The 62,480-nt window shown below is 44.8% G+C and overlaps 2 protein-coding genes across 2 annotated transcripts; both read right to left on the bottom strand.

Moving 5' to 3' along the window:
- Positions 1-102: 102 nt before the first annotated feature.
- LOC311114931 (putative methyltransferase TARBP1) lies at positions 103-17,485 on the bottom strand (the record flags this gene model as incomplete). Its single annotated transcript, XM_084190151.1, has 22 exons — positions 16,438-17,485; positions 16,164-16,264; positions 15,974-16,043; positions 15,728-15,876; positions 15,317-15,369; positions 15,061-15,158; positions 14,052-14,187; positions 13,670-13,766; positions 13,412-13,501; positions 13,142-13,298; positions 12,524-12,901; positions 12,012-12,109; positions 11,753-11,905; positions 11,291-11,520; positions 7,182-7,407; positions 3,450-3,638; positions 2,842-3,047; positions 2,540-2,611; positions 1,257-1,377; positions 786-896; positions 496-645; positions 103-189 (listed from the first exon to the last, which is right to left on the bottom strand). Coding segments are annotated over exons 1-22 (3,978 nt in total), but the record flags the coding sequence as incomplete, so codon positions are not given.
- A 1,570-nt stretch (positions 17,486-19,055) lies between these two features.
- LOC311114930 (FERM domain-containing protein 6-like) lies at positions 19,056-59,613 on the bottom strand. The gene is made up of 15 exons (XM_084190150.1): positions 59,446-59,613; positions 42,551-42,796; positions 39,133-39,223; positions 33,117-33,196; positions 32,356-32,432; positions 32,055-32,133; positions 31,830-31,952; positions 30,259-30,414; positions 28,774-28,839; positions 27,488-27,556; positions 26,801-26,975; positions 26,034-26,387; positions 20,769-20,903; positions 20,344-20,414; positions 19,056-20,215 (listed from the first exon to the last, which is right to left on the bottom strand). The coding sequence occupies exons 2-15, from the start codon at positions 42,629-42,631 to the stop codon at positions 19,913-19,915; spliced, it is 1,860 nt and encodes a 619-aa protein (XP_084046276.1). The 5' UTR covers positions 42,632-42,796; positions 59,446-59,613; the 3' UTR covers positions 19,056-19,912.
- Positions 59,614-62,480: the final 2,867 nt, after the last annotated feature.

Raw genomic sequence — 62,480 nt, 5'->3', positions numbered from 1 at the left:
GTAGGGAGGGACACAGAGGAGGAGGAGAGCGGGTCAGGAGAGGAGGAAGAGTCCCCTGTGCTTTGAAGGTTTTACTTGATGATTGTGATATGTGGACCTTACCTTCTCCTTGAGTTTAGGCATGATGATGTTGAGGTGGACCAACACAGACAGGAAGGTACAGATACTGGTCTTGGTCTTCTCTTGGTCCTGTTCACAAAGACACAAATCACATCAATAAGACACACCGGCTATAGATCAATAATGACTATTACAAGTTCTTTGAGCCAGTGAAAATAGATGCCAGTTTTCAATCAGTGACAATACAATAGATGTCAGTTTTCAATCAGTGACAATACAATAGATACCAGTTTTCATTCAGTGACAATACAATAGATACCAGTTTTTGTGGTCCTGTGTGGCTCAGTGGGTAAGAGTGTGGCACTAGCAACACCAAGGTTGAGGGTTCAATTCCCGCAGTGATCACATACACATACGAAAAGTGTAAGCACTCACCACAGCGAAGCAGGCCCAGAGTCGGTCTATGTGTTCAGGGTACTGGACTAGGATTAGAACCATCTTCCACTCTATCAGGTACTTGACTGAGGCCTGGTTACTGACGAAGCCTGCCTCAAACACACGACCCAGAATGCTACCTACAAACTCCTGGATGAACACAAACACAGGGTTAATAGAGGGTTAATTCAGGTGTGTGTGTATTGTTTGTGTGTATTGTTTGTGTGTGTGTGTGTATGTGTGTGTGTGTGTGTGTGTGTATTGTTTGTGTGTGTGTGTGTGTGTCTCACCGCTCTCAGTTTGGGTAGCAGCATCAGCAGTGTCTGCCACACCCTGTTCTTCACGCGATGCTGCAGGGAGTTGCTATAGTAACGCTGTTTCGACTTAGATATGGCCTCATCCTGAAAGAGAAAAATACTTATCTTTAAAACTACACATTAACTAATAACTACTGTGTTGGAGCTCAGGGAGATGGACAATGGTCTTTAATATATTACTGGAGTATGAACTGGATTAATGTGTGTGATGCTGTGAACACACTGAATGAGTAGACATCATGGACTATGAACAAGCCAAATCTCCAGCAGTGTCAGTCTTTCCTTGATTCCTACCGTCCTCTCTGGTCGTCTCCTGCTCAAAATTCATTGGAGGATAAGATCTGAGAGGAGGAACCTTGGATGTTCTCCTCTAATGCATTTTGACAAGGAGGTAAGGAGAGAGGCCGCGAGGAAAGACTAACTGAGGAAGAGCCCTGGTCTTACCTTCTTCAGCAAGCGGAGAACCAGCTCTTCCATCAGTCTCTCATGCAGCTGATTAGAGGGCTGGAGGCGGCTGAGGAACGCCAGGACACACACACGTGGGAACTGCTCATCCCTGTTGTCACTGAGAGAGAGAAAGCACAGAGATAAATGTATCTCTGAAGAGAAATATGGACTACATTCACTGTTGACTATAGTACAAAGAATGTCCACTATTGTCAGTGACATGGTCAACTCCATGTTTTATTTAGCCCCAACACAGTACAGTGAGGGGTCAGGTAATAAGTTCCAGTCCCACTATAGTGAGGGGTCAGGTAATAGGTTCCAGTCCCACTATAGTGAGGGGTCAGGTAATAGGTTCCAGTCCCACTATAGTGAGGGGTCAGGTAATAGGTTCCAGTCCCACTATAGTGAGGGGTCAGGTAATAGGTTCCAGTCTCACTATAGTGAGGGGTCAGGTAATAGGTTCCAGTCCCACTCTAGTGAGGGGTCAGGTAATAGGTTCCAGTCCCACTATAGTGAGGGGTCAGGTAATAGGTTCCAGTCCCACTATAGTGAGGGGTCAGGTAATAGGTTCCAGTCCCACTACAGTGAGTGGTCAGGTAATAGGTTCCAGTCCCACTATAGTGAGGGGTCAGGTAATAGGTTCCAGTCCCACTACAGTGAGTGGTCAGGTAATAGGTTCCAGTCCCACTATAGTGAGGGGTCAGGTAATAGGTTCCAGTCCCACTATAGTGAGGGGTCAGGTAATAGGTTCCAGTCCCACTATAGTGAGGGGTCAGGTAATAGGTTCCAGTCCCACTATAGTGAGGGGTCAGGTAATAGGTTCCAGTCCCACTATAGTGAGGGGTCAGGTAATAGGTTCCAGTCCCACTACAGTGAGTGGTCAGGTAATAGGTTCCAGTCCCACTATAGTGAGGGGTCAGGTAATAGGTTCCAGTCCCACTACAGTGAGTGGTCAGGTAATAGGTTCCAGTCCCACTATAGTGAGGGGTCAGGTAATAGGTTCCAGTCCCACTACAGTGAGGGGTCAGGTAATAGGTTCCAGTCCCACTACAGTAATAAATAATACTAATATATGCCATTTAGCAGACACCTTTATCCAAAGCAACTTACAGTCATGTATGCATACATTTTACGTATGGGTGGTCCTGGGAATCAAACCCACTATCCTGGAGTTGCAAGCACCATGCTCTACCAACTGAGCTCCAGAGGACCACAGTAGTACAGTAGAATAGACTACAGTATAGTACAGTAAAGTACATGAACTGAGTTCAGCAGCTGACCTGGGGACAGTGGTGTTAGCAGCACACTCCTCTCCAAGCCCCTCCACATAGACCTGGACCTCCTGGATCAGCCTATGGAGAAGACCAGCCATTATCCAGACATGACATGACCCTCAGTCCACAACATTTAGAACAACCACTGCAATAAGCCCTGAACACTCAGTCACTCTCACTTACTCTCAGCCACTCTCACTCACTTCCACTCTCACTCACTTCCACTCTCACTCACTAACTCTCACTCTCTTTCTCTTTCTCACACACTCCTCACACTCCCCCCCACACACACACACATACACACACACCTTTGGTCCCTCCTGAACACGGGTCCATACACACATGCCTCAGTCAGGATGTCAGGGTGCAGTAGGGCACTGGAGAACATGGCGTCTGATTGGCTCTGGCCTTCACTTCCTGGGTCAGAGGGCAGCCAGGTGTGGCAGCAGTGTTGGATCAGAACGTTGAATACACCGGTCTTGGCCTGGGAGAGGTCCGTCAGCTCAACAGCTATCTAGAAATGAAGTGGAGTCAGTAGTGGGTTAATTACACATCAATTGTGTCCACATCAATGTTGTGTTATTAATACCCATGATAACCACTACATTTTCTGTTGAACATATACCTGAAACTACTTGCCAAGACACATTTCTCCAAGTAGTGAATATGTAGTAAGTTGCCTGACACCACACGGATCTATTCCATCCAGACATGGGTTCAATTAGTATTTATTTTCTTTAATAAAATACTTTAGCTGCTCTTGATTGAACTTGCCTGGTGAAATGGAACCAATTGAATAGTCCCAGAAGTACAAAGCCCGCTCATCTGTGGGCTCAGTCAAAAGCTCAAAGTATTTGAAAGATTTTAAACACCATTTGAACCCAGGTGTTGATCCCCCATGCCTCCCTCTAGTTACCTGTTGTAGAATAGCAGTGAGCACAGGTGCCTGCTCCTCTGTTAACGCCAACAGGCTGTGGTGAAAGGCCATGGACACAAAGCCCTGCAGGGTGGGCCAGAAGTCATGAGGGTTACTGCTCAGTCCCAGCACCAACTTCCAGGAGACAGTCACAGCCTCTACACAGAGGGCCTCCTCAGACAGTGCCACCTGGTGGTGGGAGGGGGGAATACAGGTTCACTATCTCATATGGCCTTATCAGAAGCCATATAAAACAGGACATAAATGTGTTGACCACATGGCCACTATATCCTTTTTTTTTTTGAAACACTGTTGCTGTCTAAATCAGTTGTTAAACAAAACCAAGGCTTGGATTTCACTGTCTTTCCCCATAGACTGCTTACAAGGTAAGGAAATATGTAATTTAGTAATTTGGGTGAACTATCCCTTTAAACATGGTTGTTGGTGTGGACAAACCTGTAGAGAGCTGGATGAGAAGCAATGTCTCAGCTAGGTAGTGGACATGACCATATCAGTTGTATCCTTATTCTACTCCTCCTCTGATCCTCTGGTGATGTAGAGGTTAACCCAGGCCCTGTAGCCCCCAGTATCACTCCTACTCCCCAGGAGCTATCATTTGTTGACTTCTGTAACCGTAAAAGTCTTTGCTTTTTGCATGTTAACATCAGAAGCCTCCTCCCTAAGTTTGTGTTACTCACTGCATTAGCACACTCCACCAACCCTGATGTTCTAGCAGTGTCTGAATCCTGGCTTAGGAAGCACCAAAAACTCTGAAATGTCCATCCCCAACGACAACATTTTCCATCTAGATAGAACTGCCAATGGGGGTGGAGTTGCAATCTACTGTAGAGATAGCCTGCAGAGCTCTATCATACTATCCAGGTCTGTGCCCAAACAGCTTCTACTTCTAAAAATACACCTCTCCAGAAATAAGTCTATCACTGTTGCTGCTTGCTACAGACCCCCCTCAGCCCCCAGCTGTGCCCTGGACACCATATGTGAATGTATTGCCCCCCATCTATCCTCAGAGTTCATACTGCTTGGTGACCTAAACTGGGATATGCTTAACACCCCGGCCGTCCTACAATCTAAACTAGATGCCCTCAATCTCACACAAATTATCAAGGAACCTACCAGGTACAACCCTAAATCCGTAAACATGGGCACCCTCATAGATATCATCCTGACTAATTGACCCTCTAAATACACCTCCGCTGTCTTCAACCAGGATCTCAGCGATCACTGCCTCATTGCCTGCGTCCGTAATGGGTCAGAGGTCAAACGACCACCCCTCATCACTGTCAAACGCTCCCTAAAACACTTCAGCGAGCAGGCCTTTCTACTTGACCTGGCCCGGGTATCCTGGATGGATATTGACCTCATTCCATCAGTAGAGGCTGCCTGGTTGTTCTTTAAAAGTGCTTTCCCTCATCTTAAATAAGCATGCCCCATTCAAAAAATTCAGAACTAAGAACAGATATATCCCCTGGTTCACCCCAGACTTGACTGCCCTTGACCAGCACAAAAACATCTTGTGGCGTACTGCATTAGCATCGAACAGCCCCCGCGATATGCAACTTTTCAGGGAAGTCAGGAATCAATATACACAATCAGTTAGGAAAGCAAAGGCTAGCTTTTTCAAACAGAAATTTGCATCCTGTAGCACTAACGCCAAAAAGTTTTGGGACACTGTAAAGTCCATGGAGAATAAGAGCACCTCCTCCCAGCTGCCCACTGCACTGAGGCTAAGAAACACTGTCACCACCGATAAATCTACGATAATCGAGAATTTCAATAAGCATTTTGCTATGGCTGGCCATGTTTTGCACCTGGCTACCCCTACCCCGGCCCCCCCCCCCCCCCCCCCCCTACCCCCCGCAACTTGCCCATGCCCCCCCCCCCCCCCCCCCCCCCGCTTCTCATTCACCCAAATTCAGATAGCTGATGTTCTGAAAGAGCTGCAAAATCTGGACCCCTACAAATCAGCTGGGCTAGACAATCTGGACCCTTTCTTTCTAAAATTAGCCGCCGAAATTGTAGCAACCCCTATTACTAGCATGTTCAACCTCTCTTTCGTATCATCTGAGATCCCCAGAGATTGGAAAGCTGCCGCAGTCAACCCCCTCTTCAAAGGGGGTGACACTCTAGATCCAAACTGTTACAGATCCCCGTCCATTTCGAATCCCACCGTACCTTCTGCTCTATGCAATCTGGTTTCCGTGCACCTCAGCCACGCAAAAGGTCCTAAACGATATTATAACCGCGATCGATAAAAGACAGTACTGTGCAGCTGTCTTCATCGACCTGGCCAAGGCTTTTGACTCTGTAAATCACCGCATTCTTATTGGTAGACTAAATAGCCTTGGTTTCTCAAATGACTGCCTCCCCCGGTTCACCAACTACCTCTGGCAGTCTCTATGGGGGTGCCACAGGGTTCAATTCTCGGGCCGACTCTATTCTCTGTGTATATCAATGATGTCGCTCTTGCTGCTGGTGACTCTCAGATCCACATCTATGCAGACGACACCATTTTGTATACATCTGGCCCTTCATTGGACACTGTTAACAAACCTCCTAACAAGCTTCAATGCCATACAACACTCCTTCCATAGCCTCCAACTGCTCTTAAACGCTAGTAAAACTAAATGCATGCTCTTCAATCGAATGCTGCTTGCACCCGCCTGCCGACTAGAATCACTACTCTCGGCGGGTCTGGCTTAGAATATGTAGACAACTACAAATACCTAGGTGTCTGGTTAGACCACAAACTCTCCTTCCAGACTCACATTAAGCATCTCCAATCCAAAGTTAAATCTAGAATCGGCTTCCTATTTTGCAACAAAGCCTCCTTCACTCATGCTGCCAAACATGCCCTCGTAAAACTGACTATCCTACCGATCCTTGACTTCGGCGATGTCATTTACAAAATAGCCTCCAACACTCTACTCAGCAAATTAGATGTAGTATATCACAGTGTCATCCGTTTTGTCACCAAAGCCCCATATTCTACCCACCATTGTGACCTGTACGCTCTCGTTGGCTGGCCCTCACTACATATTCGTCGCCAAACCCATTGGCTCCAGGTCATCTATAAATCACTGCTAGGCAAATCCCCGCCTTATCTTAGCTCATTGGTCACCATAGCAACACCCACCCGTAGTATGCGCTCCAGCAGGTATATCTCACTGGTCATCCCCAAAGCCAACACCTCCTTTGGCCGCCATTCCATCCAGTTCTCTGCTACTAATGACTGGAACAAACTGCAAAAATCTCTGAAGCTGGAGACTCTTATCTCCCTCACTAACTTTAAGCATCAGTTGTCAGAGTAGCTTACCGATCACTGCACCTGTACACAGCCCATCTGAAATTAGCCCACCCAACTACCTCATCCCCATATTGTTATTTATTTTGCTAATTTGCACCCCAGTATCTCTATTTGCACATCATCTTCTGCACATCTATCATTCCAGTGTTAATACTAAATTGTAATTATTTTGCACTATGGCCTATTTATTGCCTTACCTCCATAACTTACTACATTTGCACACACTGTATATAGATTTTCTATTGTGTTATTGACTGTACGTTTTGTTTATTCCATATGTAACTCTGTGTTGTTGTTTTTATCGCACTGCTTTGCTTTATCTTGGCCAGGTCGCAGTTGTAAATGAGAACTTGTTCTCAACTGGCTTACCTGGTTAAATAAAGGTGAAATAAAAAAGAGAGACTCACCTGTGGCAACATGGAGGCCATGAAGTCCAGTACAGGCAGTACCAGGCCACTGGGTAGCAGAGACAGGGCCTCTATAGCAGCCTGGAGAGACCCTGACGCCCTGGGGAGCTCCATGGGCCCGGGGGGTCCTATCCTCCTCCCGTAGCCCAGGCACGTCCACTGGTCCCGGATGAAATTAGCTGCCATTCGGCCCCAGTCCTGGAGGAGAGGACCCTGCTCTGAAACACTGTGGACAGATGACAAACTCTTAATTATCAGAGATATCAGTAAGGCCCTCTGATTACTACTATCTCCCAGACAACACACACACACACACACACACACACACACACATTACTTCTACTAGGGACCTCTGATTACCAAGGCCACCAAAACCCACATTAGAGCTGTGCAAAATAGCTTTTAGTTTCAGGGCAGTGTAGTCCTGGAACTCCTTGAAAGTTTTTTTTAAACTTGACAAATAGTTGTTTTAAGAGATAAATTCACAAAATGTTTTGAACGACTAGAGTGAGTCTAAGAGGTTATTGTAATATGTTCTGTTGTATTTAAATTAATATGCACATGAGGTATAGGTCCTGTGTAGCTCAGTTGGTAGAGCATGGCGTTTGCAACGCCAGGGTTGTAGGTTTGATTCCCACGGGGGACCAGTACGAGAAAAAAAAAAAATTATGCACTCACTGCTGTAAGTTGCTCTGGATAAGAGCGACTGCTAATTGATTTAAAATGTAAAAAAACAGTATGTGGGTGGAGAAGGGGTAGGCTGGGGTGTGTAACGTGTAATATGTAGAGGTAATAGAAACATGGATCTTGTTTGTGTTCTTACTTTGCTATTGTTGTTTTTCAAATTTCTGTATGTTTTTTATATTTCTTAAGAACTCTTGGAAGACTAGCCTTCGGGCTAAAAGAGATCCTAACAAAATCAATATTTATTTATTTATTTTTATTTATTTATTTTCACCTTTATTTAACCAGGTAAGCCAGTTGAGAACAGGTTCTCATTTACAACTGCGACCTGGCCAAGATAAAGCAAAGCAGTGCGATAAAAACAACACAGAGTTACATATGGGGTAAAAAACATAAAGTCAAAAATACAACAGAAAATATATATACAGTGTGTGCAAATGTAGCAAGTTATGGAGGTAAGGCAATAAATAGGCTATAGTGCAGAATAATTACAATAGTATTAACACTGGAATGCTAGATGTGCAAATAGAGATACTGGGGTGCAAAAGAGCAAAATAAATAACAATATAGGGATGAGGTAGTTGGGTGGGCTAATTTCAGATGGGCTGTGTACAGGTGCAGTGATCGGTAAGGTGCTCTGACAACTGATGCTTAAAGTTAGTGAGGGAGATAAGAGTCTCCAGCTTCAGAGATTTTTGCAATTCGTTCCAGTCATTGGCAGCAGAGAACTGGAAGGAATGGCGGCCAAAGGAGGTGTTGGCTTTGGGAATGACCAGTGAGATATACCTGCTGGAGCGCAGACTACGGGTGGGTGCTGCTATGGTGACCAATGAGCTAAGATAAGGCGGGGATTTGCCTAGCAGTGATTTATAGATGGCCTGGAGCCAGTGGGTTTGACGACGAACATGTAGTGAGGACCAGCCAACAAGAGCGTACAGGTCACAGTGGTGGGTAGTGTATGGGGCTTTGGAGACAAAACGGATGGCACTGTGATAGACTACATCCAATTTGCTGAGTAGAGTGTTGGAGGCTATTTTGTAAATGACATCGCCGAAGTCAAGGATCGGTAGGATAGTCAGTTTTACGAGGGCATGTTTGGCAGCATGAGTGAAGGAGGCTTTGTTGCGAAATAGGAAGCCGATTCTAGATTTAACTTTGGATTGGAGATTCTTTATGTGGGCACAAAATAATCCGAAATACAACACAAACAAACAGCAAATACATCCAACAAGTTTGTAGAGTCACAAGCTTGATGTAATCATTGTGTTCTGGGAATATTGGACCAAATACTAAACTTTTGACTACTTTAATACACATATAAACTACCGTTCAAAAGTTTGGGGTCACTTAGAAATGTCCTTGTTTTCGAAAGAAAAGCAATTTTTTTGTCCATTAAAATAACATCAAATTGATCAGAAATACAGTGTAGACATTGTTAATGTTGTAAATGGCTATTGTAGCTGGAAACGGCTGATTTTTAATGGAATATCTACATAGACGTACAGAGGCCCATTATCAGCATCCATCAGTCCTGTGTTCCAATGGCACGTTGTGTTTGCTAATCCAAGTTTATCATTTTAAAAGGCTAATTGATCATTAGAAAACCATTTTGCAATTATGTTAGCACAGCTGAAAACTGTTGCGCTGATTAAAGAAGCAATAAAACTGGCCTTCTTGAGACTAGTTGAGTATCTGGAGCATCAGCAATTGTGGGTTCGATTACAGGCTCAAAATGGCCAGAAACAAATAACTTTCTTCTGAAACTCGTCAGTCTATTCTTGTTCTGAGAAATGAAGGCTATTCCATGCAAGAAATTGCCAAGAAACTGAAGATCTCGTACAACGCTGTGTACTACTCCCTTCACAGAACAGCGCAAACTGGCTCTATCCAGAATAGAAAGAGGAGTGGGAGGCCCCGGTGCACAACTGAGCAAGAGGACAAATACATTAGAGTGTCTAGTTTGAGAAACAGACGCCTCACAGGTCCTCAACTGGCAGCTTCATTAAATAGTACTTGCAAAACACCAGTCTCAATGTCAACAGTGAAGAGGCGACTCCGGGATGCTGACCTTCTAGGCAGAGTTGCAAAGAAAAAGCAATATCTCAGACTGAAAGATTAAGATGGGCAAAAGAACACAGACACTGGACAGAGGAAGATTTGAAAAAAGTGTTATGGACAGACAAATCAAAGTTTGAGGTGTTCGGATCACAAAGAAGAACATTTGTGAGACGCAGACCAAATGAAAAGATGCTGGAGGAGTGCTTGATGCCATCTGTCAAGCATGGTGGAGGCAATGTGATGGTCTGGGGGTGCTTTGGTGGTGGTAAAGTGGGAGATTGGTACAGGGTAAAAGGGATCTTGAAGAAGGAAGGCTATCACTCCATTTTGCAATGCCATGCCATACCCTGTGGACGGCGCTTGATTGGAGCCAATTTCCACCTACAACAGGACAATGACCCAAAGCACAGCCCCAAACTATGCAATAACTATTTAGAGAAGAAGCAGTCAGCTGGTATTCTGTCTATAATGGAGTGGCCAGCACATTCACCGGATCTCAACCCTATTGAGCTGTTGTGGGAGCAGCTTGACCTTATTGTACGTAAGAAGTGCCCATCAAGCCAATCCAACTTGTGGGAGGTGCTTCAGGAAGCATGGGGTGAAATCTCTTCAGATTACCTCAACAAATTGACAACTAGAATGCCAAAGGTCTGCAAGGCTGTAATTGCTGCAAATGGAGGATTCTTTGACAAAAGCAAAGTTTGAAGGACACAATTATTATTTCAATTAAAAATCATTATTTCTAACCTTGTCAATGACTACATTTCCTATGCATTTTGCTATATTTCCTATTCAAACTCATGTCATGTGTGTTTTCATGGAAAACAAGGACATTTCTAAGTGACCCCAAACTTTTGAATGGTAGTGTAAGTGAATTTGTCCCAATACTTTTGGTCCCCTAAAATGGGGGGGACTATGTACAAAAAGTGCTGTAATTTCCCCACCTGATATGGATGAAAATACCCTCAAATTAAAGCTGTCAGTCTGCACTTTAACCTCATAGTCATTGTATCAAATCCAAAGTGCTGGAGTACAGAGCCAAAACAACAACAAATGTGTCACTGTCCCAATACTTTTGGAGCTCACTGTATTTAGCTGTCCATATCCCATACACAATTTCCATTTTACCATTTGAGTTGTAACCTCTGGGAGATGTTTTTTCTCCCAAATGTAAATTCCAGGTTGCACAGCAAAATATTTAAGAGCATGTGACCAAAACAGTCACAATTTAGAGCCCTGACTGTCAGAGAAATTAGGACCATATAGTGTTTATACTAGTTGTGTACTATACAACAACACATTACATCTGCATTCAAACAATACCATCCATCCATACTATATACTACACTCTACTGTTCTCTACTGACCCTGTTGACTGATCTGCAGTGGGAGGTTTCAGCAGGGTCTGGTTGAAGTTGGCCAGAGAGAGAGGAGGGGCTGGGGGTGGAGCAGGGGAGTAGAAGTAGCAACACAGATCGACCAGTAGAATCATGGTCTCTGATTGGAGGTTGAACACTCCCAGCGCTGCAACCTCACAGGTCATGGCCAACGACGCCATGGCAACCGCCCTGGACACCTGACCCGCCACAGAGGGGATCTAAGAGAAACACAAACACAGTGAAGTCCCTTCCAGTTCAATAGTGAAAACCATGACAAATATCAATATGTCATGACAAATAGCAGTTCAACTAGTCTTCTTTGAAATCAGAGTGTAACCGCTAAAATAAATATCCCATTATTCAAATTGACACATGAATCCAATGATTTATGAATTGACTAGTGAAGGATAGCAGCTTGAGAGAGGGTAGATAGATCCTGTAGTACTATACCTGGTCCGCTTCTAGGGTCCTCAGGACGTATCTGAGGAGTCTGGGGAAATAGGCCTCCTGTACATTGGAGTGGTTCCACTCTAACACACTGTACATCAGCACCACCTCCTTCAGCACCGACAGGTAGAGCTCAGCACGCTCTACATCACATAGCTGGAGAGGACATACAAACAAAACACAGGCTGAGGATAAATGCAGGTACATGATCAATGTTGTAGGATGTGAGTGAGAGTGAGTGAGAGTGAGCGTGCATTTTCACCTCCTGCAGTTCTCCACTCAGTCTTCGGAGGATGAACTCCTGAATGGGCTCCACCACGCCCAGAATCAGCGTTTCCATGGAGACCGTCACACTGTCCTCTGTATAAGACAGAAGACAAAAAACGTTCATTTTTATTTTTACAATACAGAAAATATGATGTTGCATGTTTCCAGTGCAATGAATCAATATGGATCATTACTATGAATCACTGCTATGGATCACTACTATGGATCACTGCTATGGATCACTACTATGGATCACTGCTATGGATCACTACTCGAGTCAAGTTGAGAAAAGAAGAGGAGTAGAGTAGAGTAGAGTAGAGTACAGTAGAGTAGAGTAGAGTAGAGCAGAGCAGAGTAGAGTAGAGTAGAGCAGAGTAGAGTACAGTAGGGTAGAGTACAGTAGAGTAGAATACAGTAGAGTAGAGTACAGTAGAGTACAGCACAGTACAGTACAGTACAGTACAGTAGAGTAGAGTACAGTAGAGTACAGTAGAGTACAGTAAATACCTTGCTCTTTCTCTGGCTGCAGTACTGCAGCAGGGGTGTGTCTGGAGCGTGTGAGCTGCAGTACTGCAGCAGGGGTGTGTCTGGAGCGTGTGAGCTGCAGTACTGCAGCAGGGGTGTGTCTGGAGCGTGTGAGCTGCAGTAGTCGTAGCAGCAGCTGCAGGCTCTTGTCAGTCTTGCGTAGCGGAAGGTAGACATTAGTGTGGAGCCTGCTCAGTGTGTCCAGTAGGGGGCGTAAGACAGACTCCATCCCACCGCTGACACCAGTAGTCTCCTCTCCTCCAGAACTCCTCTGAGTCCTCTCCTCTGTGTCAACACACAGTAGGATGGCCCTGGCTAGCAGCTCAGCCTCTCCTGGGTCTGGTACACTGTCTGTCTGCTCTGTAGGACGTCACAACAAAGTTCATCATTACAGTCATCTATTGTATATACTAGAGGTGTGTCCATCTAGACATACTCATATCTGTAACCGTTGATATTCGTGATCAGATAATACTCGTAAATTGGAAAAACGGATTCACCTGTGCTAGCCGGGACTCACCTGTGCTAGCCGGGACTCACCTGTGCTAGCCGGGACTCACCTGTGCTAGCCGGGACTCACCTGTGCTAGCCGGGACTCACCTGTGCTAGCCGGGACTCTGAGGAAGGCCTCCATCTGTTGTTGGACGTAGCCTCTCACAGTCTCTCTCTCTGGAGAAGTACTGGTACTGGTACCATCACCTGATTCTCTGACACAGGGCCTGAAGCTGCCTTCACTTTCAGCCAGCCAGTCACACAGCTAGTGAGGAGACACAAATACACAAGGGAAAACTGATGGAAATACACTAAATATTATAATTTTTACGTTTGAAAAGAACAGACCTCTTCCCTCATTCCACCCCCACACAGTACCTGATTCCAGAGTACTGTCCCTCTACATAGAGACTCGTCTGCTCTGAAGTGCACCAGCAAACTAAACACATTATCCAACGTCACTGAGGTCTGCAAAAGATGGCACAAATATCATCCATGTTTAGCAACGGCTATTTTGATTATGTTGTCATTTGTATGCTGATAGCTATAATCTCTTCTTCAACACTGTATTTGGGTGATAAATGTCATCACTTTGCACCAACGTGGCACAGCCTCAAACACATCATAGTGTCTTACCACATCTGTCAGGGAGAGGGCGGTGTTTAGCAGGAAACACTGTGCCGCTCCTCTCAGTAGCACCTGGTGGGTGATCATGGTGGAGCGAAGCACCTCCCTGAGATACAACACAGAAACCCTTAGGGACAGTTTCCCGGACACAGATTACCCATAGCCATTGACTAAGCAGAGTGTTCTATGGAGATTCATAGAATCCACATTTCCACACCAAGCAATACCACCATGGCCATAATAAACACTAAATAAATAACCTAATGTCAAGTTAGAGTCTAGACAATGGCTGCATTTGAAATGGCACCCTATTCCCTATATAGTGCACTCATAGGGCTTTGGACCAACAAATAGGGTACTATTTCAGATTTGCCCCATAACCACAGGCTACCTGAGAGCGTGCAGGCCGTCAGGGCCCAGGAGAGGGCAGGGAGGGAGGTGGGACAGGGCCTGAGAGAGGAAGAGGATGGGGACAGAACACCAGTGTTGAGAGCCTAGCCGCTGGACAAGCTGCAGCAACACAGGACCTGGGGAGACAGAGGACAGAGGATCAGCATTACAGGACCTGGGGAGACAGAGGACAGAGGATCAGCATTACAGGACCTGGGGAGACAGAGGACAGAGGTTCAACATTACAGGACCTGGGGAGACAGAGGACAGAGGATCAACATTACAGGACCTGGGGAGACAGAGGACAGAGGATCAGCATTACAGGACCTGGGGAGACAGAGGACAGAAGATCAGCATTACAGGACCTGGGGAGACAGAGGACAGAGGATCAACATTACAGGACCTGGGGAGACAGAGGACAGAGGATCAACATTACAGGACCTGGGGAGACAGAGGACAGAGGATCAACATTACAGGACCTGGGGAGACAGAGGACAGAGGATCAACATTACAGGACCTGGGGAGACAGAGGACAGAGGATCAGCATTACAGGACCTGGGGAGACAGAGGACAGAGGATCAACATTACAGGACCTGGGGAGACAGAGGACAGAGGATCAACATTACAGGACCTGGGGAGACAGAGGACAGAGGATCAACATTACAGGACCTGGGGAGACAGAGGACAGAGGATCAGCATTACAGGGCCTGGGGAGACAGAGGACAGAGGATCAGCATTACAGGACCTGGGGAGACAGAGGACAGAAGATCAGCATTACAGACCATCTCTGATGAACAGTCATTACTGTTTGCATTACCACCACAACAAGCTACAGTACAAAAATCTGGGTCAAGTTCAGTTGGGAGAAAACTTTTTGAAATGTACATGAATTTGTCCAATAAGAAGAACCCAGATTTTCATTTTCCTCTGCAAAACGTTGTACTAGGGTGTATCCTACTGAACATGGCCCAGGTTTTTCAGTGCCCTGTGTGGAAGCTCTGTTACAGTACCTCTGTTCTCCTGTGGCAGGCTGCTGAAGAACCTGACCATGAAGACCTGCAGCTTGACTCCCAGCTCAGGACACTCTCCTACACTCTGGCCTGCAGTCCTGGAGATTGAGAGACATAACCCTCCTCAACATTTTGAGTGGAAGTCACTCTAAATAGGCCTAATTCACTACTTCATCACTAGCAGAAACTGCATCATCTATGTGTCTATAAATCAATATTGTGTTTTGCTGTTGTGCTGCTATGAGCGCTGGCTCACCTGTGAAAGAGGGAGCTTTCAGACATCACATCCATAAAAGGACCCACAATGAACTGAGGAACAAGGGGACAAAGGATAAGAAGATCTCTCATACACTAAACACCTACCGTCCCTCCTCATCTCACCCACCAAACCAAGAAACAAAACCACCACCAATCCGTCACTAATGAGAAGGAAGTAGCTGACTATTGGACAGTGCATACACTAATAACATAGAAAACGCCAGGGTAGTGGGTTCGATCCCCGGGACCACCCATACGTAAAACATTTATGCACACATGACTGTAAGTCGCTTTGGATAAAAGCGTCTGCTAAATGGCATATTATATTATTATATTATAAAAGGGAAAACCTAGAATTTGGTCATTCTGGGTAGATGTTCTAACACTGATTGACAAGTGTAGCAGGTACCTGTGAGAAGGCCAGGGCGAAGGCAGGGCGTCGGACCACCTGGAGTACCAGGAGGTGACACACTCCCTCTCTCATGACGGACTTGTTCTCACTGTGAAACATACGTTGGTACACACCCAGCAGCCATGACGGGTGGAACAGACTGATGCCTGAGAGAAGACAGATGGACCATTGGTAGGCAGTATTTAGCAGGATTTTAAAAGGTTTGGGTTGTCACCTTATGGTTGACACAAACACACTCATCACCTTGACTATCATTCGCTGCTGTTTGGATCAAGGTATGGATTCTGTTGAGCACAGGGCGGACCACATGAATCTGGAAAGAAACAGAGGAAAGGTAATAGTTGTTTATGACGTTATAATGGTGTTATAAATGCATGTATAATGCATTATGAAGAGGGGTTTCATAGCAAGTGTTACCCATAATATTCCTTACCTGGTTCTCCTCCAGTGTCTCCATAACCAAGGCATAGTCCTCCCAGAACTCTCTGAGCAACTTGCTTCTGTCTGGGGCCCATCTGAATATGATCTCATCATCTGCAAAGGACTCACATAGTTACAACTAGGCTAAACTATACTGTTACAACTAGGGTAAACTATACTGTTTTACAGACTTTAGTATTAATCTGTACAGTGAAGAAAATGGCTTCATATGGATAATATTATAATCAAGCTTGTCAGTCTGTCTGTCACATTTATTAGCATATTACCTTCAATTGACACTGAACTGCTTGGAAACTCGGCCGCCTCATCCTCTGACAGAGCGACACACCTTTTCAGCAGGTACAACGCCCGCTTCCGGGACACGTTGTCTTTGTGGGTCAGTCCATCTTGTAGAATCCTCCAGAACTGCAGAGAACGACGAGGGTCAGGTCGAGTATAGCTCAGACTTTGAGGAGGGGTGTGCAGCTGTAGTTTAGCCGGCGGGAAGAGATAGTCGGAGAGAGCTGTTAAACACAGCAAAGTGCGTTCTGTCACCACAGGTGAGTTCGTGTTTGAGCTGTCACTCTTGTGCCAGCTACACAGATCCTCTAAGATGAATTGGAGTGTACTCGCTATCCTCTCCTCGCTGTAGCAGTTGAGGAGAGTGAAAATAAGCCGAACGGTGATTTTGGACACCAGAGCATCCGATAACGTCTTTATACAGGACATGGCGGATGAGAGGATCGACGTGGTCAATTCTTCGTTGGATGAGAGAGTGGGTAGAATGACTGACATGGCTTCGATAGCCACGTCGATACCCAGCCGCCCCTCACCGGGAAGCTCTTCCTCCGTCTCCCCGTCTGGCAGCTGGAAGGATGGCAGGACAGTGCGGGCGACTCGCCCTGAAACTGCCGTGTCACACAGTGTGTTGATGCAGACAGAAAGAAGCCAGCACACAGCGTTGGTGATTTCACCCCTTCCATCTTGCACACTTTTACCATTGCATGCCATGTCTCCGTTCGAGACTTTCAAGAGAAGTGGTAAACATTGTGTCCAAATGATCGACTCAACCTTTCGTAGAAAGATGTCTCTTTTTGCAGTTGAAAAGGCAACTTTGTCGCCATCGTCAGATGTGTCCGACTGGGGTAGTTTACCAATCCCATCAATAAACGTTGTCAGTGCCTCTACTCTTTCTGTGTCCGGCCACAGATCACTTGGCCAGCACAACGTGTTAAACAAAGTATCCGGATCATGACAACTTGATAAAAGGGCATTTATTAAAATAGAAGACATTTCAAAAGCCTACTTCAACGTGTGTACGAAGATTCACAGATGCCCTCGTGTTTCTTGTCGGTATGTAAACTTCCTGATACGTCACTCACCGTTGCCAAACGCAACTCTCGCGAGAGAGTTGCGTTTCTCATGCCAATAAAGCACTATGAATTTAATTGAAATAAAAACACTTTTTAGCAACCCAAAGCTTCAAACTAGCCCCACTGCACCATATTTGCAAATATGTATATAAATTAATGTGGCTCACTTAACCTGAGCAGTAGGAATTATTGTACTCTATACAACTCTCTCTATATATTACCTGCAAGTGAAAAACGGTTTTTAATTTATTTCAAACAACCCTAATTTGAGACAGACCCGCAAGATTTGTCTGATCTCCACCACTGACCACTCACATAATTCCTATCAGATACAAAATCTTACCCAACCAACTCGATGATCCCCTCACTCTCTCTTGCTGTTTTATAGGCAGGTGCATTTGGTGCAACATGCAGGACAGTCAAACTGATTTTGTTGTGTGGTTGAGAGGAAGGGCAATTTCAGGAGTAGCAGTAAATGCATGGGTCACATGAAGCCCATGTGACCTGTTGAGATTCAGTGGATCTGGAGATACTTTTCAGCGTCAATGCATATAACAATATACACCAATAGAACGCACTAGAATAGTTGTGCCTTTCATTGGAAGGAGAGTGTTCTTGAGCAAATCAACAAAAACATTCAAAAACGGTCAAAATAACAGGCAAATAAACTGGGGAAATAATGTATATTTCCTTGGATTAGTATTAAGATCATACCATAGACCACTGGTATTCAAACTTTTTCAGCGGGAACCCCTTTTTTTCTGACAATTTCTGGGGACCCAATTTTTTTCACATTCATTTCCTAATTACCTCACCCCATGCCAAATATAATGTCACGACCTTAAAATCGGTACATTAGATTTTTACATCAACAAATAACCTTCAATTCATTACATTTTAATCTCTTATCAAATTGAAAAGAAACCAATAAATACATTTAATCAATCAAATGTAATTTTTCTAAATATCTTTCTCAAAAACGTTGTATATTGTCCCATACAATAACCCGTAAGCTTACATTTTTGTTTAGTTTGGCGACACCAGTGCAGTTCCCCCGCAACCCCACTAGGGGTCGCAACCGACTTTGAATACCACTGCCATAGACTGTATAGTATCAAAATAAAGAGATCATACCTTATCAGATCAGTATTTAGGCTTATTGTATCTAATCCAAAGTGCGCCAATTACACACTATAGTAACAAAGAAGCAACTGACCAATATAAAAAAGAGGTAACTGACCCCAATATGTGAGCTGAGCAACATAGAGAGTCTTTGTCATTGCTTAATTTATATAATAATTCCAGTGTATGCATGAAGACAATCACAGTAATAGTTCTAAGTACATAATACTGTGCTGCTTATTAGTAACATTATTAGAGCTATGGCAGACTTGTAATATCATAAAATATCAATTTGATTCTTAAGTATTATTGCGACAGAATTAGAACAAATATACACAATCGTGTACGTATGATGTTCATTTCAGAGCATTCTTTTTTTTTTACAGACAAACTGACAAAGGAAACAAAAGTAAAATGTAGGATTAAAAATGGTGTTGGTTATTTTTATTAATGTAATGACGATACATTTCATTTACACAGGATGTCAACGTGCAGTAAAGTACTTTGTTCTTCACAACAGACCATAAAGTACTTGGATTCTGGAGGTAATGCCAGTTCAAACTATGCCACGATTCACACACACCAATTAAAAAACTAACTGAAGAAGAAATGCAATGGTCACCCCCATTTACATAAGGACTATACAGCTGTGTATAATTTACAGTTATTGATATGGTTACAATGTGTTAGTACCTAAAAGTAAAAAATATAGTAAAATAGTAGAAAATATAAGACAATTATGTACAAAGTCTCTAAAAAAGGTAAAACAAAAACAGTGTCAAACATGTTGAATAAATATGTAGAGTAGTTCTGTATTGGGATGACTATTGAAGGCGATGGCCTCCTTCCGTTTCACAATGAACGCTACCAATACCAATCAATGTCAGACTTCTTCTCTCCTCTTGAAAAGGTCCATAAAGTCGTCCAACATCTCTGTGCAGCCTCTCCCCTGTATCTGGGTCATACAGTAGAGCACAGGCTTGAAGAGGGGCATCCATGCTCCTTGATGTAACCAAGCCAGCACCGTACAGTTCGGAAAGGCCTGGTTCAGTAGTGTGAAAAGGGTATTGGTGTTCACAGAAAGGTATTGGTGCTCCTTGATGTAACTAGGCCAGCACAGTTCAGTTTGGCCAGGTAGTGTAAAAACATTATGTTCTACAGTTAGAACTCACGCTGCATGCAGCCACTCCCCTGTATCCTACAGTTTCATTGGAGGGGGATGTAGGTAGAGAATAGACTTGAAGAAGGACATTGGTCCTCTGTTGTTCTACAGTATAAACTCCAACAGCTGTTCGTCTCCCAGTAGATCCAGGGAGAGGCAGTTCATAGACCTGTGTCCATAGAAGCTGCCCTTAGCCGGGCAGTGGAAGGGGACGTAGTAGCCCCCGTTGTTACACCCTGGGGGGCTCTTAGCGTTACTCTGGGGGTCCGGGAGGGGCAGGCCGAAGGTGTAGCTGTGGGAGGAGTCAGTGGGGAGGGTCGTGCCGAGGGGGGCGGGAGGGGGGAAGAGGCGAACGTCATCCAGACTCTGGCTGTGGCGGTCCACGCAATGGGATCTCGTCTTCAGGATCTGCAATACAGAAAGAGAGAAAGTTTATGAAAGTGATAAGAGATAGAAGGAGAGGAAAACATGGAGTATCCTGAGAAAGGAGGAGGAGGAGGAAGAAGAGGAAGATAGGAGGAGGATAGGAGTCTTACCTGTCCCAGGGTATCTTTGCTGCGTAGTGTCACCAGATCTTCACCTCTGTCTACCTGATCCCCCTTTAATCCTGTTAAAATGACATCACTGTAGTCAGCTAGAGGCAGGTACGTGGACTCCATTTTACACTCACATTTCATTTCAGCAATGCAAGAATCTGAAATAATATCATAAAATTCCCATGCCACTAGGGGGCATATGAGACTACATTTTAAACGTTCTTTATGAACAATAGCTCATCTCTGCTAAAGTTTCAGTACAATTAGTTAAACTAGTAGCAGTAGTACTTTTCCACAAATATATGGGAAAAATTCAAGTTTTGGTAGTATGTTATTTAAAAACACTTCTCATGTCCTATAAGTTCTCAGTTGTTAAAATATTTAGAATGTAATGTGATAAGAACTCATGTGGCTTACAACCTCACCTTCACAATGAGTCTCTGAGGTGAGCATAGGACAATCAACCGACACGCCCTCAATCAGCTCAGCCAATCTCAGCAATTCCTCTGCGTCGTCCACGGAAACCTCTCCTGGACTGTCCACACTGGCCTGCTGGGTCTCTGAAGAGGAGAATCAGAATACTTAGTGGAAAAATACTTTTGAATGAACGATCAATGTCCGCAATAATATTCCACTTAGAATGAAGTGATATGTACACAGAGTGTATAAAACATTAGGAACACCTTTGTAATATTGAGTTACACCACCTTCCCCTTCTGTCCTCAGAACAGCCACAATTCGTCGGGGCATGGACTCTACAAGGTGTCGAAAGCGTTCCACAGGGATGCTGGCTCATGTTAACTCCAATGCTTCCCACAGTTGTGTCAAGTTGGCTGGTAGTGGATCTCTACTCCGAATAACTCGTTCCATCTCATCCCACAGATGCTCAATTGGATTGAGAACTGGTGACTGGGAAGGCCACAGCAGTAAGCCGAATTCACTGTCATGTTTGTGGAACCATTCCTGGAAAATCCTAGCCTTGTGGCATGGGGCATTATCCTGCTGAAAAAATCAATTTGCAGATGGATACACTGCTGCCATGAAGGAATGCACCTTAATTGGCAATGATGTTCAGATATTCTGTAGTATTCAAACTTCGCTCCACTTTTACCAAGGGGCCCAATGTGTGCCATGAAAACACACCCCACACCATCACACCACCCCCACCAGCCTGTCATTTTGACACGCAGCATGATGGATACATGTGGTTTTCTCCATTCCCTAGTCCTCCCATCAGCGTGAAACAGCAGGAACCGGGATTCATCAGACCAGGCAATGTTTTTCTAATTCTCCAGTGTTTTCATTCCTTAGCCCAATGCAACGGTAGTTTCTTGTTTTTTGCTGAAAGAAGTGGAACTCTGTAAGGTCGTCGGCTACCATACCCCATTTGTGTCAAGGTACGACGAGTTGTGCATTATTTTATGGGTCTTTGGGGACCAATGTTGTACTGGACTGTCAGTTGACTAACTGTGGCCCGGCTGTTGCTCTGCACAATGTGTCGGCCTCCTTTGTCCTCTTTCATCAATGACCAGTTTTCGGCCACTGGCTGGATGTCCTTTGGGTGGTGGACCATTCTTGATACATACGGGAAACTGTTAAGTGTGAAAAACCCAGCAGCGTTGCAGTTCTTGACACAAACCGGTGCGCCTGGTACCGACTACCATACCCCGTTCAAAGGCACTTAAATATTTTGTCTTGCCCATTCACCCTCTGAATTGCACAAATACACAATCCATGTCTCAATTATGTCAAGGCTTCAAAATCCTTCTTTAACCTGTTTCCTCCCCTTCATCTACACTGATTGAAGTGGATTTAACAGGTGACATCAATAAGGGATCATAGCTTTCACCTGAATTCACCTGGTCAATCTATGTCACGGAAAGTGTATTTGAATAACCACACTAACATACCATGTAGAATTAAGCAATATATTTGGCAAGCATTGTAAGCAGTATTCTAGTGTGGATATTGGAACGTAGCCAAAGTTAACTGAACATGGAGTATTTATTCCATACCGCAGGTATGTGTGTGTGTATACTACCAGTCAAAAGTTTGGACACACCTACTCATTCAAGGGTTTTTCTTTATTTTTACAATTTTCTACATTGTAGAATAATAGTGAAGACATCAAAACTATGAAATAAAACATATGGAATCATGCAGTAACCAAAAAAGTGTTAAACAAATCCAAATATATTTGATATTTGAGATTCTTCAAATAACCACCCTTTGCCTTGATGACAGCTTTGCACACTCTTGGCATTCTCTCAACCAGCTTCACCTGGAATGCTTTTCCAACAGTCTTGAAGGCGTTGCACTTGTTGGCTGCTTTTCCTTCACTCTGCCGTCTGACTCATCCCAAACCATCTCAATTAGGTTGAGGTCGGGGGATTGTGGAGGCCAGGTTATCTGATGCAGCACTCCATCACTCTACTTCTTGGTAAAATAGCCCTTACACAGCCTGGAGGTGTGTTGGGATATTGTCCTGTTGAAGAACAAATGATAGCCCAAACCAGATGGGATGGCGTATCGCTGCAGAATGTTGTGGTAGCCATGCTGGTTAAGTGTGCCTTGAATTCTAAATAAATCACAAACAGTGTCACCAGCAAAGCACCCCCACACCATAACACCTCCTCCTCCATGCTTCACGGTGGGAACTACACATGCGGAGATAATCCGTTCACCCACACCGCGTCTCACAAAGACACGGCGGTTGGAACCAAAAATCTCCAATTTGGACTCCAGACCTAAGGACACATTTCCACCGGACTAATGTCCATTGCTCGGGTTTCTTGGCCCAAGCAGGTCTCTTCTTATTATTGGTGTCCTTTAGTAGTGGTTTCTTTGCAGCAATTCTACCATGAAGGCCTGATTCACACAGTCCCCTCTGAACAGTTGATGTTGAGATGTGTCTGTGACTTGAACTCTGTGAAGCACTTATTTGGCCTGTAATTTCTGAGGCTGGTAACTCTAATGAACTTATCCTCTGCAGCAGAGGTAAATCTGGGTCTTCCATTCCTGTGGCAGTCCTCATGAGAGCCCATTTCATCATAGCACTTGATGGTTTTTGCGACTGCACTTGAAGAAACTTTCAAAGTTCTTTAAATGTTCCGTATTGACTGACCTTCATGTCTTAAAGTAATGATGGACTGTCGTTTCTCTTTGCTTATTTGAGCTGTTCTTGCCATAATATGGACTTGGTCTTTTACCCAATAGGGCTATCTTCTGTATACCCCCCTAACTTGTCACAACACAACTGATTGGCTCAAACGCATTAAGAAGGAAAGAAAGTCCACAAATTAACTTTTAAGAAGGCACACCTGTTAATTGAAATGCATTCCAGGTGACTACCTCATGAAGCTGGTTGAGAGAATGCAAAGCTGTCATCAAGGCAAAGGATGGCTACTTTGAAAAATCGCAAATATAAAATATAATTTGATTTGTTTAACACTTTTTTGGTTACTACATGATTCCATATGTGTTATTTCATAGTTTTGATGTCTTCACTATTATTCTACAATGTAAAAAACAGTTCAAATAAAGAACCCTTGAATTAGTAGGTGTGTCCAAACTTGACTGGTAGTGTATGGGTGTGTGTGTGTGTGTGTGTGTGTGTGTATTACTTGAGTAACAGGGCAGCAGACCATAAACAGGTCATTCTGTGAGCTGTGGGAGGATGTGAGTAAAACATGTTTGCGTAATCTTTATCTTTCAAACTTCAACTTTGTGAAGATAAGATAGAGGATGAATGTTAGTAACACACTTCCAGAACACTGAATTCCTGAACAGTGACATCATCATGCTGCTGCTCCACTCCTTTTCAATTGATGACACACACTCACCAAGTGACATGGCTGCTTTTCTACATTTTCTACACTGATTTTCTACACTACACTTCTACACATTTTCTACACTTTTCTACACTGCGGAGTGATTGTGACTAGTAGGGTGTCCAATCAAAAACGCATCTTTTGACCAATGGGTAAAATAATAATAATAATCCTCTAAGAAAACCAATGGTCCAAACCTCACGTCTCTATCATAATCTGTTCAAAACTTATTGGAGTTTTTACCCTTGTAGGATGGTCAGAATTAGGGTGACTAAATCAATGGTCATAAATCAGGAGAATATCATGGAGTCAGCTAGGCTGGATGCTGTGAGAGAATTAAGGCTCCCAGACAGGCTTACCGTTGAACTCTACAGACAGGCTTACCATTGAACTCTACAGACAGGAATTACCATTGAACTCTACAGACAGGCTTACCATTGAACTCTACAGACAGGAATTACCATTGAACTCTACAGACAGGCTTACCATTGAACTCTACAGACAGGCTTACCATTGAACTCTACAGACAGGCTTACCATTGAACTCTACAGACAGGCTTACCATTGAACTCTACAGACAGGCTTACCATTGAACTCTACAGACAGGCTTACCATTGAACTCTACAGACAGGCTTACCATTGAACTCTACAGACAGGCTTACCATTGAACTCTACAGACAGGCTTACCATTGAACTCTACAGACAGGCTTACCATTGAACTCTACAGACAGGCTTACCATTGAACTCTACAGACAGGCTTACCATTGAACTCTACAGACAGGCTTACCATTGAACTCTACAGACAGGCTTACCATTGAACTCTACAGACAGGCTTACCATTGAACTCTACAGACAGGCTTACCATTGAACTCTACAGACAGGCTTACCATTGAACTCTACAGACAGGCTTACCACTGAACTCTACAGACAGGCTTACCACTGAACTCTACAGACAGGCTTACCGTTGAACTCTACAGACAGGCTTACCGTTGAACTCTACAGACAGGCTTACCATTGAACTCTACAGACAGGCTTACCATTGAACTCTACAGACAGGCTTACCATTGAACTCTACAGACAGGCTTACCATTGAACTCTACAGACAGGCTCACCATTGAACTCTACAGACAGGCTTACCATTGAACTCTACAGACAGGCTTACCATTGAACTCTACAGACAGGCTCACCATTGAACTACAGACAGGCTTACCATTGAACTCTACAGACAGGCTTACCACTGAACTCTACAGACAGGCTTACCATTGAACTGGTCATCTTTCTTCTCAAATCCGCAGGACATAAAACTATTAATGTGAAGTTCCTGTTCTTTTTCAAAGATTTATCAGAAAAAAGCATATCTCTGTGAAATGTCAAAGGAGCACTTTACATTTATTTCAGCTCATTACGTTAATTTTGCTTTTCGCGACCCGCGGAAATAACTTTGCAGACAACCACCAGATGTAAAATCCTCAAAACTCTCTGTGAGAAAGCTACACCGCTATGTCAACAGAGCTCGCTGCTTATTATCGGCTCTATTAGGTCACAAAATCTAACTTTTTGGGTATAATGTTAATGATATGTTAGAGAAAGACCCCACTGAACAATTCAGAACATGAAGAATCATATTTGTCTTGGTAAAATGTATTTTATAACATCAGGAAGTGAAATTTCATCACAAAAGCTTGTTTTCACCCACTCCGGGTAGAGTGGATGGATACCCTACATTGCGTAGGAGTGAGGCCGCCTGACCTAAGACAATGGATCAAGATACATCAGATACACACATTTCTGTCTTTCACTCACACACACACACACACGCTTTGACTGTTACCTTAAACTCTAACCTCCTCTCCTCTCTCACCTTCCTCCTGCCACTCCTCTTCATCAGTGCGTGCTTTGCTGCCCGTGTCCACGCCCGAGGTGTGAGAACTCCCGTGACTCGCCGCCGAACTGAAACACTTCTCCATCCTCTTTCTCGCTCCCGTCTCCTCCTCCATGGACGCCATCTCCATGGACGCCATCTCCATGGACGCCATCTCCATGGACGCCATCTCCATGGAGATGCTGCTGTGTTGCCGTGTTGCATCGCGGTCTGCCTCGATGCCCGAGCTGGAGGTAGAGTGTCGGGACAGGCCGGGGCTGCCCCCCTCGCTGCCCCCTGGAGGGTCTAGATCCAGGTCATCACTGATGTACGACTCCCTGTAGCGCTTCTTCTCTGGAGGGGGGACAGAGAGGGGAGGAGGAGGATGTTCAAATGAAGCCATTAATTCATGGATAGGAGAGGAGAGGAGAGGAGAGGAGAGGAGAGGAGAGGAGAGGAGAGGAGAGGAGAGGAGAGGAGAGACACTTTATTGTGGAAATTTGACTTTGGCTTCGAACAGATTAAAATGCAAACGTAATCAAGAACATTTGTTATTAGCATTGTGCTACTCGATAGATAACCATTAGGCCTCATCTCTAATCACTCTGAAACGCATTCCCCTCCCTCCTCTCTCCCTCCCTCCTCTCTCCCTCCTCTCTCCCTCCCTCTCCTCCTCCCTCCCTCCCTCCCTCCCTCCCTCCTCTCTCCCTCCTCTCTCCCTCCCTCCCTCCCTCCCTCCCTCCCTCCTCCCCTCCATCCCCACTCACCCTCGCTGTCCTCCAGCTGTCGGAGGTGTTTGAGGGCAGGCTGTAGACTGAGGTAAAGGCGGTGGCTGTTGCTGAGGTGCAGGAGGAGGTGGCGTGAGCGGAACGGAGAGCCTGTGTAGTAGACCAGCTTCCTGGCCGACGGCAGACCATCTGGCTGGATCTCAAATTTCTTCCCCTGGAGGAACAGGAGAAGGAAGGGCAACATGATGAAATCATGATTTATTTATTTGACCAGGTAGATTGAGTAAGAACACTAGGCGGCAGGTAGCCTAGCGGTTAAGAGCATTGGGCCAGTGACTGAAAGGTTGTAGGTTCGAATCCCCAAGCTAACTAGGTGAAAGATCTGTCTATGCCCTTGAGCAAGGCACTTAACCCTAATTGCTCCTGTGAGTCGCTCTGGATAAGTGTGTCTGCTAAATTACTAAAATGTCAATGTAAAATGTAACCCTGAGGAGATGAGGACATGATGGAATCATACACAGCTCAGTGTTATTAATACCCTCATTAAATAATCATTACAATACCACTTCATTTAAAAGACAATGGAAAGAGCATGACGCTAGTAACACCAAGGTTGTGGTTTCAATTCCCGCCGGGATTGCATACATATACACCATAGACCTGCACTCACTGTACAGGAAGTCACTTTAGATAAGTTAATAGCATATAAAGTAAAGTAGAGGGTACCAGGAAGGTGAGTCGTCCCACGTTGGACCAGGGGAAGTCATAGAGAAGCTGCCGAATGTTGTCCACCTCCTGGGGAAATGACACACACATTACACTGGGAAAGACATTGGTTACACTTCCGTTTAAAGGGTTTATTAGTAGCTTATGGATAGTGAATCATTAGTTCATATGTAGTAAATCATGAATAAACAGTTTTAAAGTATGAACCAAACTCATTGGGTCAAATTGGGTGATCATCCTTTTGGTGTTTGCCAAATAGTGAGCTTCTGTTGAGGCAAATGGTTGGCTTTTGGCAGCATTCTGAGAGATTCATACTTTATTCCAGACAGTATCATGTAAAAACGTTTTTCTTGATAGGAAGATGTACAATAAAACATGTGTTTCTCTCCTTTTTCAGTGGGTCCATCTTGACCTAGATAAGACCAAGAGGCCATGAGCTCTGATAGGTCCTCACAGTCTACTGGGTGTTTATCACACACACACACACACACACACACACACACACACACACACACACACGGTATCTCACAGTCTACTGGGTGTTTATCACACACACACACACACACACACACACACACACACACACACACACACACACACACACACGGTATCTCACGGTCTACTGGGTGTGTAATCACCTTAACCCTCCTAAATCACTACGGCCCCTAGATCCCTAACTAATCCTCCCAGTGTGTGTGTGTGTGTGTGTGTGTGTGTGTGTGTGTGTGTGTGTGTGTTTGTGTGTCTAATCCTCCCAGATGGCCTCTGATGGACAAATCAAAAGGTTGAGGTGGGTTGACACCCAGACCCTGGTTTTGTCCTAAATAATAATAATAATAATAATATGCCATTTAGCAGACGCTTTTATCCAAAGCGACTTACAGTCGTGCGTGCATACATTTTTTTGTGTATGGGTGGTCCCGGGGATCGAACCCACTACCTTGGCGTTACAAGCGCCGTGCTCTACCAGCTGAGCTACAGAGGACCACTAAATGGCACCCTAGTCCCTACTTAGTGCACTACTACCCATAGGGCTCTGGTCAAAAGTAGTGCACTGTGTAGGGAATAGTGTACCATTATGACTCAGACCATATCCCGTGTTTTACTGCTGTTTCTAGATAACCTACAAATTCCTCACATGGTTGATGTAGAGGGCATAGTAGGAGGAGGATGAGGAGGAGGAGGAGGAGGGATGGTTTGAGAGGAGGCAGGTTCACTCTGACACACGTAGACAGATGAGACACATATCCTCAAACACAGCGGCATTAAACCACACACACACACACCTGATAAAGCTGCATTCCTCTGAGGGTCAGCCCCAGCAGAGCTGTGCCTCTCTCTTCTTTCTTGTCCTGAGAGAAAGAAGGATTGAAGAAGGAGAATGAAGGATGAGATGTCAGTCAAGCATCTGAGCCCCCCAAGATAACAAGATAACAGGCAATACCACAGCTATATAACCCTAACCCAATCCCACAGCTATATAACCCTAACCCAATCCCACAGCTATATAACCCTAAACCAATCCCACAGCTATATAACCCTAACCCAATCCCACAGCTATATAACCCTAACCCAATCCCACAGCTATATAACCCTAACCCAATCTCACAGCTATATAACCCTAACCCAATCCCACAGCTATATAACCCTAACCCAATCCCACAGCTATATAACCCTAACCCAATCTCACAGCTATATAACCCTAACCCAATCCCACAGCTATATAACCCTAACCCAATCCCACAGCTATATAACCCTAACCCAATCTCACAGCTATATAACCCTAACCCAATCCCACAGCTATATAACCCTAACCCAATCCCACAGCTATATAACCCTAACCCAATCCCACAGCTATATAACCCTAACCCAATCCCACAGCTATATAACCCTAACCCAATACCACAGCTATATAACCCTAACCCAATCTCACAGCTATATAATCCTAACCCAATCCCACAGCTATATAACCCTAACCCAATCCCACAGCTATATAACCCTAACCCAATCCCCCAGCTATATAACCCTAACCCAATCCCCCAGCTATATAACCCTAACCCAATCCCACAGCTATATAACCCTAACCCAATCCCACAGCTATATAACCCTAACCCAATCCCACAGCTATATAACCCTAACCCAATCCCACAGCTATATAACCCTAACCCAATCCCACAGCTATATAACCCTAACCCAATCCCACAGCTATATAACCCTAACCCAATCTCACAGCCTAACCCCTCCACTGGGAACATTGGTTGAATCCCAAATGGCACCCTATTCCCTATTTAGTGCCCTACTTTTGACCAGGGCGCATGTAGTTCAGGTCAAAAGTAGTGCACTATACAGGGAATAGGGTACCATTTGGGTCCAGACATTGGGCTTGGCTCAGAGTAGAGTGGAGACGGAGAACGTAGACGAATATACTGTAACATTCTGTGTTACCTAATACAGCAGCCCCCCCACCCCACACACCTTATTTAAACTGGATACATTCGTTTAAGAGTGACAATTCAAACATCAATGCAAATATCTCTGTTTAGACGTCTAATGTCTGCTATGGCTCTGTACCCTACACGTTGGAACTCCATATCTCTGTTTAGACGTCTAATGGAATTTCAACGTGTTCTGAGCTTCTGAGTCTGGTTGCTCTCTAGGTATCTTCCTTTTAGGGAAGTTTTCCTGCCACTGATCTCCTGTCTCTGTTTGGTCTTTGGGGTCTTAAGACATTTGAATGATTGCTTCACTCTGCTATGAGACCCCTGACTGACCTTCTGCAGCCTGTAGAAGGTGACGGGGACGTCCTCGAGACGACAGGCCTCTTTGATGAAGTGGAGTATCGCATCACGTGACGTCATGCCCCACAGCTCCTTGTGTACCTTGGGACCGTGACAGAGCAGGTAGTCCACCCCACGCTTCGCCACAATCTGAAGATGGAGACAGAGTGAGAAAACACATTGGGTCAATATTACTGTAGAACAGGGGTCTACAACCTTTTCTAACGTGAGAGCTACTCTTCATTTTTTATAGCTTTCAAATAGGCACATTGTTCTCCTCTCCTCTACCCTGCAACTCTTCCGCGGGTCTGTGATGTACAAGATATGTGTTTTCTGCCAATATACCTTGTAAAATAATGGTCCATCAAATTATTTTTTAGTATTTTCTGGAATTCTGTTTTCTCCTGTTTTATTTGTCCTGGATTTGTGAGACAAACAACGACAAACAACAAAAATGCTCTGAGTCCATGTCAATGCTTAAATCACATCCGAAGACCATTTTTTTAGATCAGAAAAAAAATTACTAACAAATGTAGATTTGTGTGTGTATTTCCCCTTTAATTGTGCATCTAGCGAGAGAGGAATGTGTCAGTCTAACCATGTTGCTGCTGTTAGGACTACTGCTGAAGCATACCCCATGGCACAGTTAGCAAAACAATGGCCACCCAATTCATACAAATAATCATGATATAGATCTGTCAGGTAAGCCTACTTTGCAGTTAACATTTAATAGAGAAGGTTTTTGGGGAAAGTATTTCTGCCTTCCACCCACAAGACGGTTATCGTTAGCGTCGCTAACTGGCTACATACTGAGTGATAGACAAACGCGTGCACCAAACAGACAGACGGGCAATATTGCTGGAAATTAATTGGCAGGTATTGTGTTACGTTTGGCTTTTCAAACCAATAGTGGCTAACCAGGGAGGGGATGATGTCAATGTGGCTTTGATTGGATAGTAACCAGGAGCTTTATGTTTATGACAGTTTGCATGGAACACGTGAAAACATGCAAGTACTTTAAGAATTGATTGGCGAGCTACTCATAGGTGGGCTGCAAGCTACTGCCAGCTCGCGATCAGCGGTGGAAAAAGTACCCAATCGTCATACTTGAGTAAAAGTAAAGATACCTTAATAGAAAATGACTCAAGTAAAAGTGAGTCACCCAGTAAAATACTACTTGAGTAAAAGTATTTGGTTTTACATGTACTGTAATGAAACAGGCAAGGAGCAGGTCTCGAACCCTCTACCTTCTATAGGCCGAAGATAAGTTACTTTACACCACTGCAATCTACCTGTTGGAGACCCGTGCTGTAAAACCATTTACAGAAGCATTTGCAGAGAGAGAGAGGGGGGAGAGAGAGAGAGAGGGGGGAGAGAGAGAGAGAGAGAGAGAGAGAGAGAGAGAGAGAGAGAGAGAGAGAGAGAGAGAGAGGGAGAGAGAGAGACCACATTCAGATAATATCGCTGTAGAACCATTTACTGAGAATGGCAGTGGCCACATGTAAGAACATGTACAGTATCTCAACACGTAGACTTCCCCAGGCCCCACGCACTCTCACACTTACCCAGGGAGGGAAGTACTCTTTGGGTTGGAAGTAGGGGGTGGGGGTGCCTCCCTGGTTCTGCCCAGGTAGGGGGTGGTCTTCCAGGTCAGCTTGTAAGGCATACCCAGCCAGCTGGAAGTACACCTGGAAAATGGGATTTCATTATGTTATTGTATGTTTGAATGTTTGCGATTGTCATACGATGAAGAAATCTCAAATAAAATGTTTGAAAGAAAGTAAGTACACCTCCTCCTGCTGACGACACTCAGAACGCAGCACCCTCTCTCTCAGGTCAGAGTAGTACAGACGCCTCGCCTTCCGCTCACTGGGGGAGAGGTAGAGAACGGTCACTAGATTTAATAACAAAGGAGTTGTAGGAGGTAAAGAGAGTTATTGAGATACAGAGCTGGGTATATTAAATCCATTGAGATTAAAAACCTATTTTTGGAGGGAGACCTCGAGTGCATTGTTGTTCAGTTCCAGCAATGGGTCTGAAGGATGATGGTATGTTTAGAGTATTAGGAAATAATCATGTTTGGAGCCTCACCAGATGAGCCTGCCATTCTCCACATAGTACTGCACCTTGAGGCAGAGCACCAGGGGGAGGGATCTCTTCTGTAACCCCTGAGGAAAGATCACAACACAACCATAGTGAAACACAACACAACCATCGTGAAACACAACACAACCATAGTGAAACACAACACAACCATGATGAAACACAACACAACCATCGTGAAACACAACACAACCATCGTGAAACACAACCATGATGAAACAACACAACCATGATGAAACAACACAACCATGATGAAACAACACAACCATGATGAAACAACACAACCATGATGAAACAACACAACCATGATGAAACAACACAACCATGATGAAACAACACAACCATGATGAAACGCAACACAACCATGATGAAACGCAACCATGATGAAACAACACAACCATGGTGAAACAACACAACCATGGTGAAACAACACAACCATGGTGAAACAACACAACCATGGTGAAACAACACAACCATGGTGAAACACAACACAGTGATGCAAGTGCTGGACATCTTTATCATACTATCAAGTTGGGACACAACACAACCATGGGTGAATGAACGGGCCTGGTAATGCAATGTAAAGGCATGGTATGCACTAGTTGTCATGTTAAGAACAATACCCAGCTAGATACTATGTAGGGCAGTGGGCTGCAGTGAGCCGCTTGGTTAACGTGGGAGGTGTGTGTGTGTTCTGATTCATGCCATGCTATAATACATCAATAAGTAGATTATTGTAGCACTCTTACCTTCCCTGAATCTTGCTTCCATTCCTTAGGGAAATACTTGGTCAGCTTATCTTCCATGTCCAGAAAGATGTGTTCATTGTCTGAGGTAAAACAGGAAACATGACACCCTCAGTCACCAAACAAAAGAATAATGAATGAATGCGTAAAATCTACCTAACAATGACATTAATTAGAGAAAAGAATGAAAGACAAAAACACTTGTTCTTCCATTGGTGTGGTCAAAGCAACCAGCAGGCAAACAGCACAACTGTTGTGTTGACAGCTATGCTAATGCTAATACGCCTGTTTGCTTATAGGCTCTGCTAGCATAGCATACCAGCTCAGGAAGAAAGTAACAGTATTGACTGTTGGCTGGCTAGGCCTGCAGAGTAAACCAGACTACAAAAACCAAGGACATTTATGAAACGCTTATGTACTTCTTATGAATGTGTTATGTATGCTTTACGAATGTGTTATGAAGTGCTTATTTACGTACCCTTCAAATGAAGCGTTAATAACGAATCATTGTGTGTGTTTAATCCTCATTCTAATAGGTCTTTGTTCTCAAGGATTACAGATTAAACTAAATTAAGTTTATCTTCTATCATCACAAATCATCTCAATGTGTTTTCTTTCAACAGTGGGGTTGATAAGATGGTTGCAGCTGTGAGGAAAGTGATAAGGGGTGCTGTATCAATGTGTTAGATACAAATTACCAGTCAAATATCCACTGGGGTTTGTAACGTCCTGTCTCTGGTACACCCCTGCTCCAACCTAACATGTTCCACTGGGGTTTGTAACATCCTGTCTCTGGTACGCCCCTGCTCCAACCTAACATGTTCCACTGGGGTTTGTAACATCCTGTCTCTGGTACACCCCTGCTCCAACTGAACATGTTCCACTGGGGTTTGTAACGTCCTGTCTCTGGTACGCCCCTGCTCCAACCTAACATGTTCCACTGGGGTTTGTAACATCCTGTCTCTGGTACGCCCCTGCTCCAACCTAACATGTTCCACTGGGGTTTGTAACATCCTGTCTCTGGTACGCCCCTGCTCCAACCTAACATGTTCCACTGGGGTTTGTAACATCCTGTCTCTGGTACGCCCCTGCTCCAACCTAACATGTTAAATAAAATAAAAAATCAGAGACAGGATGTAACAAACTCCAGTGGAACATGTTAGGTTGGAGCAGGGGCGTACCAGAGACAGGATGATACAAACCCCAGTGGAACATGTTAGAGCAGGGGTGTACCCCACTGGGGTTTGTAACATCCTGTCTCTGGTACACCCCTGCTCCAACCTAACATGTTCCACTGGGGTTTGTAACATCCTGTCTCTGGTACACCCCTGCTCCAACCTAACATGTTCCACTGGGGTTTGTATCATCCTGTCTCTGGTACGCCCCTGCTCCAACCTAACATGTTCCACTGGGGTTTGTAACGTCCTGTCTCTGGTACGCCCCTGCTCCAACCTAACATGTTCCACTGGGGTTTGTAACATACTGTCTCTGGTACGCTCCTGCTCCAACCTAACATGTTCCACTGGGGTTTGTAACGTCCTGTCTCTGGTACGCCCCTGCTCCAACCTAACATGTTCCACTGGGGTTTGTAACGTCCTGTCTCTGGTACACCCCTGCTCCAACCTAACATGTTCCACTGGGGGTTTGTAACGTCCTGTCTCTGGTACGCCCCTGCTCCAACCTAACATGTTCCACTGGGGTTTGTAACATCCTGTCTCTGGTACGCCCCTGCTCCAACCTAACATGTTCCACTGGGGTTTGTAACATCCTGTCTCTGGTACGCCCCTGCTCCAACCTAACATGTTCCACTGGGGTTTGTAACGTCCTGTCTCTGGTACGCCCCTGCTCCAACCTAACATGTTCCACTGGGGTTTGTAACATCCTGTCTCTGGTACGCCCCTGCTCCAACCTAACATGTTCCACTGGGGTTTGTAACATCCTGTCTCTGGTACGCCCCTGCTCCAACCTAACATGTTCCACTGGGGTTTGTAACATCCTGTCTCTGGTACGCCCCTGCTCCAACCTAACATGTTCCACTGGGGTTTGTAACGTCCTGTCTCTGGTACGCCCCTGCTCCAACCTAACATGTTCCACTGGGGTTTGTAACATCCTGTCTCTGGTACGCCCCTGCTCCAACCTAACATGTTCCACTGGGGTTTGTAACGTCCTGTCTCTGGTACGCCCCTGCTCCAACCTAACATGTTCCACTGGGGTTTGTAACGTCCTGTCTCTGGTACGCCCCTGCTCCAACCTAACATGTTCCACTGGGGTTTGTAACTTCCTGTCTCTGGTACGCCCCTGCTCCAACCTAACATGTTCCACTGGGGTTTGTAACGTCCTGTCTCTGGTACGCCCCTGCTCCAACCTAACATGTTCCACTGGGGTTTGTAACGTCCTGTCTCTGGTACGCCCCTGCTCCAACCTAACATGTTCCACTGGGGTTTGTAACGTCCTGTCTCTGGTACGCCCCTGCTCCAACCTAACATGTTCCACTGGGGTTTGTAACGTCCTGTCTCTGGTACGCCCCTGCTCCAACCTAACATGTTCCACTGGGGTTTGTAACATCCTGTCTCTGGTACGCCCCTGCTCCAACCTAACATGTTCCACTGGGGTTTGTAACGTCCTGTCTCTGGTACGCCCCTGCTCCAACCTAACATGTTCCACTGGGGTTTGTAACGTCCTGTCTCTGGTACGCCCCTGCTCCAACCTAACATGTTCCACTGGGGTTTGTAACGTCCTGTCTCTGGTACGCCCCTGCTCCAACCTAACATGTTCCACTGGGGTTTGTAACATCCTGTCTCTGGTACGCCCCTGCTCCAACCTAACATGTTCCACTGGGGTTTGTAACGTCCTGTCTCTGGTACGCCCCTGCTCCAACCTAACATGTTCCACTGGGGTTTGTAACGTCCTGTCTCTTGTACGCCCCTGCTCCAACCTAACATGTTCCACTGGGGTTTGTAACGTCCTGTCTCTGGTACGCCCCTGCTCCAACCTAACATGTTCCACTGGGGTTTGTAACGTCCTGTCTCTGGTACGCCCCTTCTCCAACCTAACATGTTCCACTGGGGTTTGTAACATCCTGTCTCTGGTACGCCCCTGCTCCAACCTAACATGTTCCACTGGGGTTTGTAACATCCTGTCTCTGGTACGCCCCTGCTCCAACCTAACATGTTCCACTGGGGTTTGTAACATCCTGTCTCTGGTACGCCCCTGCTCCAACCTAACATGTTCCACTGGGGTTTGTAACGTCCTGTCTCTGGTACGCCCCTTCTCCAACCTAACATGTTCCACTGGGGTTTGTAACATCCTGTCTCTGGTACACCCCTGCTCCAACCTAACATGTTCCACTGGGGTTTGTAACATCCTGTCTCTGGTACGCCCCTGCTCCAACCTAACATGTTCCACTGGGGTTTGTAACGTCCTGTCTCTGGTACGCCCCTGCTCCAACCTAACATGTTCCACTGGGGTTTGTAACATCCTGTCTCTGGTACGCCCCTGCTCCAACCTAACATGTTCCACTGAGGTTTGTAACGTCCTGTCTCTGGTACGCCCCTGCTCCAACCTAACATGTTCCACTGGGGTTTGTAACGTCCTGTCTCTGGTACGCCCCTGCTCCAACCTAACATGTTCCACTGGGGTTTGTAACGTCCTGTCTCTGGTACGCCCCTGCTCCAACCTAACATGTTCCACTGGGGTTTGTAACATCCTGTCTCTGGTACGCCCCTGCTCCAACCTAACATGTTCCACTGGGGTTTGTAACGTCCTGTCTCTTGTACACCCCTGCTCCAACCTAACATGTTCCACTGGGGTTTGTAACATCCTGTCTCTGGTACGCCCCTGCTCCAACCTAACATGTTCCACTGGGGTTTGTAACGTCCTGTCTCTGGTACGCCCCTTCTCCAACCTAACATGTTCCACTGGGGTTTGTAACATCCTGTCTCTGGTACGCCCCTGCTCCAACCTAACATGTTCCACTGGGGTTTGTAACATCCTGTCTCTGGTACGCCCCTGCTCCAACCTAACATGTTCCACTGGGGTTTGTAACATCCTGTCTCTGGTACGCCCCTGCTCCAACCTAACATGTTCCACTGGGGTTTGTAACGTCCTGTCTCTGGTACGCCCCTGCTCCAACCTAACATGTTCCACTGGGGTTTGTAACGTCCTGTCTCTGGTACGCCCCTTCTCCAACCTAACATGTTCCACTGGGGTTTGTAACATCCTGTCTCTGGTACGCCCCTGCTCCAACCTAACATGTTCCACTGGGGTTTGTAACATCCTGTCTCTGGTACGCCCCTGCTCCAACCTAACATGTTCCACTGGGGTTTGTAACGTCCTGTCTCTGGTACGCCCCTGCTCCAACCTAACATGTTCCACTGGGGTTTGTAACATCCTGTCTCTGGTACGCCCCTGCTCCAACCTAACATGTTCCACTGGGGTTTGTAACATCCTGTCTCTGGTACACCCCTGCTCCAACCTAACATGTTCCACTGGGGTTTGTAACATCCTGTCTCTGGTACGCCCCTGCTCCAACCTAACATGTTGCACTGCATCCATATTTTTCACTTCTTTCTTCACCTCATCCATAATCCCTTTATTTTTTCTACGGTGAGTATTTTATTCGGGCTCATCCCTTTCTGACCACACCACATTCACCAGGCAGGCCACATGACTCACTCACAACGCACTCCTCCATCCATCTTTCTTTTCATTAAAATCCCTTTCTCATTCTCTGACTCAGTTTCTTTCCCCTCTTCTCTCCTCCTCCCTTTCACTCGTTTTGTTTTAACGAGACTCCCTAAGCTTGTCACCTCTCCTCCCCCCTACCTCTTCTTCTTCAACCGCTCTTATCCTCCCTTTACCTCCCTCCCTCTCTCCATCCCTACATGGATCCCTCCCTCCCTCCAGTGAAGAGGTGGAATGCAGGGGCACATTCCTGGCTTAATGAAGTTAATATTGTTGGAATCGTGGGCAGACCCAGACCAGAGAGGTGGCTGGCCCCCCACACACTACACACGGCCGCAGGCACTCACACAAAAACAAAAGAGCTCTTGTTCAAGAGGTGAGCCACACAAGATTACCAAGGCATTTCAACATGGCAGAACCAAGAGAGAAAGAGAGAGAACAGGAAGGAGAGTGAGAAAGAGACTGACAAAACATTTGAATTGAGTTTGTCCAAAGGTTCCAGAAGATTAGACACCTCAGTCTCAGTAATGCAGAAACACACAACTAAAAACCTTCCCTTCTGATTGTATTGTGCCGTTACCCCGTTTTTGGCAACTAACCCAGTTCAGTTCTATTATGTAAACAGAATCCTAGTAGAAGGACCTCGAGGACTGGGGTGTTTGTTACTGGGGTGATTGTTACTGGGGTGATTGTGACTGTGTAGTGTGTGTGTCTGCTATAGTGTAGTGTGTGTGTGTGTGTGTGTGTGTGTGTGTGTGATACAGTATGTGTGTGTGTGTACATACTGCATTAGGAATACAGTGAGCATGACATCAGCTCGTTGAAGCCTACTGTAACTGTGTAATCAGAATACATTGTGATCCTCTGAATGTTTGTTATCTAATGCGCTAGAAACATTTATTTCAGGTTCAAAGACTCTGGGGTGGATGTGTGGGAGGGTTGGCAAGGTAAGGGGTGGGTTAGGGTAGGTCTCAGAGGCCTGGGTCCACATTCAGACTCTGGGGTGGATGTGTGGGAGGGTTGGCAAGGTAAGGGGTGGGTTAGGGTAGGTCTCAGAGGCCTGGGTCCACATTCAGACTCTGGGGTGGATGTGTGGGAGGGTTGGCAAGGTAAGGGGTGGGTTAGGGTAGGTCTCAGAGGCCTGGGTCCACATTCATAAAGCTTCTCGGAGTAGGAGTGCTGATCTAGGATCAGATCCCCCCTGTCTATGTAACCTAACTTACTATGATCTATAATGCTAAACTGATCTCAGATCATCACTCCTACTATGAGACACTTTATGAATATGGGTCCTGGGTTAGGGCTGGTTTTGGCCTGGGTAGACAGTAGAATTTACCCTTCACCACTGTAAGGCCGAAGAAGTGCAGCTCTTTTATTCCAAGGAGCTCAGACACCTGATTGAACACATCCTGCCCTGAGGACTTGACCTGAGAGGGAGAGAGGAGAGAGAGAAGACTGTTATAAACAGGGTGATTGTAACAGGAGGACTGGTATAAACAGGGTTATTGTAATAGGAGGACTGTTATAAACAGGGTGATTGTAACAGGAGGACTGTTATAAACAGGGTGATTGTAACAGGCTGACTGGTATAAACAGGGTGATTGTAACAGGCTGACTGTTATAAACAGGGTGATTGTAACAGGCTGACTGTTATAAACAGGGTGATTGTAACAGGCTGATTGTTATAAACAGGGTGATTGTAACAGGGTGACTGCTATAAACAGGGTGATTGTAACAGGCTGACTGTTATAAACAGGGTGATTGTACCAGGGTGACTGCTATAAACAGGGTGATTGTAACAGGAGGACTGTTATAAACAGGGTGATTGTAACAGGGTGACTGTTATAAACAGGGTGATTGTAACAGGCTGACTGTTATAAACAGGGTGATTGTAACAGGGTGACTGCTATAAACAGGGTGATTGTAACAGGGTGACTGCTATAAACAGGGTGATTGTAACAGGAGGACTGTTATAAACAGGGTGATTGTAACAGGCTGACTGGTATAAACAGGGTGATTGTAACAGGCTGACTGTTATAAACAGGGTGATTGTAACAGGCTGACTGTTATAAACAGGGTGATTGTAACAGGCTGATTGTTATAAACAGGGTGATTGTAACAGGGTGACTGCTATAAACAGGGTGATTGTAACAGGCTGACTGTTATAAACAGGGTGATTGTACCAGGGTGACTGCTATAAACAGGGTGATTGTAACAGGAGGACTGTTATAAACAGGGTGATTGTAACAGGGTGACTGTTATAAACAGGGTGATTGTAACAGGCTGACTGTTATAAACAGGGTGATTGTAACAGGGTGACTGCTATAAACAGGGTGATTGTAACAGGGTGACTGCTATAAACAGGGTGATTGTAACAGGGTGACTGCTATAAACAGGGTGATTGTAACAGGGTGACTGTTATAAACAGGGTGATTGTAACAGGCTGACTGTTATAAACAGGGTGATTGTAACAGGAGGACTGTTATAAACAGGGTGATTGTAACAGGGTGACTGCTATAAACAGGGTGATTGTAACAGGCTGACTGTTATAAACAAGGTGATTGTAACAGGGTGACTGCTATAAACAGGGTGATTGTAACAGGTTGACTGTTATAAACAGGGTGATTGTAACAGGGTGACTGCTATAAACAGGGTGATTGTAACAGGCTGACTGTTATAAACAGGGTGATTGTAACAGGGTGACTGCTATAAACAGGGTGATTGTAACAGGGTGACTGTTATAAACAGGGTGATTGTAACAGGCTGACTGCTATAAACAGGGTGATTGTAACAGGCTGACTGTTATAAACAGGGTGATTGTAACAGGGTGACTGCTATAAACAGGGTGATTGTAACAGGCTGATTGTTATAAACAGGGTGATTGTAACAGGCTGACTGTTATAAACAGGGTGATTGTAACAGGGTGACTGCTATAAACAGGGTGATTGTAACAGGGTGACTGCTATAAACAGGGTGATTGTAACAGGCTGACTGTTATAAACAGGGTGATTGTAACAGGAGGACTGTTATAAACAGGGTGATTGTAACAGGAGGACTGTTATAAACAGGGTGATTGTAACAGGCTGACTGTTATAAACAGGGTGATTGTAACAGGGTGACTGCTATAAACAGGGTGATTGTAACAGGCTGACTGTTATAAACAGGGTGATTGTAACAGGGTGACTGCTATAAACAGGGTGATTGTAACAGGCTGATTGTTATAAACAGGGTGATTGTAACAGGCTGACTGTTATAAACAGGGTGATTGTAACAGGGTGACTGCTATAAACAGGGTGATTGTAACAGGGTGACTGCTATAAACAGGGTGATTGTAACAGGGTGACTGCTATAAACAGGGTGATTGTAACAGGGTGACTGCTATAAACAGGGTGATTGTAACAGGCTGACTGTTATAAACAGGGTGATTGTAACAGGGTGACTGCTATAAACAGGGTGATTGTAACAGGGTGACTGCTATAAACAGGGTGATTGTAACAGGCTGACTGTTATGAACAGGGTGATTGTAACAGGGTGACTGCTATAAACAGGGTGATTGTAACAGGGTGACTGCTATAAACAGGGTGATTGTAACAGGGTGACTGCTATAAACAGGGTGATTGTAACAGGGTGACTGCTATAAACAGGGTGATTGTAACAGGGTGACTGCTATAAACAGGGTGATTGTAACAGGGTGACTGCTATAAACAGGGTGATTGTAACAGGGTGACTGCTATAAACAGGGTGATTGTAACAGGGTGACTGCTATAAACAGGGTGATTGTAACAGGGTGACTGCTATAAACAGGGTGATTGTAACAGGGTGACTGCTATAAACAGGGTGATTGTAACAGGGTGACTGCTATAAACAGGGTGATTGTAACAGGGTGACTGCTATAAACAGGGTGATTGTAACAGGGTGACTGCTATAAACAGGGTGATTGTAACAGGGTGACTGCTATAAACAGGGTGATTGTAACAGGGTGACTGCTATAAACAGGGTGATTGTAACAGGGTGACTGCTATAAACAGGGTGATTGTAACAGGGTGACTGCTATAAACAGGGTGATTGTAACAGGGTGACTGCTATAAACAGGGTGATTGTAACAGGGTGACTGCTATAAACAGGGTGATTGTAACAGGGTGACTGCTATAAACAGGGTGATTGTAACAGGGTGACTGCTATAAACAGGGTGATTGTAACAGGGTGACTGCTATAAACAGGGTGATTGTAACAGGGTGACTGCTATAAACAGGGTGATTGTAACAGGGTGACTGCTATAAACAGGGTGATTGTAACAGGGTGACTGCTATAAACAGGGTGATTGTAACAGGGTGACTGCTATAAACAGGGTGATTGTAACAGGGTGACTGGTATAAACAGGGTGATTGTAACAGGGTGACTGCTATAAACAGGGTGATTGTAACAGGGTGACTGCTATAAACAGGGTGATTGTAACAGGGTGACTGCTATAAACAGGGTGATTGTAACAGGGTGACCGCTATAAACAGGGTGATTGTAACAGGGTGACTGCTATAAACAGGGTGATTGTAACAGGGTGACAGATAAACACAGAAGAAGGGAACTGATCTCCCTAAACATTGATCTCACATACAACTTATAGTTTATAGTACGGGACTAGAAATACTCTTGCTACAGGACTAAAACCTTCCATTGAAAAGCCGTCCATTGAAACCCCCCTGGCTGACTCATGGGATATAGAATCAACAGAAGGAATCATAATGGGACGTGCTTACCCCCACAGTGATGTCCAGCTGTTCTTTATTGGGAAGCAGAACACACACGGTTCTCTCCTGCTTGGTGGTGGAGACAGACATGGTGTCTGCAATAAGTGTCCTCTCCTGTCACTCCTTTAGTTTAGACCCTCTTCAGTCTCTATCTCTCTCCCTCTTCTTCTTCTCTTCTCTCCTCTCCTCCTCTCCAACGATCTCCCCACTCATTCACTTCTTCTTTCTGGTTAGGGGGAATGTGTCGTTCATTTTCTGCTGTCAAAAAAGACAAAAACAGACAGAGAGACATGTTTGAGTCATAAAAGCTTTAAAGACATTGTGGATGCATAACATAGCAATAACAGAGAATAACATGGATATAACAGTGAATACCATGGTTATAACACACAAAGCATTAAACATTGGACACAGAATAGTGCTGAAGAAAACAGATTTATAGATTTCCTTTTTCAACAGGATCACATAAAAGGTGTTTGATCATTTTCAGACAACGGTCTTTGCTGTTGATATTTTTTGGGATTGACACAAAAAGGTATTCACTCAATCAGCCTAAAAAGAAAAGGCCAATCCGCTATCCGGACATGAATAGACAGCATGGGGAGACTGGTGCATTCCTCCTCCATTACCATTATCTGGCCAAGTCCACACTGCTACTCCCTGGTCCCTGGACCCTGGACCCTGGACCCTGGTCACTACTCCCTGGTCCCTGGACCCTGGTCACTACTCCCTGGTCCCTACTCCCTTGTCCCTGGTCCCTGGTCACTACTCCCTACTCTCTGGTCACTATTCTCTACTCTCTGGTCCCTACTCCCTGGTCCCTACTCCCTGGTCCCTACTCCCTGGTCCCTGGTCCCTGGTCACTATTCTCTACTCTCTGGTCCCTACTCCCTACTCCCTGGTCCCTACTCCCTGGTCCCTACTCCCTACTCTCTGGTCCCTACTCCCTACTCTCTGGTCCCTACTCCCTACTCTCTGGTCCCTACTCCCTACTCTCTGGTCCCTACTCCCTACTCTCTGGTCCCTACTCCCTACTCTCCGGTCCCTACTCCCTACTCTCCGGTCCCTACTCCCTACTCTCCGGTCCCTACTCTCCGGTCCCTACTCTCCGGTCCCTACTCTCCGGTCCCTACTCTCCGGTCCCTACTCCCTACCAGCCTGCCTCCTCTTCCTCTCCTCCTCCTCCTCCTCTCCTTCTCCCATCCTCCTCTGGTTGTCTGGTCCCTACTCTCTGGTCCCTACTCCCTACTCACTGGTCCCTACTCTCTACTCCCTACTCTCTAGTCCCTACTCTCTGGTCCCTGGTCCCTACTCTCTGGTCCCTGATCCCTACTCTCTGGTCCCTGATCCCTACTCTCTGGTCCCTGGTCCCTACTCTCTGGTCCCTGGTCCCTACTCTCTGGTCTCTGGTCCCTGGTCCCTACTCTCTGGTCCCTGATCCCTACTCTCTGGTCCCTGATCCCTACTCTCTGGTCCCTGATCCCTACTCTTTGGTCCCTACTCTCTAGTCCCTGGTCCATAGTCCCTACTCTCTGGTCCCTACTCCCTACTCTCTGGACCCTACTCCCTACTCTCTGGACCCTACTCCCTACTCTCTGGACCCTACTCCCTACTCTCTGGACCCTACTCCCTACTCTCTGGAACTACTCCCTACTCTCTGGACCCTACTCCCTGATCCCTACTCCCTGATCCCTACACCCTACTCCCTGATCCCTACTCCCTATTCCCTACTCCCTACTCCCTGCTCTCTGCCTGACGGAGCTATCAACTGGAACGGACATCAAGAGATAAGATTCTTGGCACCTGGAGTTGGTTTGTCTGGTTAAAGCAGCCTGCCTCAGCAGCTGGTTGTCTGGTTAAAGCAGCCGGCCTCAGCAGCTGGTTGTCTGTTTAAAGCAGCCTGCCTCAGCAGCTGGTTGTCTGGTTAAAGCAGCCTGCCTCAGCAGCTGGTTGTCTGGTTAAAGCAGCCAGCCTCAGCAGCTGGTTGTCTGGTTAAAGCAGCCTGCCTCCTCTCCTCCTCCTCCTCCTCTCCTCTCCTTCTCCCATCCTCCTCTCCTCCTCCTCTGGTTGTCTGGTCCCTACTCTCTGGTCCCTACTCCCTACTCTCTGGTCCCTGGTCCCTACTCTCTGGTCCCTGGTCCCTACTCTCTGGTCCCTGGTCCCTACTCTCTGGTCCCTGGTCCCTACTCTCTGGTCCCTGGTCCCTACTCTCTGGTCCCTGGTCCCTACTCTCTGGTCCCTGGTCCCTACTCTCTGGTCCCTACTCCCTACTCTCTGGTCCCTACTCCCTACTCTCTGATCCCTACTCCCTACTCTCTGGTCCCTACTCCCTAGTCCCTGGTCCCTACTCCCTAGTCCCTGGTCCCTACTCCCTAGTCCCTGGTCCCTACTCCCTAGTCCCTACTCCCTGATCCCTAGTCCCTACTCCCTGATCCCTACTCCCTGCTCTCTGCCTGACAGAGCTATCAACTGGAACGGACATCAAGAGATAAGATTCTTGGCACCTGGAGTTGATTGTCTGGTTAAAGCAGCCTGCCTCAGCAGCTGGTTGTCTGGTTAAAGCAGCCTGCCTCAGCAGCTGGTTGTCTGGTTAAAGCAGCCTGCCTCAGCAGCTGGTTGCCTGGTTAAAGCAGCCGGCCTCAGCAGCTGGTTGTCTGGTTAAAGCAGCCTGCCTCAGCAGCTGGTTGTCTGGTTAAAGCAGCCTGCCTCAGCAGCTGGTTGTCTGGTTAAAGCAGCCTGCCTCAGCAGCTGGTTGTGTGGTTAAAGCAGCCTGCCTCAGCAGCTGGTTGTCTGGTTAAAGCAGCCGGCCTCAGCAGCTGGTTGTCTGGTTAAAGCAGCCGGCCTCAGCAGCTGGTTGTCTGGTTAAAGCAGCCGGCCTCAGCAGCTGGTTGTCTGGTTAAAGCAGCCTGCCTCAGCAGCTGGTTGTCTGGTTAAAGCAGCCTGCCTCAGCAGCTGGTTGTCTGGTTAAAGCAGCCTGCCTCCGCGGCTGGTTGGTTGCCTAGGCCTACATCATAGTATCAAATCCCAGTCCCACTGTTCTTCTATAGCTTATACTACACCATATCTGCATCCCCTCAATCTGCCTCCCATTCATTCATATCAATCACTTTTGATAAGCACACACAAATATGAAAGGAATGGAAATCCCCATGTGAAACCACAGGCCATTTCCTCCCCTGGCCTGGCCCAGACCTGGACTCCGCAGGGCATTCATCATTCATCTGATTCATTGATTTGGAGAGATCAGGCCCTTCGTTAATCAGCTGGGGATTGTACCAGTCAGCGATTTGGGTCGGTCGGTCGGGGGCAGAGGGGCAACCCCAAAACACGGCCTTCTCAGTCATAATGTTCTGTTGCCAGGATGCTCGGGGGGAGGCAAATTAAACCTGAAAACGTTTTAAAGTTGTTCAATGTAAACAACTGGCTAGTGGCTACTAAATTAACAACCCCAAAAAGAACAACTTCCTCTGTGCTCCTAAAATGGCCTCTTCTGTGGTCTGTTCTGTTCTGTTCAACATGATGAAACATGTTACCCACCTCCTGCATTTAGAAAAGTGGCTTGACGTTAAACCCACACCCGTCATGACATGATTCAACATGCTTTTAAAAAAGTGGATCACACCTGTCACGATATTCACTCTATGTTATTATTCCTACTAACTGACACACGCCCATGGTGACATGAGCTTTTGATCAGACTTGGGTTCAAATAGTATTGGTTCCATTCTGCCAGTCTAATGTAGCTAAAGTATTTGAAAGAAAACAAATCCAGTACTATTCTAGCTGTGTTTACATCCTCCAAGCAGGAAGAACAATAAAAACAGCCCTTTACAAACGTTATTGCACTGACTCACGTCCAAGAATTAAAGTCCAATCTGAAGGTGTGTGTGTGTGTGTGTGTGTGTGTGTGTGTGTGTGTGTGTGTGTGTGTGAAAGAGATAACTCCGGAAAGGTACTCTGGACAGCATGTTCAGACAAAGTCTCACACCTCCCACTCAGAAGAAGACAAGAGCAAACAGTTCAGCAGCAAAGTAGAACCTGAAAAGCCAGTCTTGTTCTGAGACATTTGACTATGAAGTCATACTAGCCCCCAGGGCCCAGGCAATGGCAAAACTCTGATTAAAAACTCACTACTGTACAAGACTATACAGGAACCTGAATGAATGAAATTTAATTTTTGTGTCAAATCCCCCGTTGGCAACCCATCCCTTATGGGATTAATTGACACATAAACAAACATGACAATAATTCACTGTGATAATTCAAAGATAATTCTTCTTCCGGTGTTCTCTGCAGTGCGCATCGCATGAAGAGTGAAAAGATTTAAGATAAAAATCAATACATTTACATTTAAGTCATTTAGCAGACGCTCTTATCCAGAGCGACTTACAGTTTAGTGAGTGCATACATTTTTATAATAGTAAATAAGGTTATCCAAACAATAATTCCTCCCCCAAAAAAACTAAATAAGTATAAGTACTGAAAAGCTTGGTTCTGGTGTCTTTTTAAAAGGAAAAAACTCAAAGACACCATTTAAAATATAATTTCCACCCCCAGAAATGAGCTCAATAATTACATTTACATTTTAGTCATTTAGCAGACGCTCTTATCCAGAGCGACTTACAGTTAGCACATACATTATTTTATCGAACCCACAACCCTGGCGTTGCAAACGCCATGCTCTACCAACTGAGCTACATCCCCTGCCGGCCATTCCCTCCCCTACCCTGGACGACGCTGGGCCAATTGTGCGCCGCCCCATGGGCCTCCCGGTCGCGGCCGGCTACGACAGAGCCTGGATTCGAACCAGGATCTCTAGTGGCACAGCTAGCACTGCGATGCAGTGCCTTAGACCACTGCGCCACTCGGGAGAATATATTGGTAAAATTATTATAGTATACAGGATGAAATGTAAGGTTGAGTGCTGCAGCTATCTAAAGAAACAAAACAGAAACCTTCTTTCTGAAATAAAAAAAAGTTGTTTTTTTTTGACAAAATTAACAGAGGAACATTTGACTGAACATGAATTAGAGCCCACTAATTCATGTAAATCAAAAAGGAGGGCATTGGAAATCTCTTTCCGGGTTCTGACAAAAACCTAGTTCTGACATTGTTTACAACCTTTGTCAGAGCACTTTATTCTTCTGGGCTTTTGGAAAAAGATTTCCAGCGCCCTTCTGTAATTGAGCTCCTTGATGGGGGGGGGGGGGGGGGGGGGGGGGGCCTTGATGAAGAGCTGCATGCAGGTGGCTAGATGCTCTCCCTGCAGTCTGTTCCTCAAGTCTGTTTTGACCTGCAATAACAGAGATAATAATAAGAGAAGGGAGAGGGACAAAGAGGATCTACTTTCACATTTAAATGTTCTTACTAATTTCATTGCAGAGAAGTCCCTCTCACATTTAACAGAAGACACTGGTATAGTCAGTGCGATTGCTGCCAGCTGGCTAAGCCAGGGGTAGACTGCCCCCACTCATCAAACTGCGAGGCCAGCTTTGTCATTGCCGTCAGCTGGTCCAACCCCTGAAATACATGAAAAACAAAAAGATGTGCAACATTAAAGAAGAGCCAACAGAGTGGCAGTTCAACAAGAAAAAGCGTTGGGAAACACTGGCCTAAAATGTTCTCTTCAAAAGATTGTCACACTCACGCCATACCTTGAATGCTCCAACTAGCACGTTGCTTGTAGCACAGCAGCCTCTGGCGCTTGCAAGAACTGCCTGGAGAGGAGGGTCAGGTTAAAGGTGTTTATCCTCTCACTAGAGAACGCAGCCTGAGGTCCCAACACACTGAAGGCCCCCAGAATCTCCAGGTGTTGGAACCTCCGGTCTAGGTTGTCCTGGAGGCCAACAAGATATGGATCCATGACCTAATTACAGCACAAAACAGAAAATAAATGATTAATAGCTGTTTGTTTTAGTTTATCCAACACACGTGATGTAACAGTGGTTTCATCACAGCATTTGAAAACAAATGTTTTTACCTCCTCTCTGAACCGAGCCCAGAACTGCTCCCTGGTCTTGGTCTTCTCCACCTGGCCTCTCCCAATCCTCCTCGATGTTGAATGCGCCCAGACCCATTGGGTCATCGAGGTCCTGGTGGAGTTAGCTCAGAAATAAACACATAATGTTGTAGACTAGTAAAGACTAAATATGCACAAACATTTTTAGCCCTTAGCCTAATTAAAGGGAATTTGACTAACCATGTGGTGTATTATATACAGTACCAGTCAAAAGTTTGGACACACCTACTCATTCCAGGGTTTTTCTTTATCTTTACTATTTTCTACATTGTATAATAATAGTGAAAACATCAAAACTATGAAATAACACATATGGAATCATGTAGTAACCAAAAAAGTGTTAAACAAATCCAAATATAATCCAGGTAGAATCAGGAATTCCCCAGGGCAGCTGTCTAGGCCCATTACTTTTTTTCAATTGTTACTAATGACATGTCACTGGCTTTGAGTAAAGCCAGAGTGTCTATATATGGGGATGACTCAACACTATACATGTCAGCTACTACAGTGACTGAAATGACTGCAAGACTTAACAAATAGTTGCAGTTAGTTTCATAGTGGGTGGCAAGGAATAAGTTAATCCTAAATATTTCTAAAACTAAAAGCATTGTATTTGGGACAAATCATTCACTAAACCCTAAACCTCAACTAAATGTTGTAATAAATAATGTGGAAATTGAGCAAGTTGAGGTGACTAAACTGCTTGGAGTAACCCTGGATTGTAAACTGTCATGGTCAAAACATATTGATACAACAGTAGCTAAGATGGGGAGAAGTATGTCCATAATAAAGCGCTGCTCTACCTTCTTAACAGCACTATCAACAAGGCAGGTCCTACAGGCCCTAGTTTTGTCACACCTGGACTACTGTTCAGTCGTGTGGTCAGGTGCCACAAAAAAGGACTTTTGCAAACTTTTGAAAATTGCTGTTGGCTCAGAACAGGGCAGCACGGCTGGCCCTTCGATGTACAACCCAGTTTAAAGTGGAGGAGAGATTGACTTCATCTCTACTTGTATTTATGAGGTATTGACATGTTGAATGCACCGAGCTGTCTGTTTGAACAAATGGCGCACAGCTCGGACACCCATGCATACCCCACAAGACATACCACCAGAGGTCTCTTCACAGTCCCCAAGTCCCAAACAGACTATGGGAGGCACACAGTACTACATAGAGCCATGACTACATGGAACTCTATTCCACATCAAGTAACTGATGCAAGTAGTAAAATTAGATTAAAAAAACAGATTAAAAAAACACCTTCTGGAACAGCGGGGACTGTGAAGCAACACTAACATAGGCACAGACACATGCATACACATATGATAACATAGGCACTATACACACACGTACACATGGATTTTATACTGTAGATATGTGGTAGTGGAGGAGTAGGGGCCTGAGGGCACACAGTGTTTTGTGAAATCTGTGAATGTCTCCCGAGTGGCGCAGTGGTCTAAGGCACTGCATCGCAGTGCTAGCTGTGCCACTAGAGATCCTGGTTCGAATCCAGGCTCTGTCGTAGCCGGCCGCGACTGGGAGACGCATGGGGCGGCGCACAATTGGCCCAGCGTCGTCCAGGGTAGGGGAGGGAATGGCCGGCAGGGATGTAGCTCAGTTGGTATAGCATGGCGTTTGCAACGCCAGGGTTGTGGGTTCGATTCCCACGGGGAAGTATGAAAAAATAAAATAATGTATGCACTCACTAACTGTAAGTCGCTCTGGATAAGAGCGTTTGCTAAATGACTTAAATGGAATGCATTTTAATTAACATGTGTGCCTTCTTAAAAGTTAATCTGTGGAATTTATTTCCTTCCTAATGCGTTTGAGCCAATCTGTTGTGTTGTGACAAGGTATGGGGGGTATACAAAAGATAGCCCTATTTGGTAAAAGACAAAGTCCATATTATGGCAAGAACAGCTCAAATAAGCAAAGAGAAACGACAGTCCATCATTACTTTAAGACATGAAGGTCAGTCAATACGGAACATTTTAAGAACTTTGAAAGTTTCTTCAAGTGCAGTCGCAAAAACCATCAAGTGCTATGATGAAACTGGCTCTCATGAGGACCACCACAGGAATGGAAGACCTAGAGTTACCTCTGCTGCAGAGGATAAGTTCATTAGAGTTACCAGTCTCAGAAATTGTAGCCCAAATAAATGCTTCACAGAGTTCAAGTCACAGACACATCTCAACATCAACTGTTCAGAGGAGACTGTGTGAATCAGGCCTTCAAGGTCGAATTGCTGCAAAGAAACCACTACTAAAGGACACCAATAAGAAGAAGAGACTTGCCAAGAAACACGGGCAATGGACATTAGACTGGTGGAAATGTGTCCTTTGGTCTGGACAATTTGGAGATTTTTGGTTCCAACTGCCATGTCTTTGTGAGACGTGGTGTGGGTGAACGGATGATCTCTGCATGAGTAGTTCCCACCGTAAAGCATGGAGGAGGTGGTGTTATGGTGTGGGGGTGCTTTGCTGGTGACACTGTCTGTGATTTATTTAGAATTCAAGGCACACTTAACCAGCATGGCTACTACAGCATTCTACAGTTATACGCCATCCCATCTGGTATGGGCTTAGTGGGACTATCATTTGTTTTTCAACAGGACAATGACCCAACACACCTCCAGGCTGTGTAAGGGCTATTTGACCAAGAAGGAGAGTGATGGAGTGCTGCATCAGATGACCTGGCCTCCACAATCCCCCAACCTCAACCCAATTGAGATGGTTTGGGATGAGTCGGACGGCAGAGTGAAGGAAAAGCAGCCAACAAGTGCTCAGCATATGTGGGAACTCCTTCAAGACTGTTGGAAAAGCATTCCAGGTGAAGCTGGTTGAGAGAATGCCAAGAGTGTGCAAAGCTGTCATCAAGGCAAAGGGTGGCTATTTGAAGAATCTCAAATATAAAATATATTTTGATTTTGGTTACTACATGATTCCATATGTTATTTCATCGTTTTGATGTCTTCACTATTATTCGACAATGTAGAAAATAGTAAAAATAAAGAAAAACCCTTGAATGAGTAGGTGTGTCCAAACTTTTGACTGGTACTGTAGCCACGGCTTCAGTCTGTAAATTGTAAGCCACTTTGGGTCTCATCCGATTTGCTGGTGGTGCACACTTGGCCTCACTCCTCACTCCTCTCTCCTCCTCCTCTCCTTTTATCTACTCTTTCTTCTCCTCCACTCTGCTCTCCTCTCTCCTTCCATCTCCCTTCCTGGCTCTCTCCTTTCCTCTGTTCCACTCTGCTCTCCTCTCTCCTTTCCTCTGTTCCACTCTGCTCTCCTCTCTCCTTTCCTCTGTTCCACTCTGCCCTCCTCTCTCCTTTCCTCTGTTCCACTCTGCTCTCCTCTCTCCTTTCCTCTGTTCCACTCTGCTCTCCTCTCTCCTTTCCTCTGTTCCACTCTGCCCTCCTCTCTCCTTTCCTCTGTTCCACTCTGCTCTCCTCTCTCCTTTCCTCTGTTCCACTCTGCCCTCCTCTCTCCTTTCCTCTGTTCCACTCTGCCCTCCTCTCTCCTTTCCTCTGTTCCACTCTGCCCTCCTCTCTCCGTTCCTCTGTTCCACTCTGCTCTCCTCTCCTCTGTTCCACTCTGCTCTCCTCTCTCCTTTCCTCTGTTCCACTCTGCGCTCCTCTCTCCTTTCCTCTGTTCCACTCTGCTCTCCTCTCTCCTTTCCTCTGTTCCACTCTGCTCTCCTCTCTCCTTTCCTCTGTTCCACTCTGCTCCTCTCTCCTTTCCTCTGTTCTACTCTGCTCTCCTCTCTCCGTTCCTCTGTTCCACTCTGCTCTCCTCTCTCCTTTCCTCTGTTCCACTCTGCTCTCCTCTCTCCTTTCCTCTGTTCCACTCTGCTCTCCTCTCTCCTTTCCTCTGTTCCACTCTGCTCTCCTCTCTCCTTTCCTCTGTTCCACTCTGCTCTCCTCTCTCCTTTCCTCTGTTCCACTCTGCTCTCCTCTCTCCTTTCCTCTGTTCCACTCTGCTCTCCTCTCTCCTTTCCTCTGTTCCACTCTGCTCTCCTCTCTCCTTTCCTCTGTTCCACTCTGCTCTCCTCTCTCCTTTCCTCTGTTCCACTCTGCTCTCCTCTCTCCTTTCCTCTGTTCCACTCTGCTCTCCTCTCTCCTTTCCTCTGTTCCACTCTGCCCTCCTCTCTCCTTTCCTCTGTTCCACTCTGCTCTCCTCTCTCCTTTCCTCTGTTCCACTCTGCCCTCCTCTCTCCTTTCCTCTGTTCCACTCTGCCCTCCTCTCTCCTTTCCTCTGTTCCACTCTGCTCTCCTCTGTTTCATCTAATTCAGGCTGATTTGACGTTAGCTAGCTAAGTTAACTTTACCTGACACTCGTCCCTGCTCCCCCTTTCTCTTTCGCTGCTGTGGTTGGGAAATATTTCAAAGACAGATAAATGTAGCTATCTTGCTTGCACTTGATACAGTTCCAAACGAACTAGCTAGCTAACTTGCTAGCCTAGTAACGTTAATTAACCATGTTTCTATCATCAACATACTTGTGGATATTGGATGGCTAATTGCCGTTACAATTGTGGCAGCAATATTATAGATCTAAATGATGTTAGTAGAGTTTTTAGGTTATAGCTAGTTTATGTAGTTAACTAGTTGGCTAGCTAACGTTAGTCAAACAAACAAGTTAACGTACCTTTCTTGCAGTTTCTCGCGCAGGTGCATTCTGAAGTGAGTCAAGTGAATTGTGTTTCGCGCCGCAGAGCTTCACTGTATCGAGCACTGGTCACTGGCGCACTGGTCACTCGCGCACTGTGTTTCTTGAGTTGCAGGCTGCCTACCTCATCTCACAGAGCTAAATAACCTTCAGAACTGTGTTGAACCCAGACAGACTATCTATTTACCAAGAAAAGCAAATGTGCTTTACAGAACTTTATTGAAATGTTTGGTAGAAATAGGATGTTTCTTTTGGTGTGGCGGCAATGATTCTGCCGTGGCAGGACCTGTATGTATTCAGACAGCCCCCACTACTATACTAGACTATACAGGAACCTGTATGTATTCAGACAGCCCCCACTACTATACTAGACTATACAGGAACCTGTATGTATTCAGACAGCCCCCACTACTATACTAGACTATACAGGAACCTGTATGTATTCAGACAGCCCCCACTACTATACTAGACTATACAGGAACCTGTATGTATTCAGACTATACAGGAACCTGTATGTATTCAGACAGCCCCCACTACTATACTAGACTATACAGGAACCTGTATGTATTCAGACACCCCCCACTACTATACTAGACTATACAGGAACCTGTATGTATTCAGACTATACAGGAACCTGTATGTATTCAGACAGCCCCCACTACTATACTAGACTATACAGGAACCTGTATGTATTCAGACAGCCCCCACTACTATACTAGACTATACAGGAACCTGTATGTATTCAGACAGCCCCCACTACTATACTAGACTATACAGGAACCTGTATGTATTCAGACAGCCCCCACTACTATACTAGACTATACAGGAACCTGTATGTATTCAGACAGCCCCCACTACTATACTAGACTATACAGGAACCTGTATGTATTCAGACAGCCCCCACTACTATACTAGACTATACAGGAACCTGTAGGTATTCAGACAGCCCCCACTACTATACAGGAACCTGTATGTATTCAGACAGCCCCCACTACTATACTAGACTATACAGGAACCTGTATGTATTCAGACAGCCCCCACTACTATACTAGACTATACAGGAACCTGTATGTATTCAGACAGCCCCCACTACTATACTAGACTATACAGGAACCTGTATGTATTCAGACAGCCCCCACTACTATACTAGACTATACAGGAACCTGTATGTATTCAGACAGCCCCCACTACTATACTAGACTATACAGGAACCTGTATGTATTCAGACAGCCCCCACTACTATACTAGACTATACAGGAACCTGTATGTATTCAGACAGCCCCCACTACTATACTAGACTATACAGGAACCTGTATGTATTCAGACAGCCCCCACTACTATACAGGAACCTGTATGTATTCAGACAGCCCCCACTACTATACTAGACTATACAGGAACCTGTATGTATTCAGACAGCCCCCACTACTATACTAGACTATACAGGAACCTGTATGTATTCAGACAGCCCCCACTACTATACTAGACTATACAGGAACCTGTATGTATTCAGACAGCCCCCACTACTATACTAGACTATACAGGAACCTGTATGTATTCAGACAGCCCCCACTACTATACTAGACTATACAGGAACCTGTATGTATTCAGACAGCCCCCACTACTATACTAGACTATACAGGAACCTGTATGTATTCAGACAGCCCCCACTACTATACTATACTATACAGGAACCTGTATGTATTCAGACAGCCCCCACTACTATACTAGACTATACAGGAACCTGTATGTATTCAGACAGCCCCCACTACTATACTAGACTATACAGGAACCTGTATGTATTCAGACAGCCCCCACTACTATACTAGACTATACAGGAACCTGTATGTATTCAGACAGCCCCCACTACTATACTAGACTATACAGGAACCTGTATGTATTCAGACAGCCCCCACTACTATACTAGACTATACAGGAACCTGTATGTATTCAGACAGCCCCCACTACTATACTAGACTATACAGGAACCTGTATGTATTCAGACAGCCCCCACTACTATACTAGACTATACAGGAACCTGTATGTATTCAGACAGCTCCCACTACTATGTACTAGGAATGTGAGTTATGCGTATGACAAACATGAGTTTACACTTAGAATTGTATAAGCGTTAATACCCTAGACAGTTCAATCCATCGTCACAGTTTCTGTTGACAAAGGGAACTTTGTCCCAACGGTTTTGAATGAGCGAGAATAGATGAAGGATGCAACGAATGGACTGTGGTAATTCCTTGCACTTGAGTCCTTGCATTCATAGCTCTGTCTATACATTTTTGAGTGGTTACATTTCTCCAGCCCCATCCCACAGCTGTCCCAAAAAAAGTGGTGGGGGAATCCCAGATTGCCCCTTTAAAAATGGGGAGCAGTAAGTTTGGAACTGGCTGGTGTCAAGGAGAATTAACAGTAGATACACTACATATTGTGTGTCTGATAGTTCCTTCAGAAAGTATTCCTACCCCTTGACTTATTCCACATTTTGTTGTGTTATCCATCTACACACAATACTCTATACACACACACAAAACCCTATAATAAAAGTGAAAACATGTTTTTAGAAATTCTAGCAAATTTATTGAAAATGAAATACAGATATATATCAAGTATTCACACCCCTGAGTCAATACTTTGTAGAAGCACCTTTGGCAGTGATTACAGCTGTGAGTCTTCTTTGGTAAGTCTCTAAGAGCTTTGCACACCTGGATTTTATTATGTTTAGCCATTCATTATTTTTTAAATTCTTCAAGCACTGTCAAATTGATTGTTGATCATTGCTAGACAGCCATTTTCAAGTCTTGCCATAGATCTTCAAGTCAATTTAAGTCAAAACTGTAACTCGGCCACTCAGGAACATTCCATGTCGTCTTGGTAACCAACTCCAGTGTAGATTTGGCCTTGTGGTTTAGGTTTTTGTCCTGCTGAAAGGTGAATTAGTCTCCCAGTGTCTGTTGGAAAACAGACTGAACCAGGTTTTCCTCTAGGATTTTGCATGTGCTTATAGCTGTATTCCGTTTCTTTTTATCCTAAAATAACTCCCTTGCCAATGCCAAGTACACCTATAACATGATGCAGCCACCACCATGCTTGAAAATATGAAGAGGAGGTACTCAGTGATGTGTTGTGTTGGATTTGCCCCAAACATAATGCTTTGTATTCAGGACAAAAAGTTAATTTCTTTGCCACATTTTTTGCAGTATTACTTAAGTGCCTTATTGCAAACAGGATGCATGTTTTGGAATATTTGTATTCTGTAGAGGCTTCCTTCTTTTCACTCTGTCATTTAGGTTAGTATTGTGGAGTAACTACAATGTTGTTGATCTATCCTCAGTTTTCTCATATCACAACCATTAAACTGTAATCACCATTGGCCTCATAGTGAAATCCCTGAGCAGTTTCCTTCCTCTCCGGCAACTGAGATAGGAAGGACACCTGCATCTTTGTAGTGACCGGATGTATTGATACACCATCCAAAAGGTCTAATTAATAACTTCACCATGCTCTTGTCTATTTTTACACATCTACCAAATCGGTGGCCTTCTTCGGGAGGCATTGAAAAACCTCCTTGAGAAATGCACTGCTCGACTGAGGGACCTTACAGATAATTGTATGTGTGGGGTACAGAGATGAGGTAGCTATTCAAAAATCATGTTAAACACTATTATTGCACACAGAGTGAGTGCATGCAACTTATTATGTGACTTGTTAAGCACATTTTTACTCCTGAACGTTTTTAGCCATAACAAAGGGATTGAATTGAATACTTATTGACTCAAGACATTTCAGCTTTTAAATTTTGTATTAATTTCTAAAGTTTTATACAAATAAAATTCAACTTTCACATTATGGGGTATTGTGTGTAAATCAGTGACACATAATCTCAATGTAATATTCAGGCTGTAACAACCAAATGTGGAAAAAGTAAAGGGGTGTGAGTACTTTCTGAAGGCACTACATTCCCAGCCATCTGCCTTAAATCCCCTTCAAGACTGTTATAACCCCTGGTTACGAGCACACTCTGAATGTGCAAAAACAATAAATGCACCAGACCACTTCACCAGACCACTGCACTCTACATGCCGCCAGCATCCCAAATGGCACCATATTCCCTATTTAGTGCACTGCGTTAGACCAAGGCCCATAGGGCTCTGGTCAAAATTAGTGCACTATATAGGGAATAGGGTGCCATTTGAGATGCACGATCGGACTGCTGCACCACTGCTCTGTAGTGTACAAGCCCTTTAAGGTGCAAAGAGCTGCCAACGGACTGCCCTGTTGAACACTTTGAACAGTGAATTGAACACTCCAGCGTACTGGTAGAATCTTGATGAGGGGACTGGGGAAGCATGGACACACAGTCGCATGAAACACACACACACACACACACACACAACCACCAGACCGAAACTAATCACCTCATAACAACCTAGCATTCCAATCTCAGATGAGCAAGGCATCCATTTCATGGTGCAGCGACTAGAGACCTTTGGTAGAAACATTCAGAGTGATCCAACACTAAATTATGGGGGTTTCCAAGGAATATGAGAATAACATTAAATTATTACATACTGAGAAGAGAGCGAGAGAGAGAGAGAGAGACAGAATAAGAATTACTTGACACATTGAAAAGAATTAACAAAAAAACTGAGCAAACTAGAATGCTATTTGGCTCTAAACAGAGAGTACACAGTGGCAGAATACCTGACCACTGTGACTGACCCAAACTTAAGTAAAGCTTTGACTATGTACAGACTCATTGAGCATAGCCTTGCTATTGAGAAAGGCCGCCGTAGGCAGACTTGGCTCTCAAGAGAAGACGGACTATGTGCACACTGCCCACAAAATGAGGTGGAAACTGAGCTGCACTTCCTAACCTCCTGCCAAATGTATGCCCATATTAGAGACACATATTTCCCTCAGATTACAGCGATCCACAAAGAATTCGAAAACAAACCCAATTTTGATAAACTCCCTTATCTACTGGGTGAAAAACCACAGTGTGCCATCACAGCTGCAAGATTTGTGACCTGTTGCCACAAGAAAAGGGCAACCAGTGAAGAACAAACACCATTGTAAATACAACCCATATTTAGGATTATTTATTTTCCCATTTGTACTTTAACTATTTGCACATTGTTACAACACTGTATATACACATAATATGACATTTGAAATGTGTTTATTCTTTTGGAACTTCTGAGTGTAATGTTTACTGTTAATATTTATTGTTTATTTCACTTTTGTTTACTATCTACTTCACTTGCTTTGGCAATGTTAACATACGTTTCCCATGCCAATAAAGCCCTTAAATTGAAAATAAGAAAACATTGAATAGAGAGAGAGAGAGAGAGAGAGAGAGAGAGAGAGAGAGAGAGAGAGAGAGAGAGAGAGAGAGAGATTGAGAGAGAGAGATTGAGAGAGAGAGAGAGAGAGAGAGAGAGAGAGAGAGAGAGAGAGAGAGAGAGAGAGAGAGAGAGAGAGAGAGAGAGATTGAGAGAGAGATTGAGAGAGAGAGAGAGAGAGAGAGAGAGAGAGAGAGTTTTAGAGTGTGGGACAGAGTTAGGGAGAGAGAGATGTATGGAAGGCTGAGGACGTGGAAAAGTGTATATTTTCTGTGGACGCTTGGGGTTACATTAATCTTTGTTTTTGAGAACTAATCATGCAGAAAGCAAAGCAGAGAGCTTGAACACGAACAGCCCTCTGTAATATAGTGTACAACACTGTTCTTCAGGACATAGACAAGGGTTTGAGAGGAAGGTGTCATTGAAGGAAACTGGGAGATGAGAGAAACATGTAGCCTCTGAGCAATAGAGGCTATGAGGGCACCTGCTTCCAAAATAATAATATTGACACTTTCCTCGTTGAATTCAAATGTACATCCAATCTAGTTAGGAGTGGGACATCAATGTGATGTAATTCAATTAGAGAATGATCATAATGATATTACATTGGAGCAGTGGTATGCTTATCAAAATTGATTCGATTCGTAAAAATGTATTTATTAGGCAACGTTAGAGCATACTAAGTAGCCTATAAACTAAAATAGTAGACGAACGAATGCAATATTGTATTGAAGGAATAATGGAGACGTTAAACGCATCATGAACACACATAAACACGAACATTCACGGGAAATAGAAGAGCAACAAGTGATTGCATGTTCTGCCAATAGCCGCCTTAAATAGTTGAATAGTAATACTTACCGACAGATGAAACCAGCAAACACCTGAATATCTTAAACAAAACGATGTTGTTGAGGTTATCCAGACGTATAAATGAGACAAATTATCCCAAATTATCCCTAAAATAACGGAACGTAGTTTGATGGTTTTGGCGGACAGCGAAAAAGTAGCAACATTGGTGTGATGTTCAAAAACTTTCAAGATGCTCCTCTGTTGAGCGAGACTCAACAGACTGGACTATACCAACTGCAATGAATCGAAGGGGTGTATGTTTTAGCATAGTTTAGTATAAAAATTCGTTTTCTGACTGATAACCATATTGTCTATGTTTCGCAATTAATAGCGAGCTACATTAAACATCGTCAATATCACACTTATTAATTGGGAAACAACACGTTAAAAGAATGAACACCACCCTTTTCATTTCCTATTCAGTGGTCCCGTGATTTAAATGAGCAATTTACAAGCAGGGAGTTATTACGTTGTATAAATTCAGGACTTGTAACCATGTACTTTCTCATACTGACAGAACGTCACCCTAGTTTATATTAAATATTGCTATTATATTTGTGTTTGGTTCAATAGTTTATGGCTCAAGGTGAGTTGAGTGTGAGACCAGGACATCCCAATGTACACGCCATATAATGAATTTATTGGCCACGTTTTTATTGCATGGTAATATGGATGATTCAGCATGATTGACAGCAAGCTAATTTCATAACTCCCCAGTATACTGCTAATATAGCCCATCAACGTGTGAAAGAAAAGGTTTTTAGAAAGACTTAATGGAAATTCTAAATTAGAAATCATTATTTTAATCCAACAAAAATCTAAATATGCCTCCATAATTTAAATTATATGAACATGTATTTTCTAATCATTGCTGTTGAACAATGAGGGAAATCTAACCTTCCCTAAACTAAACATACGACCACGTATCTCCACCATGTCCTGAGTTAGCCATGGTGCGTCCAGTTTCAAGCCTCATTAATTGTCTGGGGAAATAATCCAGGGAATGCAACAATAATGAATGTTTGAGCCAGTCTGGCAGGGTTTACTCCAATAAAAGGCAGATTACCCAGATTAGCATTAGTTCATATGAGATTACAGCTAATTAGCTCCACAGTCCGAGACCATAATGCTGTCTCCAGATCAACCTGTTGATTTCTTATGTTATCTAGTTTAGCGAATGACTGTGATTATTGCTGAAGATAGGATTTTCTAACAGATGCTTTAACGGTATAGGAGGGTTTCAAGGACACAGATTAAGGCTAGTCTTAAACTAATAGGTAATTTCAAGGGATATTCTCCAGAGTTAGATTACATGTTTAAACAGTTGCTACTTTACTGACAATAGACTATCATCTGACACATATATAGTACATAACACCTATCTGACAGAAAGAAAAAATCCCCAGTCCTCTTATCAAGCCTTAATTAGGCTGTGTGAGATATTTAACAACTTTGCACTCTGCTGGTGGACAGGATGTGTAAAAGAGGCCACGGACAGATAAACTGCCCCCAGGACTGTGATCTCTGGACAATACTGTTGACAGACTCACACCTGGTGTTGTTGTATTGTGTTTCCCTGGTCAAGAAAAGATGGCCATCCATTGTCTACTTCCCATCATCTCATTGGGGAGATGAGCCTAATAACCCCCCCCCCCCCCCCCCCCCCCCCACCACCACCACCACCACTCCCGTCACCCCTCATCTACTGCCCTCTGACCCCTACACCCCCACTCCTCTTTCTCGCAGTCAGCTCAACGTAATTTAGTCCCTTTGGAGGAGGACTGTCTCATTCAGGAACACATTACATCATCCCACAATACCCCTCTGCTCTCTGAAAGGGGGCGTCGAGAGACGAGAGGCTGGAGTAAAAGGGGAGGTGTTTGTGTAGTGAGTGCGTGCGTGCGGAGAGGGAGGTCACTTGGCAGCTTTCAATCGGGAATCCATTGTGTTACCATGGGAGACAACATTCCTAAAATCAGCTGGTAGCTGGTTGCAACAGGCTTCTATAATTTACTCCAGACATGGGGGCGAGGGAGAGAGCGGTAAACTGGGCTAGGAGATACTGAATGGATGGCAGAGCCTAGTAAAAGCAAGGGAGAGAGCGGTAAACTGGGCTAGGAGATACTGAATGGATGGCAGAGCCTAGTAAAAAAGAATGTCCGTTCACACATTCCTTGGACAGTTGACTGTTGTTTGTATTTACACCACAACCACAAATAATGAGGAACATTAATCCCAAATCCATCAAATATTTCAACCAGAGACACTTTATTTGATGACGGATTAAATTGCCTTATTTGTTTTTGTTGTTAGCCTACTCCATTGTCATTTCATTGTCAAGCCATCTTGCCATTGGCATGACAGTTCCATAAGGAGTTGGCAAGAGAGCAGAACCAGACCGGCTCCCAGGCTAGTACTCTGCAAGTCTGGATAACATTTTCTGGAGATGGAATAGATTCGATTCTGGAGCTGGAATAGATGGGAATAGATTTCTCTGGCAAGGAAAAGCAATTATGTTGCAGTGGAATCCACATACAACTAGATACACTGCCATCTAGTGAAAAAGTCGAGTTGTAACTTTCAATCAAATTGCATAAATGAGAAAAAAAGACCAACACATATTTATAATACATTTATTTAATGGTAAAGAGTGCAATGATACAAACCATTTTCACAAAGAAATGAGAAGTTGATTTAATATCTAAAAACAATACTCTCCTCATGTTAAAAAACATAAATACTTTCCATGAACCAAGACATGTGCTATTCATAAGTACTGACCCTTTACAACACCCCACCTTTACATCTGGGTCGTATTCATTAGGCACCAGACGGAAGAAAACAGAATCAAACAGGGTTCCTCCCTACCTGAACTTGTCAAATAAGTAACGCTTTCTTTGCTTTCTGTTAGAAAACGTTTGCTACGGTGAGCCCTAATGAACACGACCCTTCTGGCTATAATAGTTGAACAAGTTTATTTAAAACCCCTTGTAATAAAATGTTCTCATGCTTTAATCAAGCAAGGCTCGTATAATGTTCCCAAC

This window comes from Coregonus lavaretus, assembly GCF_964263955.1.
Source record: "Coregonus lavaretus genome assembly, contig: HAP1_SCAFFOLD_3498, whole genome shotgun sequence".
In the NCBI taxonomy this organism is placed as follows: domain Eukaryota; kingdom Metazoa; phylum Chordata; class Actinopteri; order Salmoniformes; family Salmonidae; genus Coregonus; species Coregonus lavaretus.
This window is presented reverse-complemented; position numbering and strand designations above follow the sequence as displayed.

Coding starts and splice junctions, on each gene's coding strand:
- LOC311114930 (XM_084190150.1), bottom strand. CDS start 42,631: ATGTCTGTCTCCACCACCAAGCAGGAGAGAACCGTGTGTGTTCTGCTT. Junction 30,415..31,829: donor AAGAGTACTTCCCTCCCTGG/GTAAGTGTGAGA, acceptor CTCCATCTTCAG/ATTGTGGCGAAGCGTGGGGT. Junction 28,840..30,258: donor CCTTCTACAGGCTGCAGAAG/GTCAGTCAGGGG, acceptor TCTTTCTCTCAG/GACAAGAAAGAAGAGAGAGG.